This window comes from Hemibagrus wyckioides, linkage group LG26 (genome assembly GCF_019097595.1).
Source record: "Hemibagrus wyckioides isolate EC202008001 linkage group LG26, SWU_Hwy_1.0, whole genome shotgun sequence".
NCBI classification, from domain to species: Eukaryota; Metazoa; Chordata; class Actinopteri; order Siluriformes; family Bagridae; genus Hemibagrus; species Hemibagrus wyckioides.
The window spans coordinates 14,043,955-14,116,043 of record NC_080735.1 but is presented as its reverse complement, the minus strand read 5'-3'; the positions used below and the strand labels follow the sequence as shown (position 1 = coordinate 14,116,043).

Genomic DNA, 72,089 nt, shown 5'->3' with positions numbered 1-72,089 from the left:
TTTTGTGTACTGACTTTTGCATTACATGTGTAGCATTACAATTTTTTTTTGTATTAAATTTACCGTTACATGTACAGCATTCAGTTTTGCACATGTAGCATTAACAAGTTTGTGTTCTGACTTTAGCGTTACATGTCTAGTGTTACGTGTCACATGTTACAACTTTAATATTACGCGTCAAGAGTTTTGTGTCGAGCATTTTGAGTTTTGTGTCACATGCCCAGTGTTACGGGTTCTGTTACATCTTTAGTGCTACATGACTAGCATTTTGAGCTCTAAATTTAGGTTACAAGAGTAAAGTTATGGATCTAGGGTTGGGGTTTTGTTTTACGAGTCTAGTGTTACGGGTGTGGCATCACATGGATATGATACAATAAACGTTTACCGATCCTCATTAAGAATCCTAGGTGTTACTGAAGCATGGTAGTAATAATATATATATTATATTATATTATATGTATTATGAGTCCAGCTTACAGGATTGAGTTCTAGCTCTGACCTCTAGTATTATGAGTCCAGTGTTATGAGTCCAGTTTTAGGTCTAATATTTTTGAGCCATTTGTTTAGAAATATATTTTTTTGTTGTTATTATTCCAGACAATAAAAACTTAATATAGAAGCACCATAGATAGATTCCATCGGAATATTAATGTTTAATTGACGAGATTAATAATTCATTGATTTCTAATCATATCCAGACACCTTCAATCAAAATCAAATGAAATCCTGTGTGTTTACATTTCTCCAAATACACACAGGCTAATATAATATGATTTATTATTTTTTTTTATTATGCAGTTTCAACATCCGCTCTGAATCATATTATAGTGCATGCCTGTTGCCATGGTGACGGCTTGGGGTCTTTAACTCTCTCATGTATAGATCATAGAGGATCTCAATTAAATCTCTATTCGAATTCATTCTCTACTCATGTTGCTCAGGCTCACACACACACACACACACATACACACACACATAGCAAAGATGATAAGGTTTATCTTATAGTAATATATTCTGAGAGAGAGAGAGAGAGAGAGAGAGAGTGTGTGTGAAAGAGAAAGAGAGTGAGTATATGCTCACACAACTATTCTGAAAAATGATCTCTGACTTGATTAATTGTGTGTGTTGTGTAGTATATTTGTGTGTATGTGTGTGTGTGTGTGTGTGTGTGTGTGCGCTGCCCTTTGGCTGTGTGTGCAGTAATGAGAACACTCTTTTTAAGGATGGAGTTGATGCCAAATTTCAAAACTGAGGCATTACACACACATTCCCTTGCTTAGCCCTGTGTGTGTGTGTTTGTGTGTGTGTGTGTGTCTGTTCATGATTCCACTTTTCATGTATACACTTTTACATACAGCCTCAGCCATCGACGATTTCGAAGTTGCATCATAAAATCTTTCAGCAGCCTCGTTTATCACGCTGGACACAAACAGATTTATGTGTAAATTGTTAGTATAGGTGTGTACACAAGAAATTGTTCATTCAACAAACTCCTGTAGAATTTCTCTGGGTTGCTGCATTGTTATATAGGGAATACACTGCCCTGTGTGTGTTTACTTGTGTTACTGTACTCATAAAAGCCAAACATCTGTTCTTTTTCAGTCTGTATGAACGTGTGTGTGTGTGTGTGTGTGTGTGTGTGCGCACACGCGTGGAAGGTGAAAGTGCAGGGTGACAAACACACACAGCTTGTTGTACATACGGTGTATCCTGGTCTCATTGGTTAAATGCTCTCGTCATTCATTTTACAAGTTACAAGACTGTAACTCACTTATACTACAGTATTTCTTGAACATGTGCCACAATGTCTTGCTTTGTCTAGTGGCACTTGTAAGAATATTAGAAGGATGAAGATATAATAGAGCTTCAATGTTTCGGAGCACTCACTCAGAGAAAGGATTGAGCTTTCTAGGATATATTCTCTATACTTGAGATGTAATTGCTGCATGTCTAATCAGCAGTCCAGCTTTTATAACTATAAACAAACCAGGAATTTAAGCCCGGGTGACTTCTTCCAATCAGCAGTTAATTAGTTCTATCATGTTAACGGCAGGTGGTGCCATTACACGAGTACACCGATCAGGCATAACATTATGACCGCCTGTCTAATATTGTGTCGGTCCCCCTTTTGCTGTCAAAACAGCCCTGCACTGTGTATTCTGACCCCTTTCTATCAGAACCAGCATTAACTTCTTCAGCGATTTCAGCAACAGTAGCTCGTCTGTTGGATCGGATCACACGGGTCAGCCTTCGCTCCCCACATGCATCACTGAGCCTTGGCCGCCCATGTCCCTGGCCTCCAGGTTAAGAACAGCTGGGTTAGGACAAAGCTTAGCTAACTAGAATATAATTGCAGTGGAGTTTGTATGTTCTCTCTATGCATCAGGGGTTTCCGCTGGGTTCTCTGGCTTCCTCACCTAGTCCAAAAACATGCTAAATTGTCTGTAGTGTGTTAGTGGGTGACATTGGGCCCTGTGATAGACTGGCATCCTGTCTGGGATGTACCCTTCCTATCATGGGATACACTCCAGGTTCCCCATGACCCAGTAGGACAGAATAAGAGGTATAGATGATGGATGGATGGATGAGTGGATGGATGGATGGATGGCAAAACCTGGAACATGCTATTGAATGCGCTGCTTTATTGCAATTCATATGAAAACGAAATGTTAGCGTTACATGAGAAATCATTTAACTTGTTCGCCAATTTCTGATGAGGTGTGCATGCATAAGAAATATTTAGACACGTAACCAAACCATAAACCATACCAACGAAAAAACAATAGTTTCTTTAACCTTATCTGATATGAAGTGTTCGCTGCAAACACGAGCATTTTTGACGATAGTTTCTGTCTAGTCCGCTCGTTTTATTGCCTTTAACCACGGCTGTCGCCAGGCTTTCTTTGTCAGTGGCTGCAGGTCTGCGATAAAACTTCAAATTGGAGCCTGTACTCCTTCGATTCTGTCACCCAACAACACAACAAGATGACATTTGCGTTCCTTGTGTAGCCGACTTTGTAATGGTTTGTATCGGCCGCCTCCAGTTTTCCCTTTGTTAAGCTAGTGTAATCGTGACGTCGGCCCAAAAAGGGACTGATGAAACAGCGTATAGTATAGAAAAATATCAGCTGAAAAATAGATCCACAGACTCACTGAGACATCGCTGTGTTCACCTTTGAGAGGACAGAAAACTTCTGAGTTCAATATTTGCTCCACGCCAGGCGTGCTGATGGATTTCAGCGTAATGATTCAGCTTCACCGTATTCATCACACGAGACAGAGGGCAACTGAAAGGAATGAAAATTAATTGCTTTTCCCGAGCTAACAAAATTGAGAGGAATGTTTCCTCATTCCGGCCCTTTCTCCTTCAGCATAATGTCTCCTTCTCTGTCTCTCTCTCTCTCTCTCTCTCTGAAAGTTTATTTTAGGTAAAGCTTGTCTGGAGATGCGTTAGTGCTCTATAAGTCAGAGTATCTCTTTCCTTCTTCTTCCCTAAATGAGGATTTTCTTCAAACAGGAGCGAGCGAAGGCTAACAGATGCTTCCTCTGAAACACGCCAAGCCAAGAGCATCCTTTCAAGCTGCCGCTCCGGCAGTGCCACAGGGCACTCGGAGAGAAAAGTGCTATCCCTCCTCTTCTGCATACATGAGCAGTATAAACACAACCAGCCTGCGCATCTGAACAAACACCTCAGTTGATGGAAGATTTAGTGCACATTTTTTTATTATTATTAATATTAAATATTTTTTATTGACATTGCAAATATTTTCCACTTTCCCTTGATGGGTTGTTTTTTGCCCACAGCTGTGGACCTCTATGGAGTTTGGTAGATACAACTAGGATTAGATTCGATGAGGGTTACATGCAAATGAGCTGTGAGTGCACACGCTCGGTAATTTACAGGTGACTAGCATCCGTTAACATTCGCTCCCATGTACAGAGCGTTTCCGATGAGAATTGTATTAAAAAAAGACTGATAAATGTGTTTATAGAACAAATGCAGCACAATTGAACAGTAATGGACTGCTGATTTGGCTGAGCATGTCTGAGAGAATTAATAAGATATATATCAGTCTGTTGTTGTTTTTCCTTACAGCTGTGACAAAATGCTAGTTGACTAGATAAACACACAATGGCTATAGTCAGTGGTTTGACCTTCAGCGGTCGACTTCATTCATCGCCATGTCAGTCTGTGTTCACTTTGTTAACGGTTTCCTTTATTACCCACAATGCCAGCTATCTGCTGATAGAGATACCAGTGGGATTTAGCTCTCACTTCATGTCTATCTATACAGATGCAGCAGTGCTTTAGTTGTCCAGCTCTCTCACCTCCTCTTCATGCTACTAATCCTGACACAGCACATTGTACATATTTCAATATAAAACATATCTAATATGTTTCACAGTGGAATTTTCAATCTTCAAGTGGAGCTTGTGGCTTTCCAGAAGGCCCTGAGTGGCGTTTTATTATCTGGAGGTCTTTAACTTGGATAACAGCATTTAGTATGTAAATAGTCAGTTGAAATGGATTATAACATTAGGACAATGTTCACCTTTTGCAAGGACAGAGAACTCTAGAGCTGAATATCTGCCGGAGCCGTGCTGATGGATTTCCGTGCAGTGATTCAGCTTCGGCGAATTCATCACAAAACCGTGAGGGCAAATGAAAGGAAGGAAAATTAATTTTCTTTAATGGGAAAATGGGAAGTGGTAAGTTAGCGGGTTCAGCTCTTTGTGCTAGTGACCAGAGGTTGTGAGATCAAATCCCAGACCTGCCCTTGTGTTTAATTAACAGAGCAAGCACGACTTCTCAGCCTAGTTTCCAGGTCTTTAATTAAACTGTAAATGGGTTCGAATGATGAGTAAATAAGAAAAAAAGGCCAGAGAGAGGGGTGTGTGTGTGTGTGTGTGTGTGTGTGTTGGCAAGACATACATAGAGAGAGAGAGAAAGACAGAGAGAGTCATTGGCCTGTGTCCTGTGTCTCCCTGTAGAGGACAATTGCAGCTCTCCTCTGTGTGTGTGTGTGTGTGTGTGTTTTAGCACTGTGGAGGTGTTTCTGTTTAAATCTATTATTGTTAAGGGTATTAATTAGAAGGCTGGCCAAAAAACACTTGTCTTAATCACACACTAATGCCAACATAATTTTGTGTGTGTGTGTGTGTGTTCCTTTTAAGTGTTTTTAATTGTTCTGTAGTTAAGGAAGCCAGTCTAACCCCGTAATTTGTCTTATACAGAGGAGGTATGGCCTCAGGATGCTGTTGTTGACCAAAGAGGCGTTGCCTCAGTAAGCTGTTGTTGATCAAGGAGGCGTGGCCTCAGTACGCTGTTGTTGTCCGAGGACACATGGCCTATGTACGCTGTTGTTGTCCGAGGAGGCGTGACCTCAGTATGACGTTGTTGTCCAAGGAGGCGTGACCTCAGTATGACGTTGTTGACCAAGGAGGCTTGGCCTGAGTCCGCTTTTGTTGACTGAGGAGGCGTGGCCTCAGTATGCTGTTGCTGACTGAGGAGGCATGGCCTCTGTATACTTTACTGTAATGCGGAGGTGTGGCCTCTGTATACTCTTCTGTAACGCGGAGGTGTGGCCTCTGGATACTTTACTGTAGCGTGGAGGTGTGGCCTCTGGATACTTTACTGTAATGTGGAGGTGTGGCCTCTGTATGCTTTACTGTAGCGTGGAGGTGTGGCCTCTGGATACTTTACTGTAGCATGGAGGTGTGGCCTCTGTATACTTTACTGTAATGTGGAGGTGTGGCCTCTGGATACTTTACTGTAACATGGAGGTGTGGCCTCTGTATACTTTACTGTAATGTGGAGGTGTGGCCTCTGTATACTTTACTGTAATGTGGAGGTGTGGCCTCTGTATACTTTACTGTAATGTGAAGTTGTGGCCTCTGTATACTTTACTATAATGTGGAGGTGTGGCCTCTGTATGCTTTACTGTAGCGTGGAGGTGTGGAATCTGTATATTTTACTGCAATGTGGAGGTGTGGCCTCTGTATACTTTACTGTAGCATGGAGGTGTGGAATCTGTATATTTTACTGTAATGTGGAGGTGTGGCCTCTGTATGCTTTACTGTAGTGTGGAGGTGTGGCCTCTGGATACTTTACTGTAACATGGAGGTGTGGCCTCTGTATACTTTACTGTAATGTGGAGGTGTGGCCTCTGTATACGTTACTGTAATGTGGAGGTGTGGCCTCTGTATACTTTACTGTAATGTGAAGGTGTGGCCTCTGTATGCTTTACTGTAGTGTGGAGGTGTGGCCTCTGTATGCTTTACTGTAATGTGAAGGTGTGGCCTCTGTATGCTTTACTGTAGCGTGGAGGTGTGGCCTCTGTATACTTTACTGTAGCATGGAGGTGTGGAATCTGTATATTTTACTGTAATGTGGAGGTGTGGCCTCTCTATACTGTAGCGTGGAGGTGTGGCCTCTGTATACTTTACTGTAGTGTGGAGGTGTGGCTTCTGTATGCTTTACTGTAACACGGAGGTGTGGCCTCTGTATACTTTACTGTAGCGTGGAGGTGTGGCCTCTGTATACCTTACTATAATGTGGAGGTGTGGCCTCTGTATACTTTACTGTAGCGTGGAGGTGTGGCCTCTGTATACTTTACTATAATGTGGAGGTGTGGCCTCTGTATACTTTACTGTAGCATGGAGGTGTGGAATCTGTATATTTTACTGTAATGTGGAGGTGTGGCCTCTGTATACTTTACTTTAGCGTGGAGGTGTGGCCTCTGGATACTTTACTGTAATGTGGAGGTGTGGCCTCTGTATGTTTTACTGTAACACGGAGGTGTGGCCTCTGTATACTTTACTGTAACATGGAGGTGTGGCCTCTGTATACCTTACTGTAATGCGGAGGTGTGGCCTCTGTATACGTTACTGTAGCGTGGAGGTGTGGCCTCTGTATACTTTACTGTAGCGTGGAGGTGTGGCCTCTGTATACTTTACTGTAATGCGGAGGTGTGGCCTCTGTATACTTTACTGTAATGTGGAGGTGTGGCCTCTGTATACTTTACTGTAACACGGAGGTGTGGCCTCTGTATACTTTACTGTAACGTGGAGGTGTGGCCTCTGTATACTTTACTGTAATGTGGAGGTATGGCCTCTGTATACTTTACTGTAATGTGGAGGTGTGGCCTCTGTATGTTTTACTGTAACGTGGAGGTGTGGCCTCTGTATGCTTTACTGTAATGTGGAGGTGTGGCCTCTGTATACTTTACTGTAACGTGGAGGTGTGGCCTCTGTATGCTTTACTGTAATGTGGAGGTGTGGCCTCTGTATGCTTTAATGTAACGTGGAGGTGTGGCCTCTGTATGATTTACTGTAACGTGGAGGTGTGGCCTCTGTATACTTTACTGTAGCGTGGAGGTGTGGCCCCTGTATACTTTCCTGTAGCGTGGAGGTGTGGCCTCTGTATACTTTACTGTAGCGTGGAGGTGTGGCCTCTGTATACTTTACTGTAACGTGGAGTTGTGGCCTCTGTATGCTTTACTGTAACGTGGAGGTGTGGCCTCTGTATGCTTTACTGTAACGTGGAGGTGTGGCCTCTGTATGCTTTACTGTAGTGTGGAGGTGTGGCCTCTGTATATTTTACTGTAATGTGGAGGTGTGGCCTCTGTATACTTTACTGTAGCGTAGAGGTGTGGCCTCTGGATACTTTACTGTAGCATGGAGGTGTGGCCTCTGTATGCTTTACTGTAATGTGGAGGTGTGGCCTCTGTATACTTTACTGTAGCATGGAGGTGTGGCCTCTGTATACTTTACTGTAATGTGGAGGTGTGGCCTCTGTATACTTTACTGTAATGTGAAGGTGTGGCCTCTGTATGCTTTACTGTAGTGTGGAGGTGTGGCCTCTGTATGCTTTACTGTAGCGTGAAGGTGTGGCCTCTGTATGCTTTACTGTAGCGTGGAGGTGTGTCCTCTGTATACTTTACTGTAGCGTGGAGGTGTGGAATCTGTATATTTTACTGTAATGTGGAGGTGTGGCTTCTGTATGCTTTACTGTAACACGGAGGTGTGGCCTCTGTATACTTTACTGTAGCGTGGAGGTGTGGCCTCTGTATACCTTACTGTAATGTGGAGGTGTGGCCTCTGTATACTTTACTGTAGCGTGGAGGTGTGGCCTCTGTATACTTTACTGTAATGTGGAGGTGTGGAGTCTGTATACTTTACTGTAGCGTGGAGGTGTGGCCTCTGGATACTTTACTGTAATGTGGAGGTGTGGCCTCTGTATGTTTTACTGTAACACGGAGGTGTGGCCTCTGTATACTTTACTGTAACATGGAGGTGTGGCCTCTGTATACTTTACTGTAATGTGGAGGTGTGGCCTCTGTATATCTTACTGTAATGCGGAGGTGTGGCCTCTGTATACTTTACTGTAGCGTGGAGGTGTGGCCTCTGTATACTTTACTGTAATGTGGAGGTGTGGCCTCTGTATACTTTACTGTAGCGTGGAGGTGTGGCCTCTGGATACTTTACTGTAATGTGGAGGTGTGGCCTCTGTATGTTTTACTGTAACACGGAGGTGTGGCCTCTGTATACTTTACTGTAACGTGGAGGTGTGGCCTCTGTATGCTTTACTGTAATGTGGAGGTGTGGCCTCTGTATACTTTACTGTAACGTGGAGGTGTGGCCTCTGTATGCTTTACTGTAATGTGGAGGTGTGGCCTCTGTATGCTTTAATGTAACGTGGAGGTGTGGCCTCTGTATGATTTACTGTAACGTGGAGGTGTGGCCTCTGTATACTTTACTGTAACGTGGAGGTGTGGCCCCTGTATACTTTCCTGTAGCGTGGAGGTGTGGCCTCTGTATACTTTACTGTAGCGTGGAGGTGTGGCCTCTGTATACTTTACTGTAACGTGGAGTTGTGGCCTCTGTATGCTTTACTGTAACGTGGAGGTGTGGCCTCTGTATGCTTTACTGTAACGTGGAGGTGTGGCCTCTGTATGCTTTACTGTAGCGTGAAGGTGTGGCCTCTGTATGCTTTACTGTAGCGTGGAGGTGTGGCCTCTGTATGCTTTACTGTAGCGTGGAGGTGTGGAATCTGTATATTTTACTGTAATGTGGAGGTGTGGCTTCTGTATGCTTTACTGTAACACGGAGGTGTGGCCTCTGTATACTTTACTGTAGCGTGGAGGTGTGGCCTCTGTATGCTTTACTGTAGCGTGGAGGTGTGGCCTCTGTATGCTTTACTGTAGCGTGGAGGTGTGGCCTCTGTATACTTTACTGTAGCGTGGAGGTGTGGAATCTGTATATTTTACTGTAATGTGGAGGTGTGGCCTCTGTATACTTTACTGTAGCGTGGAGGTGTGGCCTCTGTATACCTTACTGTAATGTGGAGGTGTGGCCTCTGTATACTTTACTGTAGCGTGGAGGTGTGGCCTCTGTATACTTTACTGTAATGTGGAGGTGTGGAGTCTGTATACTTTACTGTAGCGTGGAGGTGTGGCCTCTGGATACTTTACTGTAATGTGGAGGTGTGGCCTCTGTATGTTTTACTGTAACACGGAGGTGTGACCTCTGTATACTTTACTGTAACATGGAGGTGTGGCCTCTGTATACTTTACTGTAACGTGGAGGTGTGGCCTCTGTATATCTTACTGTAATGCAGAGGTGTGGCCTCTGTATACTTTACTGTAGCGTGGAGGTGTGGCCTCTGTATACTTTACTGTAATGTGGAGGTGTGGCCTCTGTATACTTTACTGTAGCGTGGAGGTGTGGCCTCTGGATACTTTACTGTAATGTGGAGGTGTGGCCTCTGTATGTTTTACTGTAACACGGAGGTGTGGCCTCTGTATACTTTACTGTAACATGGAGGTGTGGCCTCTGTATACTTTACTATAACGTGGAGGTGTGGCCTCTGTATATCTTACTGTAATGCGGAGGTGTGGCCTCTGTATACTTTACTGTAGCGTGGAGGTGTGGCCTCTGTATACTTTACTGTAGCGTGGAGGTGTGGCCTCTGTATACTTTACTGTAATGTGGAGGTGTGGAGTCTGTATACTTTACTGTAGCGTGGAGGTGTGGCCTCTGGATACTTTACTGTAGCATGGAGGTGTGGAATCTGTATATTTTACTGTAATGTGGAGGTGTGGCCTCTGTATACTTTACTGTAGCGTGGAGGTGTGGCCTCTGTATGTCTCTGTCCAGTGAAACGGGCATGTCTCTCTCACACACAGATCATTTCAGGAGTATATACACAGGTGGTGTGTAGAACAGTTGAAATGCTGCTTTTGAATCATAATAAGGGCAGCGCTCTTCTAAGTGAGAGAGAGAGAGAATAAAGAGCAGACAGGAAAGAAGACGTATGAAGGCAGAATGAGAGAGGAGTGTTGAGAGGGTGGAGAGTGAGGGAATAGAGAAGACTGTAAGCGAGAAGTGAGTGGGAACAAAAAAAAAGAAAGATTAGAGGATAAGAAGGAGAGAGAGAGAGTGCTTACTAATGGAGAGTAGAAATGGATTCTCCTGGCAATCTGTCCTTCTTCATATTGAGCTACTCAGTGACCCGTCAACTAAGTGTCCAGAGAGAGGGAGGAAGAGAGAGAGGGGGAGGGAGAGAGGGGTGGATACACACATGCACACACACACACACACACACACACACACACACACACACAGTGAAACTATACACTACATATTATCCATATATTATGTGCCGTACGTACCATATAATATATACAGTACATCTCAATAGTATGTATACTTATCATTATATCTGTATGCATATGTCTCTCTCTCTCTCTCTCTCTCTCTCTCTCTCTCTCTGTAGATAGATAGATAGATAGATAGATAGATAGATAGATAGATAGATAGATAGATAGATAGATAGATAGATAGGTAGACTTGCTCTTTCATTCAAGTATCAAAGCAGCATATATAATGCAGTGCTTCAGTCACTTCAAACACCACAATGGCAGTAAAAATGTGATCCCAATGACTTTGACATGTTTTTTTGGGCTTTGAGTATTTCAGAGATCTCCTGGAACATTGTCTAGAGGTTTTACGCAGACTGAGGCACTTACAGCATTTGGCAGTCACGACATCTCACTACATCATATTCAGCATCATATTCTTATTTATACAAGCGAGCAGCTGAGGGTTACAGGGGCAGTTTGGTGATCCTGGGATCTGAACTCATCAATAGTCCATCGCCTTACTCACTGAGCCACCACTCCCCTCATGCATGATACCCAGTGTGTGGCTGAAACACTCGATAACACACACAGAAAAGTATCACAGTCAGAAAGGGCAGTAATTTAGTCAGTAATCTTCTTTCGCTCGTCTCTGATCATTCTTTGGTTATTGACTATAGCGATGTGCGATCGCTACAAAAATATTGGCAGTTATATAATGTTTCACCTCCACCCACCCAGCTCCAACCACCGACATACCCACCTGCACACAGCTACTCTAGCAGGATTGTCTCTCCTGTTCTGTCTCGGTGGTGATGTGGGAGACGTGCCATCCTCCACCAAAGGCTACAGATCTGACTCAGGTTCCAATTAAATTAAGTCTTTATTTCTCATATATACATTACTGCACAGTGAAATTCTTTCTTCACATATCACATCCTTGGAGGTTGGGGTCAGAGCCATGATACAGCACCCCTGGAGCAGGGTGGGATGGGGGCCTTGCTCAAGGGCCCAACGGTGGCAGCTTGGCGGTGCTGGGGCTTGAACCTTGATCTCCTGGTCAACAACCCAGAGACTTCACCACTTGATCTACCACTGACCCCAATGAATAAAACCAAAAATGTTCTCTTATCCGTTATTCCGACCTGTATGTGCAGTTCAATTTGGAAATACTTCGACTTAAACTATTTTTCTTCATATTTACATCTCGATCTAACGAATAATAACGTCTAATCTCCTTGCTAATTTGAGGGAAGGAAGTCTGATGTTTAATCATGCCTTGTTTTCGTTTCGAATGCGTACGAGGCAAAGACGAGTAAACAATGAGCGCGCACAGATGAGAAGAAAGGCGTCGGCGAGACGTGAAGGGTATAAACAGAGGAGAGAGATGGAGAATAGGGTTGTTGGAGTGGAAAGATAGAATGAGGAGAACAATTATTAATATCTTATTATTTCAGACAGGGTTCCAAGTGGAAGCTGTTTAAAAAGCTTAATAACCCTCTGAAGAACTTTTTGGGAACTTTATGAATTAACTGTATGGATTTTTGGGGAACTTTATGGATTAATGTATGTTCATGTCCTTGTCTCTGTTAGCTTCCAGTCTAATTAATACAGTTATGGATTGATGAAACTACTTGGCTTGTTTAATGTACATGGATTCAAAATGTGAAAGAAATGAACAATACTGACTTTATAGCTAGCTAAATAAGCAAGAAATGTTTTCCTCCTCAAGACTAAGTTAATGTTTCTGTTTGTCTGAGGCTGGTTTTACTTTCAGAATGAAGTCATTTTATACGATGAATCATTTTATACATTTCTTTATTTTCTTATTTTGTCTTCCAGTTGGCGATCCTCACAGAACTCACGCAATCCCACAGCAGCGAGAGAGCCGGCTTGCTGAACCCCGCCCACCCAGGAACAGGAAGCATCTACCACAGCGAAAACCTCAGCCTCAAGCTTTCTCCACCACCCATGGTGGAGGAGTAGTGCAGACTCCGCCCACTGTTACAGACCCGAATAAAAGCATTACTGTATGTCCACACTGACGTCTTCATTCTTTTCACATCTTATAGGAATAGGTTATAGGAAAATAATCAATGACTAGTCTATCCTTCTGAAGTGGATTAGTTCCCCCATAACATCATGACTAAAAGTGTACTGCACTTATACCACAGTGATTACAGCGTTTTAACCGATTAATTAATTTTTTTTATTACACGTACAGTATGGTTACATTGAATGATGTGGAATGTCCACAAGACAATTTCTAGAAAATGTCTATGGTTTTTTACCACAGAACAAGTACATTAATATAAACCTATTCTTTAAATTACAGTAGAACCTCGGCATACAAATTGAATTCGTTCTGGAGATGACTTCTGAAGGTGAAAATGTGTATTTTCCCATAAGAAATAATGTAAATGCAGATAATCCGTTCCACCCACCCAAAAATATGAGCGATATCACCGATACGAAGCGTATGGAAACTGTACGGCTGCTTACAAAGAACTGACCCAAGCCAAGCATTCCATATCAGGGGTCCTCACAGGAAGTCATACCACCAAGCTTGGGCTAAAAATTGAACTGACCACCCACACCACTGATCTGTGAACAAAAAAAACGTGCGGAAAAGTTTTTGAACGCATGCTGAAGGCAACGTTGGTATCGTGGGTGTGTTTCGAAACAGCTTTCACTGACTGAAAAATAATCGTAAAAATTCGTGAATTCACTTCGGGTTGTCTTCGCTCAGCCTTCCACTGACGCAGTGAGTGTTTTGAACGGCTCCCGGACGTACGCGCAACTTAGCCGCCATCATTCGGTTCAGTCATGTGCCGAAAATGCTTCCAATGTCGATGCAAATGTCTTGCAAGATTTCAATTCTTAAGGTGGAAATTCATAAAGGAGGTTCGTTCATATGCAGAGGTTCTGCTGTACTGTCTCAGCTGCTCTATAGAAACTTCATTTATCATTTCTGCTCTATAGAAACTCAATCAAAGCCAATCAGTGTTGTTATTCAACATCTGATCATTACCATGAAGACCTTTATTTAACAATCATGTCAGAAAGTTTGTGCTCTCCAGGTTCTCTGTAGCTGGTGAGGGAACGCCATCATAAGAAGAGCTTTACGTCACTCAGCGGTTCCACAACTATAAATGGATAAAAAGTAATAATCCACAGAAATCCTTTAATCCTTGCAAAATTTGGTGTGGGTTAAGAATTAAAAAAAAAAAAAAAAAAACAGGACATGCTGATTTTAGAAAATAATCAGCTTTGAGGTGATAAAAGCATCACAACACTATTACAGCATGAGAAGAGCAATCAGGTTCTCTCTCTCTCTCTCTCTCTCTTTTTCCAAACCATTCTTTGCTAATTACAGAAAAAATGAAATCAGTTTATCAGGGAAAAATACGTGCAATTTACATATTCATATGACCCAATTTGCATATTCATAGAATATAGATTTCATAATGAGGGTAAAAGATTCGGCATCCCTGTGCCTCCTTGTGTTGTTTGATGGCATTTTTTTTTCGAGTCGAGTCGAATCGAGTCACGTTTAATATTCGGTAAAGAAAGGCACGGCGGCTTTGGAGACTCACTCCACTCGAACCTTTAACTAAACAGCTAAACATCAACAGCAATGTTCCAGAGAGCAAATCTGCATGATTAAGTCTTTATAGGCGGATCCCGTGCTCTAACCCGAGATGGCTTTAAACTGATGGAGCTGTTCTGCTAATGATGCTGTCAGAGACGCGTGATTTCACTTGCTTAGGATGCACATATGAAGCTTTTAACATAATCAGGACTGTGTGTGTGTGTGAGAGAGAGAATGGTGTATATTCAGGACTGAAACAGCAGCTGCCTTGTGTGTGTGAAGGGAAAATGTGTGCTTCTGTCATCCCCCAGGCTCAGGACGTGGATTGTTCTGGCCTCAAAGACATGTTTTCAGTGAACAAAGAGCCCTCAGCTCTGCTCATACCGATGTGTGTGTGTGTGTGTGTGTGTATGCCGTAGCTGACGCTTTTGTCCTACCAAACACGCGACACCGTTCTTGTCTGCACTACGTTGCATTAATAAGCACTGAGGGAAATGCCGGTGATCTGGGTCAGTAAATGGTTAAGGTCAGTGTTAAGGCGGGGGAGGCATGAGGGGAGGGGGAGGGTGGGGGTTTCTCTCCACGGTGCCATCGTCTCCCTAACGGTGTAGTCCGTGAACTGGTTTAATTAACCTGAAATTCATGAGCACATTGTGTTTTATTATTCATCTCAGACCTGTAGAAGTGAAGCATTAACATTTTATCCGCTCCTGCACTCTCTCTCTCTCTCTTTCTCTCTCTCACTCACTCACTCCGAGTAAAAGCCTGCTTGTTTGTGTCGTGGAGGAAAAGAACGAAGAAAAAAATAATAATAATAATAATGTTTCAGTGCCCAATTTTAAATCCCCAGGATTATGAAGAGCATTATGAAGAGCTGCTTGTCATGGCTGTAGAGGCTAACAAACTGTGTAATATTCGCTTCGGTGTTCAGAGACTTCCTGTTTGTCATTTTCCTAGTCTTACAGGGAATGTCCAAATGAAATGATCGTTAATAACCTGTGTAGGAAAATACAACCGTCAGAGTCTATGAAATAAATGACAATTTAGGAAAATATCATTATCAAAATACAGCATGATATTCTTCATCCATCTATCCATTTTCTCTCCCCGCATTATTCCTAATCAGGGTCACTAGGATCTGCTGGAGCCTATCCCAGCACACATTGGGTGAAAGGCAGGGGAACACCCTGGGCAGGTCACCAGTCCATCACAGGGACACATATACAGACAACCACACACACTCACACCTATGGGCAATTTAGAATTACCAATCAACCTAATATACACGTTTTTGGACTGTGGGAGGAAACCGGAGTAAACCCACGAAGACAACATGCAAACTCCACACAGAAAGGCCCCTGCCTGTTCGAACCCGGGACCTTCTTGCTGTGAGGCAACAGTGCTAATCATTAAGCCACCGTGCCACCCCAATGATGTTCTTATACAATGCAATTCATCAATTTTTATTCTAATGATTAATGATACATCAGGATTTTTATCCATTTATAGTTATGTTTAACGTCAAGGTACTTAAGACAAAGCAAACGAGCAAAACCCCCTCAGCTCTGAAAACTTCTCCATGATAGAGACCCTGCTGTTATGAAGCACTGGCACTGGAGTCTCCTCTGTTTTAGCTGTAGGTTGTGTGGAGTGTCATACAAGTCCCTGTGAAGGAGCTGTTACATTCATATAATATAATATAATATAATCCTGGGATGTGAATAACAGCTGGCACAACTGTCACAGCTGCTGTTGGGGAAAATTAACACCTTCTAAACAGACTTGAGAATTTGACAGTCCTCTGGTGTATACATATATATATATATATATATATTTTCGAGTCAAGCATTGCATTTTCATTCTCAGCAGTTTATGTATCAGTAGTAAAAAGAATTTAATGCGGAATATTTCCCAAATTTAGAGAGATATTGCATTTAGACTGCTGTTTCTGTGGCTAAAGTCACCATGAGTCACGGATATTTCCAATGTTAGACATGAGAGTTTTACACATGAAAGCTGTCCCTTTTTTGGGTGGGTAATATCACAGACTGACCTCAGGGTGCAATCCAAGAAGAGTTTAAAATGAACCAATTAAGCATTTCAAAATCCAGTTAAACTAAACCAACCAGCAAAAAAAACTTCATGTCATGATAGAAAAAGGAAAAAATAAGCTTTGAATACTTTATGCCATAAAATGAATGACGTCAACAAATATTAATAACATCAACAAAGTTTTTAAAGTCTTTCACTTTCTGGCTTAATTCACTAGCTAGCTAGTGGCTTAGCAAGACACACTGTTGTGTCGCAAATATACTTCAAACAAAAAAGCTAGCAAGCACTGTTTACCTGCATCATCATCATCATAATAATAATAATAATAATAATAATAATAATAATAATAATTTATTATTATAAATATATAATAATAATAATAATAATAATAATAATAATAATTTATTATTATAAATATATAATAATAATAAATTATTATTATTATTATTATTATTATTTTTATTATTAATAATAATTATGAAGGCAAACAATAGTCTTTGCTCCTTTTTAATGTTTAAAAAGACCCTACACAAACATGAGTTTTTTCTCAGAGAAGGAGCTATTTTATTATTATTATTATTATTATTATTATTATTATTATTATTATTATTATTATTATTATTATTATTATTATTATAAAATACCTCCTTCTCCGAGGAGAAACTCAGGTTTGTGTAGCAGCCGAGAATCAACAGGAAAAAGGACCAAAGATGTGGACTGACAGCATCCAGTCAATCATCAGTCATTGCCAGATAATTCAAAAATACTCCTCAACACATTAATAGTGGTATATAAGGCGAGGCAGTGTGCTGTGTCTGGGGGTAGGTAGGGGTTCTATTAGTCAGACTATCAAAGCAGCTAACCCGCTGGACGTTCTGTATTCTGATGCTTTGATCAACAGGCCGTTTTTTTCCATAATTGATTGCAATTAGGTGCAGAAATAAATCCCTCCTGCTGAGCTACAAGCGGTGTGATGGAGGAGCAGCCTGTCATTCTAGTGGCTGTGTTAATCATTTTGCAAAGTGCCATCAGTCGGATATTAGCGGAGGTTCTTTTTAAAAAAAAAATCTGAATGTGAGAATAAATTTTTAGCACGAACAAACTCGCACCTTTTCAGTTAATAAGCCCTCAGTGTTTGGCAGTCGTTCAAAAATAGCAAACAGACCGAGAATATTAGCTTTCTCCTGCACTGTGGTATTTCAGCTCCTGCAAGTGCATTTCTGAGGCAATATCGAGCCAAAACGGAGACTGTGGATGCACTGTTTCATTGGGGAGTAGCTGGACTGAAAGATCTGGGACACTCGTGGAACCTTCTAGAGCCTCAGAACTTGAGAGGTCTCTGAAGCACCGAGGCGAGCCGGCGGTGAGACAGCTATCAGGACATTCGCTGTGCTACAAACGTCTGCAGAAGTAACGCTTCTATAGTGGGACGAACATCAGCTTCCAATCCATGTGCTGCTGCGCTGACAGAATCAGATACCTGTTTGAAACACTTCTCAAACACTTCTACTACAGACATGAGGCATGTAGTGATGTCACAGGCATGGCTAAACTAGTACAGGAGGTGTGGCTCTACAGAATCACTTTGGCATCCGTCAATTGGGGAAAAGTACACAAATTATTTACTTCAGTAAAAGTGCAATCACCCATGTAAAAATGACACACAGCTTCAAACTCATTGCTCGTGTAAAAGTAGTACAGTTTTTATTCCAGGGAAATTACTTAAAGTAAATCATTTCTGTTTTCTTCAAGTGAGCAAAAGCTGAGAATCTCGCTCTCTCGTGTCAATCACAGCGTCACTAGCCTGTCATGGGCAGCACTTTCCTCCAGATGCCTTTTATTATGATGCAGCAGTTTAAAAAAAGTATGCAGTTTGTTGGCTTCACATGTCTTTGAGGAAGCAGATGTTAGCTTTCAACCTCACTGGCTGCTAGCCGTTGTATGATAGTGGAGAGCTGGTTGGAGGTGGGGCAGCATGGTGGCTTAGTGGTTAGCACTGTTGCCTCACAGCAAGAAGGTCCTGGGTTCGAACAGGCAGGGGCCTTTGCATGTTCTCCCCATGCCTGCGTGGGTTTACTCCGGTTTCCTCCCACAGTCCAAAAACATGTACATTAGGTTGATTGGTAATTCTAAATTGCCCGTGTGTGTGGTTGTTTGTCTATATGTGTGGCCCTGCAATGGACTGGTGACAGGGTGTACCCCTGCCTTTTGCCCTATGTGCGCTGGGATAGGCTCCAGCAGACCCCCGTGACCCTAATTAGGAATAAGCAGGTATAGACAATGGATGGATGGTTGGAGGTGAGGTGCAGGACGATCCTGAGACAGCCATCTGATTAGACATACCCCTTAGTTGACTTCAAAAGTCAAATGATTGATTCCTGGGAATTTATTCATACCTTCATTCAGATCAGATCAGACTTCCTGGTCCAGATAAGTCCAGGCTAAGACATTAGCTGTATTTTAAATGCTATACAGTAGGACCTTCAGCACTGAGTTCCGGAGAGAAATACGACTTTTCTCCTATGAGGCCAGTGTCTCGGGCAGCTCCGAGGGATTGCGCTGCTTTTCCTGTGTAGGCGGTTTAAGAGTTTCAGAGGGCAATTTTACTCCATACTCTGAGGCTTAAGGGATCTTTTGGAAAGAGCAGTACGAATAGGGAAGTTCATCTCTCAACAGATCACGCTTGTTCCGAAAATTATTTTATTCATCTTTGTCCATTTTCAGAAGTCTGGATGTAATGTATTATGTGAAGTTTTGACACCGTTGATGTGCTTATAATGAAACACTTAAGATAATACTTGTTCTCCACCGACTAATCTGAACACGTTGAAGTTAAATCTGCTGTATTGGTGGGTTTCTTGCTAGACTCTTTCTACTCCTGCTTTCGAGGCTTGATCGAGGTAGAGACCTGCAATTTTTATGACTTGTCAGTGGTTTTAGCAGGGATTTTAGGGTCAGTCACATGGAGGGGTCTCATAAATGGATCTGAAATGGTGTTTTGAAAATACCACCACCATAGTTTGTTAATAGATGCATGGGAAATTGGTAAAATGTCAAGTGTCTGGAATAACAAAGTGTTCAATACTCTTTAATACTACATTTAAATACAGCTTTATTCAATACTAATAGTTTTATTAGTATTAATTGTGTAGGTATCTACTCAGGCAATCATACCACAGGACTGCAGATACAGGTCGAAAATCTACATAGGAATTGGACAGAAATGGGATATCAGTGACTTTGACCATGGCTTAGATGTTGGTGCTAGATGGGGTGTTTCCGAATCTTCTGGGAATATCTCGCACACAAGTCTTTAGAGTTTACACAAAAAACTAAACACATCCAGTGAGCAGTAGTTCTATAGGTAGAAACAGTTTGTTGAGAGGAGAATGGACAGACAGGATGGATGTGGTACCTCAAATAACCGTGGTAAGCATCTCAAAACCTTGAGGTAGTGGAATCTGAGTCTTTCTGTGGACACAGACTCAAAAATGATGAGCATGCAATCTCTGTATTTGTGCTTTTCTAAAATCGAGCAAGAAGTTTTTCGCTTGTAGAACTTCTGCTCACCTGAGAGCGCCTTTTCTCCACGTTCTGATATTTGATGTGAACATTAACTGAAGCTCTTGACCTGAATCTGTGTGACTGCGCTGGCTGGATAATTGCACAAATGAGCAGGTGTACAGTACATGCGCTTATTAAAGTGGCCCATGAGTGTACATCTAAATGCTGAAATGGAATTTCACCTACACACATCCGACAGTTACTAGAACATTACAGAAGCATAAGTCTTGGTCTGTACAGGATTTCTGGACCAAAGCTATGGAGCAGAAGAATTCTAGTAAAGGTTAACAGCACTGAAACAGAATGCTGAACAATAATCCTTCTTAGCAAAAGCTCTTTTCAGAGCAAATCTGTTAGCTAGGCTATTCCTTGCAGCTTTTCTTTTCTTTACCTGACTCATTTCTGCCTTTTATCACTTCATAAGCACAGTGGCCATGGCACACACAGGGGTCGACTGCAGAGTAGAAATAGAAAATCATGAGCTCCCGAAGGAAGCCAAAACTGCATTTCTGTCTCTTTTTATCTGATCAAAAGTAGTAGGTTGGCCAATATGGCAGTTCATAATCTTGTGATCCACAGCCAATGGGCTATTACGCTTATAAAACACGCTTCACACAGTGAGGCCTGTGTTCATTACTGGCATTCACCAACATTCGATTTTCTTTGCCTATGCCTGGCGTTCTCCCCGGCTCAGACATGTCCAGGATTGATGTTTTAATTGCTTTGCTGTTGATATTTTGATCTGCTCTATAAAGCCACAGCCGGTTAATAACCAGCTGATGGAGGAAAAACTCATTTGGGTTTGGTTTAGTTGTCATCAGATTTTCTATGTAGAGAATAGAATAGACTTTGATCAGAATGGCAAAATAATTATAACATGTCTTAGAGAAATAAGTATTTGGACAGCACAAATTACTATTTACATCTTTATAAAACGTGTATTATTTCTATCAAGAATAAGAATGTTTGGAACAATGTGATCAGTTGGTCGCTGGGAAGATCAGTGATTAGTCTGTGGGAAGAATCATCAGTCTTTATACCGTCAACCCCTGTAATCAGCAGCTAATCACTCAACCATGTGGAGTATGGTCAGTCTGGCAACATTTCTCTGCCAAACCTAGCAGCTATACTGCCACTAAACTGGACGTACACCAACCAGGCATAACATCATGGCCTAATATTGTGTTGGTCCCCATTTTGCTGCCAAAACAGCCCTGACCCTGAATACACTGTGTATTCTGACACCTTTCTATCAGAACCAGCATTAAATTCTTCTGCAATTTGAGCAACAGTAGCTCGTCTGTTGGATCGGATCACACGGGCCAGCCTTTGCTCCATCAATGAGCCTTGACCGCCCATGACCCTGTCGCCGGTTCACAACTGTTCCTTCCTTAGACCACTTTTGATAGATACTGACCACTGCAGACCGGGAACACCCCACAAGAGCTGCAGTTTTGGAGATCCAGTCGTCTAGCCATCACAATTTGGCCCTTCGTCAAACTCGCTCAAATGATTCTTATGATTTATCGTACTAATTGTCTATATTCAGACTTTATTACAAATTAACTTTGCACTTTTCTAAAAATAGTGGAATTTTCCCCCAGTGTTAATGATTCCTCCTACTATTCTCTACAGTTATTTATCCTGGCCTGCTTGGAAATCTGTTTCACACCCTGAATCAGCGTCCAGTTTTTGCAAAAGGAAACACCTGCAGCTTAAGTAAAGGACGTTTGACTCATTAAAAGCCACACTGCATGCCTCACCATGTCCTGGCCATGAATCACCCCATAGAGAGCGAGCTGTATCACCGGCCCTTGTGCAGTCCTGCATAATTTGTCCATTGATTGGCGTGAGACCAGTTTTCTTCAGTCATATGCAGCTGCACAGCTGGCCAGCTTCAACAGTACAGCAGGACATCAGCGAGGTTAGCGATTCTGTGGGCAATGCATTCCACACACCAATCTTCAGGGAAAGCCCTGTGAGACAGATGGGTCACAGACCAAGACATGGGCATGGAACTTGCTAGTCTTTAGTCTCAAGGATTTGTCCTCAGATCATCTCAGGGATTTTTTCTTCCTCACCACCGTTGCCTCGGGCTTGCTCATTAGAGATAAATGTACATTTAAATTTCATAAAAACTTTAGCATTTTTATTCTGAATTTTTTTTTTTATCTTCACTGTTAAAACCTTTATAGAAATAAAATTGAACTGAATTAAATTAATAGACCTGTTCTAATATATTATGGATTCTATTGCTCTATAGCAGTAGTTAAGTACAGTGTATATGGTATTTAACATACATAATTTAAACCTAATAATATACGTGTTATATATATAGCTGCTGATATGGTAAAGTTTTCTGCGAGAAGGCCTTTATGTAACATTTATGGACGGATGTTTCTTTTATGTCTTATGAAAGATAGATAGAATTAGTAGCAGCATTGCCACCCCGCTGTTGATTATTTTTCTAACAGCGCGTCCTGTTGTGTTTCATTCCTCACTTTTTGATCTATAATTGGTCACTTAATTCCTATTAAATAATGTAAAATGCATTTGCTGATCACATTATGGTGTAGGGCATCAAAAAAGTGATCATTAAGCCATATTGAAAGTCTCTGAAAGAAGTTCTTTCTAGATAAGATCCTCGGACCCCTGCTTGAGTCAGGATGTTTTCCCAGTTTCAGAGCTCTGTAGGTTGCCAAGTATGAGCATTCTGGTGATAAAGATGATTTATCAGTAAGTCATTAACGCCTACAGAAATGAAATGCACAGGCTGTGTGCAAAGGTCGCCAAAGAGCACCGTGTTGCCAGATTGAGCAGTTTCCTGTTTTAATCACAACGGCCTCAGGCTGGCAGATAGAATTAATGCTGCATATAATACAGCTCCAGTTTTAGTTTGGTTTATCATCATCACCATCACCATCTTCTTCTTCTTCTTCATCTTGTGTTAAAGACAGAGATTGTGCTGGAGGCAGTCAGTCCAATTTGGCAAGGGAGGAGAAAAAAGCAGTTAAGTGAAAGCAATTAAGGAGTGCTCAGATGTTATGAAGATGGCAGCAACAATCTGCATAATTTCACAGCCGAGGCTTTTGTAGGAAGCTGATCGGAATGTCACGCTAAATCCGAAATCTGTGCAGTTCACTTGGAATTTGACAGTTAAATCCCTCCGGAGTTTATGCGTAGCGAGCCCACGGAACAGCGAGAACAGGAACGGGTTGATTGCACAAATTGTGATTCCTGTGAGAGACTAGTCCAGCTAGTGCAGTTCTCACTGTCTTTCTGTGAACCGGTAGAGGGTTTGACGTCACGATAAGAGCCGAGAAAGCCTGCAGTTTGCCTGCATTCATCAGTCCTAAAATCTCTTCATTCCTCAGACTGCTGGCGTTGATGGCCATCACGTGTCTGTGATGTGAGTGGACGCTTCCAAGGACCTCACAGTTTGTTTTTGTATTTCTAGCACTTCACATTCTGCTTGTCAGATTAAAAGTAAAGGGGAGTTGTGAGATTTACACATATAATGTAGGTGTGTGTGTTGTGCATGGGTGTGTCTTCTTTTTATGAAAGAAATATCATTAAAAAAATCTTATTTGCTCTTAACAAATTACTCAAAGGGATGAATGACAGAAGGATATGTTTTATGAGGATAACAGCATGCTCAGAGTTTCTGTCCTTCACCGTTGTTGTTATTGTTGATGTTGTTGTTGTGTTCCTGTAAGAATAAAATGTTTCACGTCTATAAACCATCATAATTTCTTGAAAATAGCAACCACACGGAGCTACTGATCTACCGAACTGGTAGAATAAAAACAAAATTTTATTAAAAAACTATTGCAGAAATCAAAGATTCTCGAGATGATGTACGATGTAGTTGCACATCTCAGTACATGCATGTGCTTTTAACATACAAGTTTTTAAAATGGAATGAAGTGGAGAAATAAATCTGATATGAAGCAGAAGATATTGCCATATCCAAAGATTTTGTTATACAGTCATACAATATCCTAGCTCAATAAGAAAACAAGCCGAGGCTAACCAACTAACGCAGCTATGTAGGAGGGACCAGAGAAATATCGATTCCTTAAAGACAGTCCATAATTTATCTAAAAAATTAAATCAGCCAGCAAGAATATCACTGCTCTTATTACTGGTTAATAACTGGTTATTAATAGTACCTAATATTTTATAAAGTGACTGCATCATTTCCCTGGTGTTCCAGCAGCAGGATCCCGTGCTCTCACTGGGTTCCAATCCTGAGCAGGGAGACAACCCAAGGGTTAACTCTCAGTGCCAGTCCCAAAATCCTCAAATCCCAGTACCGGATAAAAAAGGAAGGTAATCCATTGTAAAACCTGTGCCAAAACCAAATGTCCTGATCGGATGATCCACCGTAGCGACCCCAAACAGAGAGAAGCTGAAGAAGAAGAAGTAGAAGAACAGGTACAAGTAGGTGGTTCTTGGTACTAGTTGATACCAACACTGATTCTGAATTGTGTAATCTACTTAGAACTACAGAACATGCTGCTGCGCTAATTCTTTATATTAGCTAGAATCTTTTAATCGAAGCGCATAAGCTAGTTGCATCGTACAGTTTGGAGTGTGTTTTGTTCCGCTCTGGAAAAATGACTCTTGCTGTGAAAGGGCATTGGAATCACTACGTGTAAAGGATGAGTAGAACAACAAACTGAGTATGGTATGATTGATATCGCTAGTTGAAATGGTTAACATTGTGTCAGTGCTCATAAACATTAGCATTTCTGAATTACTGCATAGTGAATGTTCACATATCCAATCCTTGGGGGTTGGGGGTCAGAGCACAGGGTCAGCCATGATGCAGCACCCCTGAGGCAGGATGGGCTGGGAGCCCAACGGTGGTAGCTTGGTGGTGCTGGGGCTTGAACCCCGATCTTCTGGTCAACCTTAACCACTCAAGCAACCACTGCTAGTACAGTATCTGTAATCTTATAGCTTTATTATATCAATATATCCCAGTCGCACTGTAACTAAGTTTTAAAAATAAGGAAATTTCTCTAATCACCGAGGGCAAAAACAAACGATCCAGGCCTTTTTTGCAGCTCACAATGCCAAACATATGTTCTAGTGTCTGTTTTCACTCATCTGTTGGGAGCGAAAGAGGAGGAGAGAGAAAGAGGGAGGGAGAAAGCATTTTCTAATTAATCCACTGGGGCTTGAGATGTGCTTCTCTGGGCCAGTGGAAAAATCTGCCACACTTAGCTGAGAATAGACTATGACAAAGAGAGGAGGAAATTCACACTGACATGCAGAAACACACACACACACACACACACACACACAAAACACCTATAAACAAATGCATATGCCGTTTAATCTCCATAGGACTGGTTTAGTATTGAACATAAAAATAAACTCTTTTCTTAGAAGTGTGTGTGTGTGTGTGTCATAGTCAGTAATTATCAATGGCCTATTTGTTTTATCACAATTTTGTAATTTTAAAAATAAAAACAAGATTATAAACATTTTCTCCTCCTTCTGATATAAATGTACATGTGATTATCTGCGTATTTCATCACCCTGAAACTGCATGTGTGAACAAATTCAAATTCCAATTTTATTTGTAGGATTTATTTGTACAATCCTACACAGTATGACATGCAGTGAAATGCTTTTAAAGACTGTCCGATGATGGAAATAAAAATGTCAAACTAGAATATAAAATATGAGAAATAATTTAAATAAAAACGAAGAAGTAGAACATAAAAATATAAGAAATACATTTTAAATTAAAAAAAAAAAGTAAAACTAGAATATAAAATATAAGAAATTCACTTAAAATAAAAATGTAAAACTAGAATATAAAATTTAAGAAATTCACGTAAAATAAAAATGTAAAACTAGAATATAAAATTTAAGAAATTCAGTTTAAATAAAAATGTAAAACTAGAATATAAAATATAAGAAATACATTTTAAATAAAAATTGTAAAACTAGAATATAAAATATAAGAAATTCAGTTTAAATAAAAATGTAAAACTAGAATATAAAAATATCAAGAATATAAAGTATAAAAAGAGAATATAATACAAAATTGAATTTAAAATAGACTATCAATTATACAATATATAAAAATTAAAAAATAGAATAAAAATAAACAACAATAGAGTAGATGTGAATGGAATAAGCAGAATATAAAAATAGAATAAACTGAACTCATGTAAATAGAAAGATAGCCACATGTGGGAAATAAACACCAGATGTATAAAAATGTGTGAAGCATAACATGTCCGAAAATTTTATTATTGAAATACTGATAAAACTAATCGGAGATGAAAATTAATGTTATCTAAATAATAGCTTTGCCCTGATTCTATTCCAATTTGCAGAATAAACTCAGACAAGGACAGAATCTCCCCCTGATCTTAGCACACTTACTTTTATAGGAAAATCTTCAGGCTAATGAATTGAGATGTGTTGAACTCTTCACTCGGCTCCTCGAGGCACGTAGACGGCACTGAGGTCACGCTCGCTGCCTCTGATCTGTTCAGAACACTAAAACAAACATGTTTTACTTTTCTTTCTTTTGTAAAAAATAGTGTTATTACAGCCGAAAATTAGGCTTCAATCTAAATTTACATTTTATACTTTGTCAATTTTATTCAGAATGTTTATATTCCTTTATAGATGTTTAAAAACAATGCCCATTGAACTGAATTGGAAAAACTCAACTGTTTTTTTGTGACACGTGACCCTCTGTGTATCTATACGCTAACCTGCTAAGAAACATGCAGTCATAGTAATAACTATTATCTACTAATATTATCAGCCATTTTGACAGCAGGGACATTATTTTGTAATATAAGTGTTTTAATTTCTAGGCGAAAAGCAAATTTTTAGAAGAACATGTTGAATAAGCTGAAGAGGATAATTCTAAAACCTAATCTAATCGAATTAGTTTTTAATATCTGAAGTCTAGATGAAGCTATCACAGTAATAAAATGACTAAAATTATTATGTATTTTTTTGTTTAAAGACTAAAACCAAATCCAAAATTTAGACTTCTGGAAATTTCTGAGGGGCAGCTTCATAACCGATTATTTTACACACACACACACACCATGTTAACCATGTTAGTTTGTGAAGATTGTTTTTACTTCTGTACCGAAGCTAATGTAGCTAGCAAGTAAAGGAAGCTAATTCTTGCCTCAGACTCTGTGTTGTGTGTTTTTTTAATATCCTCTAATAAACTTGTTTATGTGTTTTCTAACACTGTATGACAATATTATTTACTAAAATGTATAAAAGGATGTCATAGAGCTAAAAAAAATAAATAAATAAATAGATAAATAAATAAATAAACAGCAGCAGCAGCCATCTTGAAGCCTGATCACTTTTTACCTCAGCAGCACAGCAGGGCATGGGGGGAGGAGGTGGGGGGGTTACGTGGCCTAAAGTTTTAACATGGAATTGTAATTCATTTTTAAAATTTTAATTTTATTATTATTTTATTATTCATCTACTTATATTACTATTTTTTGCCAAACAGTGTTAACGTGTATTAATAAAATTTGTGCAATATTAAATTATTAGCCATTAAGCTATTAAGCTTCCTTTATCGACTTGGAACTCTCACCAATAATATTGTGTAATTGTGCTATGGTTTATTTTATTAAGCGGGATCTAATGTAGTTCGTTCATTAAACTGGATCCAATGTGTATGTATAAGAAGCTACTATACTACTACTACAGTAAGATACTTACTAAAAATATTTTGCCTGCAGTTTTATTCACATGGACTAGAACTAATCCCTGATTCAATCACAGCTTTTACAGAACCTAATAAATGTCGCACGTGTCATGACAGGTCCTCAGCTGTAGCGTTTGCTCCAAACGTGTTGTTCTCGGTTTGTGACGAGCCAAGCTGTTGACACTTCGATGATGAAAAATGTTTGGCTAAAAAAACCACTCTGGCTGCGAATCACCTGGTGACATTTTGGTCTTGATAAAATGCCAGATAGTTTATGTAATACAGTAGCTGGCATGTTTGCTTATTTATTTATTTTTAACACAAGGTCTAGGAGAAAAATAAGGTCCTGTTCTGCTCAGCATTTTTATTGTGAGTTGGCTGACTACTCCTCCACTGCTAATTCAGTTTGGAAATGCTTTTTGGCTCATGCACTCATATGCTGCTGAAATGAAACATTTTACAATTCACCCGCCTGTGTGTATTTAGCGTTTAACCCGTCACGGTTGTTGAAGGTCGGATTGCTAATGTTTAGCTCTTTGATCTATTTTATTGACGATTTTTAATACAAGTGAGACGGAGACAATCCAATCATACAGCTGAGTTCATCGGGATTCCGGGTCAATGTCCCAAATGTAGCTCTCTGTTAGTCCTTGGATTCGAGCTCGCTCATCCATAGAACCCTGACAGGCTGAGGATCGTCTTCCGAACAGAAAACAATCTTTAAAATCATTTTAGCTTGCGTAGATCAGTTGTAGATTGTGATGGTGACGGCTATCCAACAGCAAAAGTCTCTGATTTGTTAAAAAGCTAATAAGGTCGAGAAAGTAAATATTTTCTGCGTTGTTCTATATCCATGGAGATGGCCTATGTAAAGAAGTTGAGGAATCACGAGTACAGAAGCACGAGCGTGATTCCTCTGTCGATAGCTACAGGCGGTGTCCGTGTTTATAACATTCCCTTCTCCGCCTCGCGAGGCATCTGTCTCCTTGACAACCTGGAATGCTCCCTGTCCTCATGAGTAAATAGAGACAGAAGAAAACACAGGAGTGTGAGACCTAACATCTGTCTTAGGATGGATCCTTATTGCTGTATGGCTCAGAGCTGTGTGCACAGCAGGCAGAATGAAAATCCTCGAACACATGGAGATTATCGGTTATATAATATACCACAATACTCAACACACACAGTATTATCAGTGTGAACCTGTCTGAATATTGACACTCTTCCTGCTTTCCATCTGAGACGAGCTTGTTTGAGAAGCATGCTGTGGAGATATATATAACGTCTGTCCCCGCGAATGCACAATAAGGACAAACTGTCTTCTAATGTTAATTACTTAGAATAATATTTGATATCATCCAGTGCATCCTGGTTTATCACTTTTATCATTTCATTTTCATTCATTCAGATACCATGCGTATGAAACGTGTCTTTTGCTTGGAGGTGACATGAATACTTTCAAGTTATATCTGCCTTTGCTTCTTTTGACAAATCACAGAAAGTATAAGAAAGTAATAATAGTAATAGTAGTAGTAGATAATTGCAAAATTTATTTCAGCTTATAACATTGCCCATCGCATAATATCCTGCTCTGATTTAGTGACTCCGGGATTTTGCTCAAAAGGGTGATTTGACACACAATATGACACACAGGCTAAATGTTGAGATGTTCCAATGGAGTAAAAATGTACTCCATGGCCACAGCAGGAGCTGTTCTCCATTTTTTCCCCCCAAAGTTCGACTTTCTCTCTAAGGTTCCATCTGGTTGTGTGCTGACGATGCTGAATGACAATTTCACACAAGCCATTTTAGCTTTTATCATTCGGGGAAATCTGTAAGAATCTTCCCTGATGATACAACCAGCATGGCTCTCGTCTTTAAAGATAAAAAAGGCATCGACATAAGGTTTCATTTCTGGCCTCCTCATGAGATGAGATGAGGTTTATTTTTTATTAAAGTAGGTTCTGGTGGAAGAACTGGCACTGGGGCTCATTTCTTTCTACCCCAAGCTGTAGATTGATGCTGTCTATCAAGTTGTGGGTTACAAAGAGTGAAAGGCCCCCTAGAGATGATTGGGCTAATATTTCAAAGCCTGCTTCACTGCTACATCCATAACACATCATGATAAATACGGCGGCAGGTGTAAAGAATGTAAACAAGGCAAATCATTTATTTTAGCAGGCTTTTTTCGCTCTCAAAATGCAACTGGAGGGAAGAGTAAAAGTGGATAGACTGGGCACACATTTTTTATTTGAATGCACATCTGGGATCCGAGACACTTCAAACTCATGAATGGGACTGTTGTAGCTCAGGGGATAATGCATTCAGCTACTGATTACATGAGATCAAATACCAGCTGATGGACCCTTAAGGGATTCTGTAATCACTCAGGTAACGGTGTCTGTAAAATGGCGTTAATGTAAATGGATGGCGCTATCTATCTACTTTTGTGTGCGTAATAACCCTACATCATTCTTGTTATCTTGTTATCCGCAATCTGGTGTATAACTGAAGGTCAATTTTATCAGAATTTAAGATCTCCGTGGAACCTCCATTACCAGCGATGAAACCTTGTGATATAATGCCTTAATAGTTTCACTGGGAAGCTATTGAGAGATATTAGATCACTGTAACTGGAATAATCTCAATACAAAACAAGCAACAGCATTTTTTTTTGTGTAGAAGAAAAAAAATACGACCCACAACAACAGTAACTGATATAAGAAAGGGGTTTATTTAAAGGCGAGATAAACATTTGTGTATCTACAGTACATGTTTATAGCTACAGTATTATTCCCTGATATAAAACTGCAGAGATACAGGGACACCCATTTATTTATCCACCAGCGGGAGAGGTACTCATACAAATAATTGAGTGTGTTTGTGTTTGTGTGTGTGTGTGTGGGGGGTTCCTCAGGGCTGCATGACAGGTCCATTAGGTTTTCTACTTAAGCAGCTTCAAAATGGACTCTTCTGCTCAGGCAGTGACAAAGTTCTGTGCTTATAAACAGAGACGCTATTATCACAGACTGGAGCCATCATCAGAGACGGACAGGAGCGGATCCTCGACAAAAGTTTAGCGTCCACTCCGGGGGAGGACAGCGATCGGGTCAGTGATCCTTAACAGTCTCTTCCTTAACTGCAATTTTAAATATTACTATAATCCCACGTCAGGGATTTATGAACCCAGAACGAAAGTACTGTACAGTTGTATAATGCAGTGAAAAGGGATGGCTAGATCACTTTGTCCTGGGCATCATTTTAATCTCATTTACGTCTGAGACTAGCTAAATCATCACGATTATATCAGACTGTAGCGATTTCATGCACTTGCATTAATAATCAGTGGTTGTCGGCCAGGCTGAAGTGGTTTTTAATGCTTGGTATTAAATTCTGTTGGCTCGTAGCTTTCAGGTCCATGCAGGCTGTGCTTTTAACGTGTGGGCTGCCAGCTTCAAAGCACTATAAAATGTGTCTCTAAGGATGTTAGATGACCTCTGGCCACAGATGCCTATAGTAGTATAAAATAGATAATCACTTCCACACATCCAAAGACAGTAAGAGAGTTCATCGTGTGCTTAGGTCGTACATCATTGGATATTAAATAGGCTGTGAGTATTTTGTTAGGGGGAAAAAAAAAGGAGTGTTGGCAATAAACATCCTCAGAGAACTAACTGCTGCTGTCTGAACTCAAGCTTTGATTTGGTTTCAGTGATGACGGCGGTGTGGTACATTTCAAACCGCTACAGGAAGGGTTCAAAGTATCCACGCTGTGCTTTAAGGAGGACATAACACCACCATCTCACCCCTTGAAGTTTTGCTGATAATCAGTTCTTTGAAACTACCCCTAGATCTATATCATTAAATGATTGTCAAGACATTGGAATTCATTCGGCTAAATCTCCTGAAAGCTGCGGGGCTCGTCTCGGTTGAGGAAGGAAAAATTGAAAGGAAGATGTAAGCTGATGCTCTGTGGAGACTTGCGAATATGTGGTCTTTCTTCACATCGCATCCTTACAGTCTTCTGAACTCATGCATGATTTAGTCACACTTCAAATGGTGCCTGCTTAAAAGAGACTGAAGAGCCTCTCACCCTTTCTGCCCTTCTCTCTCAATTTCTTCCACTTTTCTTCCCCTCTCTTCTACAGAAGATGACATTTCATATTTTCACTCTATTGCCTCCTTTTTATTGCCTATCATATTCTCCTCCATTCGTTTGTGATGTATTTAATATTCAGGTCCTTGAAGAGAGACAATATCCATACAAGGTTATTCCTGTAGTGTATGTGCTAGCTCCTTCTTGTTTGCTGAGGAAATGTGGGATCGTGTATGTGTCACAGTTCATTTTCATTTTCTCGCTCTTTTAGCTTGTGCAGAGAATCTGCGCAACAGCTTCATTTGGCCAAACCGTGGTACTACATACATGCAGGAATGTATTTGTGAAATCTACTGTGTATAATCCATAGCAGGGTCACCATGCAAAGAGGAGACTCGTGTATAGAGGGCATGAAGGGTGAAGGGTCTGACTGGGAGGTTGACCAGTGAGAAGGTTTCCATGTCATTATCACCATGCGACCAGTTGCCTTTTAGGCTGTGCTCTCATTTTGCCGACCAGTTGAAGACTAGTTATGAATATGGTAAAAACAAAACAAAAAAATGAAAACAAAACTTGTCTTGATGCGTTAGACAGTCGTCTCAATATTCTCAATGATCTCCACGGTCGACCTGGATGGCGAGAGCAGAGTGCATTCGTCCTGCTCCCAGAGGCTCCCGGGACTGGAGTTTCCATCTGTGCTCAATTCATCGTCCTCTTCCTCATCGTCCTCGTCATCATCCTCACAGGAGTCATCCTCGCACGACTCCACGTAATGCAGACCCAAGGCGTTGATCCCAGAGTCCTCTGAGCTGGATGGTGAGGAGCAGTGGTCCATTTTGGGACCCTTCTGGCCTTGCGTGGTTGGAGTTTGAGCTACTTGGGATGGCTGATTTTGTGCGTGCTGATTGGGCGGCTGAGCCGGTGAGGCTGGCGCTCGCTCTCGAGGACCAGGCACCGCTGACGGAGGCCTCTGAACGTAGCACATCTTGCCGTTGATCCGTTTTACAATGTAGTCGTCGACAAAAAGGTCAGAGATGATGCAGAATCTGGGGGACTCTGGGCATGGTGGAGCTCTGAACTTGGGGGCGGTCCTGAGGAGACGCTCGGTCAGGGAGATTGACAGGTTTATGGTGTCGGTGTGATCTGAGGGTGAGGCAGGGACTGGTGTGGTGGGAAGCTGGCACACACTGGTCATAGGCTGGTAGACATATTTACCTAAAGAGAGAAAGATAGAGAAACAGGAGAATGAGTGGGATGAATTGTGAAATATTAACATACTTTAACTGGCTTCAGAATATATCATATGTGAGCAAGGTGCTGGACCAAAAAAATGTTTTTTGGGTTAGAAAATAATTAGCAGAAAGATAAGTTCTACTCATATAAATAGAAACATGAAATAAAAATAGAATGAAAAATAAAACTGAAAATTTGAGATATAATGATAACCAAAGCGTCAAAATGACATCTTTAGTAAATGAAATTCCAATCAACATACAGTGTCAAAATATATTTTCTACTTGAGGGAGAGTAAGGTGAAAACAAAAAACCAATATGTCTGCTTGTTAAACGTTTTTTTCTCTTGTTTATGAAACATTTTTGAAGATTTTGAAGCAAATAACAATGATTCTAGGCTATAATCCCGGCTTTGTGCGTTCACCGTGAATTCATCTTTCCTTGTTCATCCATAGTGCATGAGTACAAAATAAACTTGTTGTTCCCAAGTCCTAATACCTGTGCCAAACGTCGAGAACAAGTTCAGACATGTTCTGAATTTAAGAAACAGACGTTCTTAGTGTAGCTGCAGAACCAGACCTCTAGAGATGTTCATAATAAGTCATAATATCACATACGCTCATAATTCACACGCCTGCTATGAACGTAACTCATGTCAGTTTCTTTCATCATCCTCTATTGAAGCAGAGAATTAAAACTGAAATCATAGCAGTTTTATTGCTGTACATCTGCTGTGTAGGACACGGAAAGTCTTCTGGACAATCCTTTATTTTCACTTTTTGTATCGATAAAAAGACACTACATGAAGAAACGATACTGTGGGACTGTGTGAGGTTTGCTGTACGCATTACAGATCCAGCACAACAAACAGACCAAAAGCATTTCTCAGCCATTTTCAGATCTCTGTGATGCCAGAATGTGAATGTGGCCACACCGTGTTTCCTACAGGGAACAAACGAGTTGCTCGCTTTAGAGCAATTATGAGGGCGAGTTAGTCAGAGCCAGGCATAAAAATAATTTCTATACTTTGCTACTGCTTCAGTTTACACACTCTGTGTGATACAAAACCAAAAAAGCTAAACACTGGTAGTAATACTGATAATATTTATTATAACATAACATTATTATAATATAAACTCCTTTTCAAGCTTCCTCTCATAATAATTCTGTACTTGCTGCAAGCTAGCTTTGCTAATGTGCTCTACTAGCACTTGCTAATTATCTAATTTAATAACATTTCCTGTCTGGAGAAAAAAACACCTTACACAGCCCATTTTATGCCTTTCACATTTAATAAAAATAAAATGGATTCATATGAATCAGTCTTTGTATTACAATCTTCATTTGGACCCCGAAAAACAAGAAGAAAAGCTACTCCTCTTGTAGCTATCATGTTAGCCTTGTATGCTAAGCTGATTCTATGTCAGTACTGCTGAAATTCTCCTTAAAATAAACTGCAATTAAAAGATAATCCTTATTAGTCACATTAAAAATCTTTCTAGCGTTATGCAGACTAGAATAGTCTTCACTAGCTTTCATTGTTAGCTACATTTCTGAGGTAAAATCAGTTAAACCTAAAAATGCACTTACGTTTCTGAGGTAAAATCAGTTAAACTTTGACATGTACTTATATTTCTGAGGTAAAATCAGTTAAATTTAGACATGTACTTATATTTCTGAGGTAATGTCTGCTCTTAAACATGAGTAAAGCTTGACCTGGCTTGACTTTTTTGTGCCATACTACCCATTTCTATTAACATAAAACCTTGATTTTGTTACACAGCAGGGAAACTATGGAGCATTTATGACCATTCACCTCTCTGCAGTCATGGAACACACACACACACACACGCCACTTTATTAAAAATGCATGTTTTTGTTTCCGTTACCAAAATAAATGAATAAGTACATGTTTACGGCTCGGAGATAAGACGATGATTTCTAATTAAGGGAAAGAAACTATGAGCTAGGAAGGAATAATCTCCTCAAGCTTCTCTCTCTGTCTCTCTTGTCTTCTCAGGTGAGGTTTTCCTCTTCGATAGTCAATGGCGCTGTTGATTCTAAAATCGTTTCTACCTCATGTGTAATTTCCGCAGCCTATTTTTGTCCCTGATCCCCAGAGAATAAAGACATGAACAGCCAGATCTTCCTATTTGATTAACACCAGCTGTGGAAAGTCCAGTGAGAATCTCCTTTTTTTTCTATAGAGAAAAGATAAATGAAAGAATATTCACAGAGGAAGACCCATGCTAGTGATATTCCTGGGCACGACGTGGAACTGTTCTGTATCATGCATTATATTGGCTTAAAGCAGCATTTTTCAAGCCTTGTGTGAATTCAGTCTCTCTAGACTCCTTTCCCATTTTTTTAAAAATGGAAATTTTTTAGTCCAGGCCTCCTGAGGATCCCCCCTGCTGTGATACCCTTACACACTGAAACATGCTAATAGATATTAGCATATGAATACGTTAGAAAGACGCTTCGGGTTGGGAAATTCAATTTGGTGATATATACAGTGTGTATAATAAATAATGGGACCAGTAAAATCTGAAGACATTTTTATGCTGCGTAATACACCTGACCTTATTTAACAGAGTGCCAGAAAAACACTAGCACAGCGTTTAACAAGAAAGCAACAGGGTTTTAATGGCATTTTTTTTATAGAACCTACAAAAATCAATTACTCAGCAAGCAGGTCCTAACAGCTGGTACAAAAACAGATTTTAAAGCCTAATCAGTGCTTTTCTGGCACTATAGTATTGTTGCATCTGCATGTAAATTTTTTAAATACTCCACATTTTTTAAATAAATTCATGACGTTTATATCAATCTTCTGTAATAGACAGTATACAGTATACAGTAAATGTATAGACTGTTAGACACGGAGCTGCTTTGTAATTCAGATGTATTGAAATGGTTTTCTGTGAGTAGAAATAAGCAACAGTAACTACAGCAAATGTATGAATGACAACGACAAAAAAAAACGGCTAAATGTGGCTAATTTTACTCATGCTTGCAGGTTTTTCTTATAAGTTGGTAGAGATGCATGACGGCACGGCTACAGTTAATAACAAATGTAATGAAAATGAAGCACAAGCTCATCTGCTTCAGTCACATCTAGCTAATGTTAATGCTAGCTAGCTAAAAAGTAGGTATACAGAAGCAGAACTAAAAGCTATAGACATTATCTAGATTAGCTCAAAGCTAAGATACCTTTTGATGTCCTTTCAAGTCAAAAGCAAAGGATAACAGAAATGAACTTCCTGAGTCAGTTTTTAATCGGCTATCTAATTCAGTTAGCTAGTTACTCACAGCTAGCACACTCCACCCGTTACTTCTTTTTCTTTTCTGATCAGATATCGACAACGTTTAAACCAGCTTTTACTGTAAAACCGGGGTCTGACTGAAGAATGTGAGTGACGATTTAAATGTGACTAGAATTAGTGTGTAGTTCAAGATACACCTTCAAGATACACCATCATTAACTAATCTCATCAAGATACACCTTCATTAACTAATCTCATCAAGATACACCTTCATTAACTAATCATGCTAGATATTAATTAGTAAGGAAATTTCAACTATTTAAAAAGCAATGTTAGCACATTAATATAGTTATTCTATATAATATATTCAATACAACATACAACAAAATGTATTTTTTAAGACAATGGTGAAAGAGTTTAAGAAAACTTAAAGCTCCTTCATAAAACATGTTGCTTTTTATAATGACATTAACGACGCTGGAATTTACCGGTATTTTGATAAGAGGTTGTTTCAGCCTCATATTTTACGCCCATCAACCGTTGGCTGAACGTCTCATGCATTTGGAAACAAGGCCGTCGTGACGCTCTACTTAACTCATGGAGGAAGGAAGCGGTCGTGTTTACAACTGTGACACTGAGTGCTTGCGAGGATCAGATAAATGCTGGCTTTCCAGCATCCAGATGATGTATAGTTCATGGTGCAGACTCATTAATTTGCACAACTTTCTTAAATAAATGATCTATGCTTGAATGCTGGTCTGTAAAGATGCCCCAACACATGACACTGCACAAAACGAACTGAGTGGTTGCTTTGCATGTAAGTTAGACACCCTCTTGAGCCATCTTTGGCCAGTAAAAGTTGCTATGAGAGACTAGATATAAGGTTTACATATACCTATACACCTTTTGGTATTTTTCCTCGTCTAAAGCACCAACTAAACCTGTGAATTAACTGTTAAGCTGGATCACAAGCAGGTACATCACTGTATTGTATGACTAAAGTTGGGTCTCTGCATTAGCGCTAACCATGGCTAAGTTGTCAGTGCATCAGATAAAAGCCCCTTTCAGTGCATTGATAAGAGTGCAATTGGTTTTACAGACTGCTGAGTGCTGACTGCTGCCTCTGATTGAACCCCCTGCTGAAATGTTAACAAGAACATTCATAATGCACTCAGCCGCTCAGTCACTCTATGTCCTGTGTGGCTGATTTGTCTTTCCGTTTTTAAAAAATTCTGGGCTTTTTTTAATGCACTAGATGATGATGAAAGACTATGACCTCCTTCAGGTATATTAGTAGTAATTAGACCAAATTTCAGTGGAAATGTCTAGAGGGCCGTCAGCATGAGACTGATCAGCTGCCCTAAGAACTCCTGGTTCTCTTGAGTCTATACCACTCTTGGATGTACTGGAACAGTATTTTTAAGCACAGTGCAGCATGAAAGCAGAGGTAAATGTTCTGAATTTAAATGATTTTTTTTATTAATCTGTTTTTAAGTCCACTTTAAGACTTATTGGGGTTGTGTTTACATGCATGCGGATTTACAAAGCATCCTCTCTGTGCAAATGGCCATGCTCTCTGGGTGTGCCTAGGAAGAAGGAAATAAGGCCAACCCATTTCCTGTGGCCTTTTTCCCAAATACACAGCCAGACTGAATGAGGCTTAACCTCATTCATGACTCCAGGATACAAAATGATTGAGTTTCTATTTGAGTTCATGGCATAACAGCCAACTAATCAACACCGCAGTCAGAAACTGTGCGGATGTAACAGGGACAATCTCATTCAGTGTTGGTCTACTCCATGAAATCTGGCTTTTAATTAAGGAGAAAGAATCAAAAACACATTAAGCACTCTTTCAGTTTGAGCAAACAAGATAACGACTGGATTTAGCCAGTAAGCTTTTCATGAGTGGCCAAAACAGCCAATTTTACATCATGATATTTTCATAACCTCATTATCATGAACTAATAACAGTATAAATGGTACAACAGGGGGAGTTTTCTCAACGCTGTGTGTTTGAATTGGTATCGGTCGTGATATTTGCCCAGAGTATTCTCAAAGACAATAGACCTCAAGCTAGCAACAAACAAGAGTGTTTATTTGTTCGGCTGGTGTGTAGTATGTTGATTAGGAAAGAGATTAAAAAAAGGTTAGAAGGGTGTTGTAAAATCCCTCCTGACAATCAGTGGGATTACTGCAGTTTTCCTGACCAGACCATTAACAATACTTTAAATCCGGAAGAAACCGGATTTAAAAGGGAAACATTTCCCCGATTACAGTATACAGTTGTAGAAGTGGGAAGACAGACACTAGTAAATGTGTTGAAAGGATGGTCAGTATGAGTAGCATAGTCTTTATGATGACAGGAATTTAGGTACAAGTCTATTATATCTAGGTGAGATTATCCTCTGAAGGAACACTGAGACTTGCAGGTATCCATTTTGGATTATCAAGAGCAGAAAAAGAACACTAAACACAATACATTGGTGCGCTAGTGTGTGTATGAACACAGCTCTGCTGTTATAGCATCCCTGACATCGTTTATTCTGGAGTAGTGTTGTCTTCGAAACATACCTGCGTTCTTTAGGTGTGTTTTTAGACATCGCAAACTAATCTTTATGCCATGATACGCTATCAGTATATCCAAAAATCATGGCATATGACCATCTTTTCTTAAAGTAGCATTGAATGAATTCCATTTTCTTACAAATATAAATATATGTTTGTTATTTTATTAGATTTAAAGTTGCACTATTGGAAAACAAATGGTTTAAAGTGAAGGCAGAACTCCAGACATTTACAAGAAATAAAGTTAGATACACAATTTCCTACATCTTGTATATCTGGAGTGACAGATGTCTCGTCCAATCCGCGGTAAGAATTCCATTCACAAACCACACCTACCTTTTCCAGTTTGTCTGAATTGTCCTTGTGTTTGGTTTTTGTTTTTTCTGATTTATTTTGTTTTCTGATTTGTTATTTTGTTCCGCACCGTATATTTAGCTACCATGGATGAGTTTCAGCAAGATGCTTGGTAACCGTATTGTCAGTTAAAAAATTTGGGTAGTTAGGTAAAAGCTTAAAAATGTTCAATATTCAAGGATTTTTCTCTTGTTAGGTGATGCTTTTCTGCCACATCCAACAATTTGGAAATGGGAAATTTGGGTACTTCAAACCAGTAAGAATGTTGTATACAAATCATTACAAATTCTTTCTAATATTTCTGATTTCAGTGAAAGAGAAAGGAAGTGATATTTTAAACAGCAGAGCAGTTTCCAAACAGTCAATGCATGGGCCCTGGACTGGATCTCTGACCAAGAGATTAAGCTGGATTTAACATCTCTGTTCCTTATTGACCCCAACCAGGGTTTAGCGAAGCAAGACAAATGATTTCAGACGGATTATAACTGCAGGTTGTGGATTATGATCGAAAGGAAGACGACGCATGAATTAACAATGCACGAAGTTCAGTTTATATTTTTATTTTCAGGTCCAGGTATGAATCCACTTGCCGCAGTTTGTAGCGAAGATGTCGGTGAAGATGGAAATCATTAGGAGTGGAAGTGCAGCTGTTATTGTGCTGAGTTTGCTCATCTTCAGCATATTCTTGTGATTTGAATCAAATAATAAGTAAGGAAAGGACTGCAGGGGGAAAAAACAAGTGAAATTTTCTCTCTCTCTCTCTATGTGTGTGTGTGGCTGTGATAACAGGAGGAGAGGAGTGACTGATTAGATGAGTGGAGTTTGAGATGAGCAGGAGGCCATAGGGGTGCTGTGCTCTCCTCCATTTCCTAACTCCATCTCTCTCTGTTGCTCTCACTTTCCATCTTCCTTCTTCTTTAGCTGTCTCATGTCTTCCCTTTCTGCCCTTCATACCTTGCCCTGTAATTTTCTCAGAATCTCTGTTCTCTATCTCTCTGTCTCTCTCTCTCGCTCTCTCTCTCTCTCTCCCCACCTCTCTTCTACTCGTTTATAATTACATGCCGCACTGCTGATGTCTCAGGGCAGGTGTGCATGAGGAATTATGAGAGGCTGTAGAAAGGCCCGGTGTGGATCATTTGTCAAGATTAGAAAGACAAGGCCAAGCTCACTCCACATCCCCTGCTCTCCTCACCTCAGATACATGCTTCTTAAAGCAATAGTTCATCTACGATTTCAACGTCATCTCATATTTGAACCTTTTGAAAAAGGCTCTGGTTAGATGTTGCTTTTACCTTTTCTTAGAAAGTCATTTGAAAGGAATTTGTGCAAATTTATCATGAGACCAGTCTTTCTACTTAGCATTAAAATATTGATCAGACAGGATAATGTCTGAAGTTTACTTTATTATACGAAGCTGCAAGCGCGACACTTCGGCAGTAATTAATCAGGATGGGGATAAACATGAAGGCGAGTCATAATCCTAGAAACAATTCGAAGCAGCAATCAGCTGGAATGAGACTAAGTACAATTCCCGTCAAATTATCATCAACGCTTAGACTCCATCTGGAAAGTGGACAATATCTTGATGACTCTTTTTTTCCTCTGAAACCTTGGCAACTTTAGATGCTGATTGAATAACGGACAAAAGCGTGTCACATCATTAAAAGAGGAGAACGTGCCTGGAAATGAAGGAGCTAATGGACAGTCATGATGAGGAGAAATTTAATCATCAAATAAATGAGACAGCTTATGAGATGTGTGACTTTTTTAACCAATCAGCAGGGAAAAATAGAGAAAAGGCATGTAATAATTAAAGTATGGTTTGAAAAATACTGTTTGGAGACATTTTAGAAGACGTAGTGTGAATAAAAAGTTCTTTGGACGGTTAATAGTGTTTTATTTTCAGATTTAAATCTGGTGTTTTCTCTGAAACAATATCAGAAAAAAAGTGCTGTAGTGGCACAATGAATATTATTCCTTTCTTAATGCTGCTCTATTGTTCCTTCAGGTCCGATTTTGTTTCTTAAATCAGTTTTAAAGGTACACGACATCCTCTAGGTTCTCTAATCAAAGGTATAATCATTTACAATGTGTTTTTTTCCAGAGGGCAAGAATGAACTCCCATAGGTAGAGTGAAAAAGTGACTGTTACCACTGCAAAGGTGATTATTTTCCTATTGCAGGACATCCTAAAGTCATTTATTGCTAACACAAAGGATTTAATTTATTAGTGAGAGTAAGGGTGAGAGTGAAGATGAGAGTGAGGTTGAGAGTGAGAGTGAGGTTGAGAGTGAGGGTGAGAGTAAGGGTGAAGATGAGAGTGAGGGTGAGAGTGAGGGTGAGAGTGAGAGTAAGGGTGAGAGTGAGGGTGAGCGAGAAAGTAAGGGTGAGAGTGAGGGTGAAGATGAGAGTGAGGGTGAGAGTGAGGGTGAGCGAGAAAGTAAGGGTGAGAGTGAGGGTGAGAGTGAGCGAGAAAGTAAGAGTGAGAGTGAGGGTGAGAGTGAGCGAGAAAGTAAGGGTGAGAGTGAGGGTGAAAATGAGAGTGAGGTTAAGAGTGAGGGTGAGCGAGAAAGTAAGGGTGAGAGTGAGGGTGAGAGTGAGCGAGAAAGTAAGGGTGAGAGTGAGGGTGAGAGTGAGCGAGAAAGTAAGGGTGAGAGTGAGGGTGAGAGTGAGCGAGAAAGTAAGGGTGAGAGTGAGGGTGAAAATGAGAGTGAGGTTAAGAGTGAGGGTGAGAGTGAGAGTAAGGGTGAAGGTGAGGGTGAGCGAGAAAGTAAGGGTGAGAGTGAGGTTGAGAGTGAGAGTGAGAGTAAGGGTGAAGATGAGAGTGAGGGTGAGCGTGAGGGTGAGCGAGAAAGTAAGGGTGAGAGTGAGGGTGAAGATGAGAGTGAGGTTGAGAGTGAGAGTGAGGGTGAAGATGAGAGTGAGGGTGAAGATGAGAGTGAGAGTGAGGTTGAGAGTGAGGGTGAAGATGAGAGTGAGAGTGAGGGTGAAGATGAGAGTGAGGGTGAAGATGAGAGTGAGGTTGAGAGTGAGGGTGAAGATGAGAGTGAGAGTGAGGGTGAAGATGAGAGTGAGGTTGAGAGTGAGGGTGAAGATGAGAGTGAGGGTGAAGATGAGAGTGAGGTTGAGAGTGAGGGTGAAGATGAGAGTGAGAGTGAGGGTGAAGATGAGAGTGAGGTTGAGAGTGAGAGTGAGGGTGAAGATGAGAGTGAGGTTGAGAGTGAGAGTGAGGGTGAAGATGAGAGTGAGGGTGAGGGTGAGCGAGAAAGTGAGGGTGAGAGTGAGGGTGAAGATGAGAGTGAGAGTGAGAGTAAGGGTGAAGATGAGAGTGAGCGAGAAAGTAAGGGTGAGAGTGAGGGTGAGGGTGAGAGTGAAAGTAAGGGTGAGAGTGAAGGTGAAGATGAGTGTGAGGGTGGGGATGAGGGTGAAAGTGAGGGTGAGAGTTTAGAGTGAGCATGTGGTTCCTCTGAAACATGTGAAGCCACCAAATCGTTCTGATTTCACAGGCACCCACAAGAAGCTAGTGTGGCTCTGATGAACAAGGAAGTGAGAGTACTGTCAGCTCTCCCGCCCACAGAGCATGGCCAGTTTTGTTGTGGCTTTTCCACTGTGTTGTCTGGGAAATTCCACCATTCAGAGTAGAGCAGCTACGATCTCTCTCTGTAGTTCATGACACAAAATGCATCATGTGATGTCGTAAAAAAGAGAAAGCAGAACATTCTGTATCCTGATGACTTTCCCGTGACTGTTATACAGTGCTGACACTGCAGACTTCTTCCAAAAATGCAAAACAAACATCTTCTAACACAAAACACCATAACAATGATTGCACCCATTTTTAATTCTTTTATGTGGCACGTTCACCAGAGCTTCTGTTGTAGAAAATAAATCAAGACCTATTTATAAATCAGACGGACAATTCAGTTTACTAGGATTTTAACTGCACCAAATTTACTCACAATCAATCATATCTCCAGCTGGCCAGAAATCCAAGTGCTGTATCTTGAATAATATGCAAATCACCTCTTAATGAAATAACTATACCATGACCAGGCATAACATTATGACCACCTGCCTAATATTGTGTTGGTCCCCCTTTTGCTGCCAAAACAGCCCGGACTCCGTCATGCACTGTGTATTCTGACACCTTTCTATCAGAACCATCATTAACTTCTTCAGCAATCTGAGCAACAGTCGCTCGTCTGTTGGATCGGATCACACGGGCCAGCCTTCTCTCCCCACGTGCATCAATGAGCCTTGGCCGCCCATGACCCTGTCGCCGGTTCACCACTGTTCCTTCCTTGGACCACTTTTGATAGATACTGACCACTGCAGACCGGGAACACCCTTCAAGAGCTAGAAAGGAAGCAAATCCAAAATCCACAGTGGTTTTCTATCAAAAAACTGTGCTCCCAGAAGAGCAAGGACACAGTTAAAAGGCTGCACAAACATTCAAAACATTCCCTTGTTTCCAAAGGGAAAAATATTGGTTTATTTTTCTTTTACCATTTTTCTCTCAGACAAACATTGAGGGCTGAAGTATCAAGAATCAGCTTTTAAATGATTTGAGTACATCATGCAGAGCTGAGATTACTTTTCTGCTTTTAGCATTGGGATGACTTCCTGAAGTCATCCTTTAATTACAAATATAGGATTAGTGGCACATTTGCCTCGCATCATCATGGTTGGGGGTTCGATTCCCGCCTCCGTCCTGTGTGTGCATGTTCTCCCTTTCCTTTTGGTTCATCACTAAATTGTCTCTACTGTGTGATTGTTCCCTGCAATGGGTTTGCACCCAATCTAGGGTTTCCCCCATCTTGTCCCCAGAGTCCCCTGGGATAGACTCCAGGTTCCCCACAACTCGGTGTAGGATAATCTGTATAGAAAATGGCTGGATATTAACACATCTATATATACTCGGCTGTTGCAGCATGCCCTGAGCTAAGGAGGGAACCTACAGTGAAAGAGGAAAAGCTCGTTCAAGGTTAATTTATTCAAATCAGACCCCCGCTGGCCCTGAAATATAAGCAGCTTTAAAAAACCGAAACTACATTCAAGCCTTTTACCTTGAAGATTATTCCAGAAAAGTGACACTCGGTATAGTTAACGTGTGATGATAAAAAAAAGGAACCTATGAGAAACGCTATAGAGACCAGAGGAAGATAGAAAAAAAAATAGAGAAAAATCACATATTGTACCTTTCACCTTGTGCAATTTTCTATCATAAAGGTCTTGATTTTCTCCCATAGTGAAGTAAACAAGGCTTCAAAGCATAGAATCAAAAAACAGAGAGAGAGAGAGAGAGAGAGAGAGAGAGAGTGACAGAAGACAAATGACACTGTCTTCCCATGGGTTTGCATAAAACTCATCTTACAAAGGAGCCTCCTGAATTAAAAGCCCAATCAGTATTAATTTATTCAACCACTGTAACTGTGTGTCCACATGTGTGCTCAAGTGCTCAGGAAGCCTTTATTGGGCTTATTACAATTTCAATGCTGTATTTTGAACATGGAGAACTGCGTACTAGTCATCCTACGCAGATGTCTTATAATTTATTTACTCTCTCTCTCTTTCTCTCTCTCTCTTTTTATCGTAACACAATGCCACTTTCTGTATTTGTATCTATTTAGTGCTCCAAATATTCACATCTGAATGTGAATTTAAACACAAAACAGTTGTGGGCTAAACTGTTTGCTTGTTTGTCAGAATAAAACCTATCAGTACGCCTCCAGTAATACTGGAAATCAACAGAAATAAAACAAGAAATGTCTACCGTCAGCACGATGACTCCGAGTGCCTCAACTTCAGCTGCATCCCTCTGGTTCATAACTGGCTTCAACGACAAATGTTAGAGACTGGTGTTAAATTATTAATAATTTATTTTTTGCAACTGCGTGAGACATTTTGCGACTAATTAAACTGTCACTTAAAATGTGAACAAATAGCTTATATTAAACCACCGTGACCCTGAAGTCCAGGCAGTTACTAAGGATGAAAAATGAAGACTGTAAATGCAGGTTAATTTACTTTTACAGCATTTGGCACACACCGTTATCCAGAGTGATTTACATACACTATATTGGCAAAAGTTTTGGGACACCCCTCCAAATCATTGAATTCAGGTGTTGTTTTTCAGAGGTTGGGGTTCCAGTGAAAGGAACTCTTAATGCTTCAGCTTCATTCCAAGACATTTTGGACAATTTCATGCTCCCAACTTTGTGGGAACAGTTTGGGGATGACCCCTTCCTGTTCCAACATGACTGTACACCAGTGACCAAAGCAAGGTCCATAAAGACATGGATGAGGGAGTTTGGTGTGGAGGAACGTCACAGAGTCCTGACCTCAACCTGATAGAACACCTTTGGGATGAATTAGAGCGGAGACTGTGAGCCAGACCTTCTCGTCCAACATCAGTGCCTGACCTCACAAATACACTTCTAGTGGAATGGTCAAAAATTCCCATGAACACACTCCTAAACCTTGTCGAAAGCCTTCCCAGAAGAGTTGAAGCTGTTATAGCTGCTAAGGGCGGGACAACTCCATATTAAGTTCGTGTGCATGTAAAGGCAGACGTCCCAAAACTTTTGGCAATATAGTGTATTTTTATACCATGAAGCATTTGAGATATTGATATCAACACACATTTCTTGTCTCTACCAGATTCCCTGCAAAGCTTTCTGGAAAGCTTACTAAAAATATTCCGAACCTGTTCATTATGATTACATGTATTTATGATCTCTGTATCAACCTCACTATATCCACCCCCACCACAGACTCCCAGCACGACTTCCTGGTAGCTCTTCCATTTAACTTCCATTTGAAATCATGAGTAATGTACAGAAAGAACGTTTCTAAATTTAGTCACGGAATGTATGTTAGGTCTGTGCACCTGTGATAAATGTAAGAGTAGGTAGTACAGAGCACATATTGTGTAGAGATGCACCTTCGGTATATACTAGAAATGGAAATTGAAAGAAAAATGCATCTATATTTGACGTCTTTCTAAAAAAAAATAGTATCTACTCAGTAGTATACAACATCCTCAACAACAGGATGAATATCCAAGGCCATGGATTCCATATTTTTTTAGCAATACAATAACACTTGGTCTCTGTCGTCTGTTATTCTTTTACATCTTTTCAAAAACTGAGGTTATGGATGGCGTCAGCTTGCAGCTTTCCTTTTCTCTTGTGCTTCACTGTATTGAGGAGGACGCCATGCTTTCAAACGCCGTCTCAAATCCTTTCCGACAGACTCTACGCTGTACCTTCGAGCGATATTCTCACAGTTGGTCTTTTGATGATGGTGCTGGACGGGGTTTTCGGCTCGGTTTCGGTTTGGCTGTCGCGGACGAAACAACCCACGCTGTAAAAGCATTGTGAATTGAGATTGGAAGTGTTAGAAACTGTAACGTGACGTGCTCACTAGCGGCAACTGAGGACCGTTCTTGCTCATCTAAATGCCAAGAACAGGAGTACGGCACAGGATGATGTGAGACTCTTGTGACGGCTACAAATACGCTAGTAATAGAGTGAGAATGAAATGCACTAATGAACGGGTTTAAACTCAAGATGTTTCACACTGATAGATGATGTAAGTCAGGGGTCTCCAACACGTCTCCAACACAAGTTTTTGTACAAGACTGATTAAATCAAATGAACTCGATAAACCTGCTTAAATTTCATTCCAATCTAACTCACAGATGTCCCGCCCCTTTCCGGTGTTCTACCGAACTCTGACGAATCATACTCCTCCACACATGCACGCGTATCACACAGTTAAATACCATTCATCAGTCGATGTCACACACAGCTAGCACCAAGACCGTACACGAAAGCTTAAATCTATAAGCACAAATTTAAGTAGATTGGATAAAGGATAAAGAGCAAGGTTGCGATGCTGCCAAAGCAAAACCGCTGAATGAATCTATCCCGCTGCATGAAGATACAAGACGAGTGAGCTGTAGACATTTCTTATTAGTGCAGCTGGTGTTCCATAGTAAAGTACTGTTTAATATTTCTCTTATGAAAAATACTATGATTTAATCACATAATGTCCAATCAGATCTCTGTTTTCAAAATGAATATTACCTTCAATATCAAAGGTGTTTCATTTTTTTTTTAACGAAAAAAGGCCTTTTCAGTCTTGCTGAGGACATCAGGGTATGTGCCATGGGAATCGTACGTAACAATTTGCTGATAGATAACACAATTTATATGAATTAACGATAAATCTAGTCAGCAAACCCGTTGTGTTAAATCAATTAACTTGACTCAACAATTAACATGCTGCTTATGCGAATTTAAAAAGATTTATTGCATAATATGACTATTCCAAATTCACATTTTTTCACACAAAAATAGCTTATTTAGCTGGTTTGGTTTAGGCCAATAAGCTATGTAAATAAATGTTCCTAATAATATAAGACGAGTGGCCTCCTTCATTTTGTCAAAGTAGCTCTCCTAGGAAAAAACGTTGGAGACCCCTGATATAAGCAAAATGTAATAATTTGCTAATCTCAGGTCTATCGTCAGCGGATCTTGCTGTAATATGGTGAGCATGCTTTATCGTACAGTCTGGTATAAAATTTGGCGCAGTTACAATTTCATTTCATTGTCTGTCCGATCTATCCTCAGGTCACGGGGAGCCTGTGCCTATCTCAGACGTCATGACAGGATACACACTGGACAGAGTGCCAACCCATCGCAGGACACACACACACACACACACACACACTACGGGCAATTTAGAGACTCCAATCAGCCAAGAAGCATGTCTTTGGACTGTGGGAGGAAACATAACATGCAAACTCCACACACACAGTGAGTGGGAGCAAGACTCGAACCCAGGACGCTGAAGATGTGAGGCTAACCACTAAACCACCGTTACTTTCCAACTGGCGCACATCCTCATCGCCCTACTCAGGAAACCGGTAGTTAAATAAAGACACGGACTGGCTTGGAGTAACACTAACAAGACAAACAGGACCTGACAGAGGAGTGTGTTTAAGCAGCGCAGGTAATGAAACACAAATGAAAGACGAAGCGGATTTGGAAAAGCCATTGTGTCGGCTGCAGGATGTGACAGCTACACCGTGAACCGAACCAGTTTTCCCTGTCGGCTTCACACCTGCACTACTGTAGTGTGATATTAGTGCCTGTATGTCGTTTTTTAACAAAGTGATGACAGCAGCGGTCGAATAAACATCCTGTCAGCTCCACTTAATAGCTGTAGCAGCTCAGCTCATGACGTTAGACCTGTTATAGGAAACGTGTTTTTCCCCCTCTACACTGACCTTGGGTCTCGGACATTGTCAGGGGTAATAAAAACTGATGTTTCTATAGGAAGAGGTGGGTAAAGTGGCTGAAAAAGCTTTCTTAGGCAAAAGTACTGAAACAAAATAATCAGGGAATGTAGAAATAGTCATCCTAATAATGCCTTGAGTGAGAATAAAGCTATGTCTATAGATACAGTGAACTTACTGGTACAAATCTCTCCAGTCACGAGTACATTAGGTGTTGTTACTACTGGTTGCCATGGCAATACCGTTTATCATTCAGGTGATGTAACCATTCCACATGACAACAAATAATTCTTTTGGAGGAGAAGCAGCATGCGCTCTTTACTACTGATCACGTGAACTCTACTGTCTTTAATCCCATTGCAAAATCTCTACACCGAGAAGCTCCACATTTGCATAGAGTACACCTTTTCTCTCTGGACACGCCGACGTCTAGTCCCCTAACGTCGTTGCCGCTCGTGTCAAAGAAGTCGTAGCTCTCGGTGAAAAAATAAACGCTCTCCAGTCGATGTATGAGTGAATAAAAAATCAAAGTGAAAGACTACCAAATTATTAGGGTTGAATCGATCTGATATGATGTTGCCTCAATATGATTCTTTTTTACAGCAAAAACAAGCAGTTGCCTGAATATGTGCCTTAGGCTGCCATTTTTATCATAACATTTAATATTATAAAAATTACCATTTAACCAGGAAACGCTGCCTGAAGTGATGAAGTGTGTGTGTGTGTGTGTGTTCTTCTACATCTACTGACTATGACAAAAGGATGAAGTGTATTTGGCCCGGACCTTAAGGATCCGTGGAATTTTCCAGTACGGTATTTTACCAGTTGCTGTTAAACCCACTGCTGTTTCTCCGTAGGTAATAAAGTAGACTAGCCACTCACCTAACAGCAAGCATTAAAAGCAGTGTGTTTCTTAAACCCCTGCAGCCTCTGCTGAATCAAGATAAACAGAAAGCTACTTGTCCAGAGGAGGGACTGTGGCCTTGATTAAGTTTTAAATGTTTAATACGTCTCTTGCAGCATAAGCAGTATTTTGTCGGTTGAATATATTGTGCGATACACAGAGGTATCTTTAAGTTATACTAACATTAGCCGCTTGCTTAATAATCAACACAACCAACTGACCGCAACATTTCATGTGTTCTTGTAAGCTTGTGTTCAAATCGAAGTATCTAGAGATATAAGTATTAAAAAACACAAATCATCACAAATTCATCTGCCTCAGCCTTTTGTTTTTATATGAACTCTTTTTCCCAGAGGCCAAAAAGTAGTGGAATTTGTGTTTTGTTGTTGTGTTGAATTTCTTTGTAATGTCACACTCCACAGTGGTGGTTAATGACTCAAATACTGTGGAACCTCGGCGTACGAATTTAATTCGTTCTGGAGGCGAGTTCTTAAAGTGAAAATTTGTATTGCGAAACGAATTTTCCCCATCAGAAATGATGTAAATGCTGATAATCCGTTCCAGCCACTCAAAAATATGAGCAATACGAAGCGTATGTAAACTGTAGGGCTGCTTACAAAGAACTGACCCAAGCCAAGCATTCCATGTCAAGGGTCCTCACAGGAAGTCGTGCCACCAAGCTTGGGCTAAAAATAGAACAGAGCACCCACGCCACCAATCTGTCAACAAAAAACGCCTGAAAATTCGGGCCTAGCTTTCCAATAGGCAACATTGGTGTTGTTGGTTGACTCTTTCAAAACAGCTTTCGCTGACTGATTAAAAAAATCTAAATCTGAAAATTCATAAACTCGCTTCCCTTGGCTTTCCACTCACGCAAACAAGTTTTGAATGACTCCAGTATGTGTGCACAACCTAGCCGGCGTACTGTTCGGTTCAGTTTGTTCGTATGCCGAAAATTTGTCCGTATAACAATGCAAATTTCTTGCAAAATTTTAATTCTTCAGAAGAGAGGGCATTCATATGCCCGAGGTTCCACCATATCAGAGTTTAACTTTAAATCGATAGTTGTTCGTAAGTATTTCTTTTTTCACATAGCCTACTTTGGGCGAAATATATCCAGAGAGAAGTTTCAAAAACGTTATTTATTTTAGCACACAAATGTTCTCAAAGTAAATGTTGATCTCAAACCCATTTCTGCTCTCTGAGATGCCCCAAGTGTTTATTCATAAACATCTGAAATTTGCAGGTGTTTATCTTTAACCACTAAAATTCTGTGTAAGCTTATCCAACAGAAGAAGAAACACACGTCTCACACTGAAAGTCCTGAGTCATTTTATATCAGACTAATTGAGTCATTTCTAGTAAAATAGGGTTAATATGTCAATGTTGGATTAGAGAAACATTTCAGGTAAAGCATTATGACTTCACCTAGCTGATAGTGTGTGCCATGCAATGAGCCAAATTATCTAAAGGTAAAAAAAACAATCTAGCTGGAGGACATGGTCAAATGGAGCAATTAAAAGTACAATGTTTATTCTTATAAAAGAACAGACTAGGAGAGAAAAGTTCATACAATTCCAGTTTGTTTAAAAAAAGTTAAATGCAGTGTTGATCAGTGTGAAAAGCCAAGCAAGTGTGAAATTGAAAAAGGATAAAAGATTGGTCTTTGCTGGGGATTTTTTTTATTCTGAGCAGAAAGGTCAGGCTGGAAACGGCTACACCTGATCGTCCCGGGTTAAACGGTTTTTGTGACAGCATGCGCTGGCCTTTGTGTAGCAAAGTGTTGAAGAAGACCACAACAAGTGTGGCTTCACATTTACGGCATTTGGCAGACACCCCTTATCCAGGGCGACTTACAATTTAGCTCATTTTATACAACTGAGCCGTTGAGGGTTAAGGGCCTTGCTCAGAGGTCCAGCAGTGGCAGCATGGTTGAGCTGGGATTCAAACTCACAACCTTCTGACCAGTAGGTTCATTGTAAATGCACAGTGACACGGTTTCAACCAACTGACCATGCAATGATAATCACAACTTTCAGATGAATGTAGAGCTTTTCTACTTAAGCCCAAGTCATTGTGAGATTAAACCAGGATTTACTGACTGACTGAATAACTGCTCTGTAAATATAGCAGCTCAAATCTGAGAAAGAACAAAAACTTGAAATAAAATGGTGAAGTGAAACTCATCTCCAGCAGTTTCTCTGGGAGAAAGTACCGACTGTTCAGAGGATTACTTCTCTGTTTGTAGATTCGACCCTGACTGACAAGAGCGAGAAGTTGCAAAAGTGCTGTGGTGCGCAGTTTATACCCACGAGAACAGAATTAGAGGATAAGATAACACGCGAAGAAGACGATGTTGACGAAGGTTACTTTATGTTAAAAGATTATAATCAGTGGACTTTTTCGTACGTTTGCCTTAATTCGCGTGACTGATGCCACAACATTTGCTAATGAATTCACCGGCGGTAAAATATCCAGTGAACACCAAATGTTTGCCATCTGGTAGATTTTGTTTGGCTGCCTAGCCAATGACGTTAGCTTCTGGAATCAATGCTAGTCAAACCTGGCATTAGCAAAGCTCACAAGCTAACTTATACACGTAATGCAGCTTAGCAAGAAATGCGTTTCATTTTAGATCATGCCAAATGAGGATGGGTTCCCTTTTGAGTCTGGTTCCTCTCAAGGTTTCTTCCTCATACCATCTAAGGGAGTTTTTCCTTGCCACAGTCGCCTCAGTCACCTCAGGCTTGCTCACTTGGGATAACTTCTAGGACTGTCTGTCTGTTTGTCTGTTTATATGTTTGTTGTTTTCTTATGTCGTTTCTCGTGTAAAGCTGCTTTGAGACAATGCTCGTTGTTAAAAGCGCTATACAAATAAAACTGAATTGAATTGAATTGAATTGTTATATTAAGGTGGTAGAACAGTGCAGCGGTAATGTGTCTGTTGTAAAACACCAGCATTGTGAGTTTAATTCTGTCTGATTTTGCTCAGTGCTTTGAAAATACAGGCTCAAATCATGTTGGATGAACAAAAAACCGACTGTGTTCCTCAATTCAATCTCACGGAATTGATGTGCGCATTCGAATGAAGTGAATTCAACCAGCTTTTTTTCCCCAGCATCCAGAAGGACGGTGATTTCTTTTTTTTATGTCTTTTAGTAAAAGAATAATGAAATGAATAATTCATGAATCTAAACAGATACAGTAACACATCCGCGAGGTTACGTTCCAGGACCCATCGCGAATGACGGGGTTTCGCGGATGTTCGGTGGAGTCACTAAAAATGCGAATACTGTACTGTAAATGCTTATTTTAAACCCTAAATATGACCCCGATCGTGCTCCCAAAACACTTTAATTTCATTTAAAAGTTAGCTTAATACATTACCCTTAAAAAAGAAATAAATGTTTGACGTAAAAATAGAGCACAGTATCGCCTGTATAAAAACCAAGGGAAAAAAATCACTGAGATCACTGATTCACGGCATATACGCGAGTGTTGAACCGAGCACTAGGGGCGGGGAGATGAACCGCGACATCACACATACAAAGCATCATAGCTACCGGCCAATCAGCAGCTAGGTAAAACTGTTAATGCTCTGTGATTGGCTATTTCCAACCATTCCAGCCAATAGCGTGTCGTAATGGTTGTACTGTACGTACGTGATATCGGCGACGTTCGATATCATTAAAATAACATTTCTATTTTATTTATATTGATATTTTGTTGATTTTTATATTACAAAATTAATCAACTAAATTTTTCTTAATAATTTGAATGAAAATGTATAAATTGCCACGAAATTAGCTGTAAAAACTTTTGCAGGATTTTGCGAGCATCTCGCGGGTCTGCGAAAAATTCGCAGATGCAAATTAGTTAGGTTCCAAAGAAAATTTCGTGGATCAGTGAAGCCGCGAATCGTGAGACGCGGATCTGCGAGGTATTACTGTATACTCTAATCGTCAGGTGAGGTTGGTTAGGTAAAGGTGTTTTATTGGTGTTTCTGAGCAATTTTTGGTAGAATAAAATGTTGATATATTTTAATGTTAATGAGCATATTAACATACTGTATATAATAACATACAAATAGCATATATTGGTACTGGATTTGTTATTTTCCAGGTACATTTCCAGCACAAGATATAAATGTTGAGATAAAGATAAGCACAGAGTTGAGTTTCAGTAACTGTTTCGGAGCTGTGTTTTGGCAGTTTTTTCATTTCTTCAGGCTTGAGGCATTACTCACCCTCACACTCACACTCACATGTCTGGAGCTCTCCTGCTTCACCACATTAACATCTTCTTCAATCTATTGTAGTCTGTAGTATGTTAAAGTGCAACACTGCCTGAACAGTTCAATATAGCAATAACAGAAAAGAAATAAAAAAAAAAACCCAAAACATTGTTTCGTGTTATAACCATGTTACAGTGTGACAGGAAATAAAAACGAGATGAAATTTCTCCTCGCACCAGCTGCAGTTTCACGTTCCATCGTAAGTCAGGGTGGAAAGTTGATCCTTAACCATATGAAAGGAGTCTGTTTAAAACTGGAGCAAGTAGTGTGTAAAACAATATTTGTGCAAAAATTTAGTTACAGAGAATGGCAGTATTATACACCAACCAGGCATAACATTATGACCACCTGCCTAATATTGTGTTGGGCCCCTCTTCTGCTACCAGATCAGCCCTGTTCCATAATGCTCTGTGTATTCTGACACCTTTCTATCAGAACCAGCATTAACTTCTTCAGCAATTTGAGCAATGGTAGCTCGTCCATTGGATTGGATCACACGGGTCAGTCAAGTGGTCTAGCCATCACAATTTGGTCCTTGTTAAACTCGCTCAAATCTTTACGCTTGTCCATTTTTCCTGCTTCTAACACGTCAACTTTGAGGACAAAATGTTCACTTGCACCATAATATATCCCACCCACTAACAGGTGCCATGATGAGGAGATAATTCTGTCAGTGGTCATAATATTATGCCTGATTAGTGTATCATCACCAGCAAATCAGATACACAACCCGACACAAACAATTTACAATAATGTCCAATAAATGTAAATAAATAACAATAACTATAGGAGTATTTTCTGGACTATTTCAGTGAACTGATATTTGTGAAAGCATAAATTGTGACATTCAAAGGAAATTTCTTATATTAAATTTCTTATATAAATATTATCTGAAAATTATAAATAGGTTTGAAAAACGTTGTAATAATTGCTATGCTGATTACGCGGTTTTTGACTATGTGTATTCCCTGTTCTTGACTCTGTGTGGATATTGTTATTCCTGTTTGACCCAGATGCCCTTCCTGACACAACCCTCCCATTTTATCCAGGACCAGCTCTGAGAGTTAACCCCTAAGTGGCTGGTTTGGTTCCCAGATCCCGAGCTGCAGCAGTGAACGCGTGGAATCCTGCAGTTAAGCATAATAATACTAGGGAACATAATAATAATAACCTGCATTAATAAGCATTAATTACTATATATAATTAACAATATGTAGTTACAACAAGGTTGAAACACGTTGAGTCGCAAATAACGTCTGTATTTTTTAGTGTCATTTATTTACGTTAAGTTTAATTTTAAAATGATTGTGCTTTACAATTCATCTTACTGTTAATGAACTCTTAATGAATAAATTTTAAACATTAATGAATATTGTTCACAAAGTGCTGTGGTATAAGAGAATAAAGATATTAGCTTCAAAATTTCAAACTAACTGGGATTCTACTCTAAACCATGATTTTAACTGGTCATATGACCGAGCCAAACTTAGATGAGAAAAACATGAGAGAGAGAGAGAGAAAGAGACAGAGAGAGACAGTGTGTGTGTGTGAGGGGGAGAGAGAGAGAGAGAGAGAGAGAAAGACAAAGAGAGAGACAGAGAGAGAGGCACACACGCAGAGAGAAAGACAAACAGAGAGAGAGAGACAGATAGAGAGATAGACAGAGAGAGACACACACACGCACGTAGAGAGAGACGCTCAGAGAGAGACAGAGGGAGACGCACAGAGACAGAGAGACAGATTCTGGGAGTGAGTGAGAGTGGGGAGGGGCAGAGAAAGTGCAAGAGAGACAGAGAAACAGAGACAGAGAGAGACAGAGAGAGAGAGAGAGAGAGTGAGAGAGAGAGATAGAGAGAGACAGAGAGAGAGAGAGAGAGAGAGAGACAGAGAGAGAGAGAGAGTGAGAGAGAGAGAGAGAGAGAGAGAGAGAGAGACAGAGAGAGAGAGAGAGAAAGAGAGATCTATATATTTTATGGCATTTTAGTAATTAACTACAGGAAAATATCTAACACGTGCTAACTCAATATTATAACAGTGATGTATAATATTTATAAACAGGAACTGTGTCATGTTCATCTTCATCCAGTAGTTCATGAAACTACTAAACAAACGTTGCGGTAATTTATGCTGAAACCAGACAACAGAACCTGCTTATTCTTGTACACAATAAAGTCATGTTGATGCTAAGACAATAATTCAGCAATTCCTAATTCCAGTCCTGGCACATTAGTGGTTCACTGGCTGATTACCAAAGGTTTAATGAGCTGAATCAGGTGAGTTAGAGCCAGGAAAGCTAAAAACGTACAGCTAATGGGTTTTTCAGAGCTGCATTCCTGTAGTGTTTTAAACACAGCCTAGTCTGCTTCCCATCACTGGTTCCCCTCGGGGCAAATCACTCTCGCCATCTTAAGGGTTAGTCCGATACTTTATTAGCTCCGGTGGAGTTTCTTTCAGGAATTTTCTTTCAGGAGTCAACGTCAGTGTAGATGTTACCCACAGGGCATTGCAATCTGGTGCAATATTTAACAACAATAAAAAAAAAAAAAGAAAGAAAAAAGCTTGAAGACAAAAACTTATATTAAAAAACCAGCACTCTCTTTTCTTTTTGGATTAACAAAGATCAGGGTGAGTTCGGGTCATTTAAACTTCCTGCAGTTCATTGTGTAACTTCCTTTCACTGACTGCAGTCGGAATTCGCGGAGGAAAAAAAAAAGCGACTGCCGGTGAATGCGATGGCTTTGAGACAGTGAGTCACAGACAGTGGCAGCTTTCTTGCATTATAGCTTGATGAAATATTAAAACAGAATGAATGCATCTTAACAGCAGCGTAGGTGTGGGGAGTTAAAGCGTGATGAGAAAGTCTGGAGAGAAAGTACGAACTAGCAAATGCCTCTTGTCGAAGCAACCGCACTGGCTTCTGCTAGATTCAGCCACATAAAACAATAATGTGAGAGAAACTGTGAACGAACAAGAACGAAATGAGAAATTTGACCGAATAAAATAACTGAAGAGAAAGAAAAAAGCCTTAGCTAGTTAGCTCGATGCTCTATGAGTTAAGAAATGAAAGCGTGCCTCAAAAACTACCACAGGAGTTTTAGCTAGTAAAATTTTCCTAAACTATTTTGATTTCTTCAGTCAGTCAATCAAAAAAACAAAACAAAACAAATTTCTCCTGTCCTCTCAAGCTAACAGTACAGTAGCTAGCATGATAACATATGGCAATGGTGGTTTTATAATGTTAGCTGGATGAAGGAATAAAATGGCTAGCTAAACTCTAAAATCCCACATGTACTTTACATTAGCTTGAATACGGATAAACGGAAACGGATCATGTGTAAAACCTCTGACTGGCTGCATTCACTTCATGCTAATTTCATCCGAACAGAGAAAAGCAGAACATGAAGCTGGAATGGAAACCAGCTGTCTATAATGTATGTGTTAATAGGTAAGTATGCGGACCTGCAGATGTTCTACAGCATTAAATGAAAAACTTTTAATGAATACATTTTAAGTAGTAATGATAATTGGTGACGAAGTGCCGTGATAGAATAAAGATATTCGCTTCAAAATTCCTCAACTTACTGTGACTCTACTCTGAACCATGATTTTGCCAAATGTAGATGATAAAAACATGAGAGAGAGAGAGAGAGAGAGAGAGAGAGTGAGAGAGACAGAGAGAGAGAGAGAGAGAGAGAGAGTGAGAGAGACAGAGAGAGAGAGAGAGAGAGAGAGACAGAGTGTGTGTATATGTGTGTGTGTGTGTGTGTGAGAGAGAGAGAGAGAGAGAGAGAGACAGAGACAGAGACAGAGAGGGAGAGTGTGTGTGTGTGTGTGTGTGTGAGAGAGAGAGAGAGAGAGAGAGAGTGAGAGTGTGTGTGTGTGTGTGTGTGTGTGTGAGAGAGAGAGAGAGAGAGACATAGAGAAAGAGACACGCAGACACAGACAGATAGACGCACAGAGAGAGAGAGTGTGTGTGTGTGTGTGTGTGTGAGAGAGAGAGAGAGAGAGAGAGAGAGAGAGAGAGTGAGAGTGTGTGTGTGTGAGAGAGAGAGAGAGAGAGAGAGAGAGAGACATAGAGAAAGAGACACGCAGACACAGAGAGATAGACGCACAGAGAGAGAGAGAGAGAGAGACACACACACACACAGACAGACATACAGAGAGAGACACACACAGACAGACAGAAAGCGCGACACACAGAGACAGACAGAGAGAGACGCACACAGAGAGAGACAGACAGAAAAATACAGAGAGAGAGAGAGGGACAGACAGACAGAGAGAGACAGAGACACAGACAGACAGATAGACGCACAGAGAGAGACAGAGAGCGAAAGAGAGAGAGAGAGAGAGAGAGAGAGACACACACACAGACAGACAGAAAGCGAGACACAGAGAGAGACAGACAGAAAGAGACACGCAGAGAGAGACAGACAGACAGAAAAATACAGGGAGAGATAGAGAGATAGAGAGAGAGAGAGAGAGAGAGAGAGAGAGAGAGAGGGGTTAGCATTTAGTTCCCTACACACTTTAAGTGCCACTCCTCTGAGTAGTAAGTGTAGGAGTGTAATGGCAGCACATGGGGGAGAGCAGAAACAGTCTGATGGGAGTAAATGAAGTGCTTTACTGCAGGAATACTGTCCTAACTCCTCAACAACGCATCAGTGCCAGTGAGGACTGTTACAGCACAGGAAAGAAAAAAAAACTGCTGAGCGACCTGATTTTTCATTGCCACTCCCCCTGAGGATTGAGCATCTCCATATTACGATTTCTTGTTTACTCACCCGGCCCAGTGGTTCTCTCTGTTCACACACACACACACACAGAGATGTTCACTACCGGCAAGAATCTGAGAATCTGCTTCCTCTCTCCGAGTCACATGACCCACGTTCCCCTCGGTGACGGCCGCCATTTAAACAGAAGCCTGTTGTTTAGAAAGCAGATGGGTTGTGATCCTGACACCGCCTGCCTGAATATAATCGACTCTCAATCGTGTCACACTTCTGTAATAATTAGTTCTCAGTCCAAAACAGCTCAATAGGTCACGGCTTCCACTGGTGGATTTCAGTCCCAGAGCGGGGATCGCCTGCACTTTTACGAGCACGCTCGGCTCATAAAAGATTTAACAACTGCATGATGTGTCGTGTATTATCACAAAAAATACAAACATGAACAAGACATGAGACTAACATGGAGTGATAACAGGTTTTCGCTTAGGCTCAAGGGACGCATTGGGCAGGATTTGTCCCAGACTTCATTTGTACCTTCCTTCCTGTACTCCAGGTCTAGCGTTTAATTCCCAGCTGAATGGAAATGTTTCTTTTCTCGAACCCAGACGCTAACCTTCCTCTACAAGCTTGAATATTGTCCTTCTGCTTTTTTCTTTTTTAGCAACGTTTCCAACCAAACAATTTTGCATCTCTGCTTCCTATCTGAAAACTCAGTTAACCTTGGAGTTTGTCAACTGCTGCTTTTAAAAAGAAGACCATGAACATGCGAACAAAGAGTGCTTTCCGGGTTCTGTGGCCATGTATGGCTTTATTTTTCTTCATACCGTCTTGATACATTCGTTCAAGCAGAGGTTATATCTGATAGGATTATATGAAGCTATGGCTATAATGGCAGTGAGTGAGGGATCTGAAGAAAGACTGAACCACATAACGTGAGAAAAATGACATATATAGGGATAACTGAAGAGAAATTTTACTGAGTAACGGAAGAGGAATTAAATAGCTGAAGAGAAAGATAAGCTAGCTAGCTTGCTAACTTGGAGACTTTGCACTTATCGACAGTTAGCTAGTTAGCTTGATGCTTTAGGCATCAAGAAATTAAAGCGTGCCTCAAAAAACTACCACAGGAGTTTTAGCTAGTAAAATTTCCCTCAGAACAAAAACTATTTTGATTCCTTTGGTCAGTCAGTCAAAAAACTAAACAAACTTCTCTTGTCCTCAAGCTAACATTAGCTAGCAACTCTTCAAGACAGCATATGGTAATGGTGGTGGTGTAATATTAGCTGGATAAAGGTGTAATATGGCTAGCTAACTCTAAAATCCCACGTATACTCTACATTAGCTTGAACACGGATATATGGAGATATGCTTCCTCAATTAATCTTGGAGTTTGTCAACTGCTTTTTTAAAAAAGAAGACCATGAACGTGTGAACAAAGAGTGCTTTCAGGGTTCTATAGCCATGTAGCTTTATTTTTCTTCATAATGTCTATATACATGTTTAAGCAGAGGTTATATCTGACAGGATAAGATGAAGCTCTGGCTATAATGGCAGTGAGTGAGGGATCTGAAGAAAGCCTGAACCACTTGCTACAGGACTGGACTGAGGAATGGCATCAGATATAATCTGCATAGAATTGAGAAAACCTCGATAAGTTACAGTCACTTTGTCTCTCATCGCTGCCGCTGACTCAGAAACCGAAGTAGTTTTCTCTCACTTTGTTGCCGGCTTTTGAGAATGTGGGGTAACACTTGTGCTGAACGTGGTAGATGCTTGATCAGATTATTGTAGAGATTCACAAAATGATGCAGTGAAAATAAAAAAGATAAAACTCTGACGTAAGCCAGACTACACTAAGGGATACCACATAACATGACACGCTAGTCACATTTGCTGCTTTATGCTTCTTTAAAGGTACAATAGTTATTCTGTACTTGTATAAATAAACAGAAAATGTATATAACATGATAAAAGAAACAATGGATTACGCCACTGCTTAAAAAAAAAAAAAAACCTATTTGGAAACCTGATCTCTGGTCCAGAATGCTTGTTTGTGATTGGATGCGCCTCCTGTCAATCATTTTTCAACAAGCTGTCTAAGAACCAGGGGGTGGAGCCTACACAACAAGGGTGGGATCATTCAAATGTCAAATCCACCTAACTGTTAGAAACTCTTTCTGATCTTATCTCACGTAAGTTTAAGGAATCTTTAAGCTCACTTCGCTCACTTTTCTCTAACATTGAGATAAAGGAGTCTGACAAAACTGTAAAAAAAAATATAAAAAAACCTTATCTCGAACAGTGAGGAGCAGAGTATCACGTGCTCTACTGAGAACTTCTCACGCTATAGACACCTTATCTCACTGTTTTATTACCTATTCATTACCAGTAGGAAACACCTCTGTAACTACATCGCACGCTGATTCCATCGTGCTTATTAAGCATCTGATTGGCTTCAGATGAGCCTGCTTGTATTGATTAGATGAGAAATGTCCTCCTAGCAAAACAGCAATCAGTAAGCAATTACCAGCATCATGACTCATTAATTATTTCATCATGAACTAATTTGTTGTTTGGATGGAAAACAGATCACAGCTTTATCTGAAACGAATCCTGGATGGTCTGGAAGGAGAACGGGCGAAATGGAAACGCATTTTAACAAGACTTCCGATCGGTAGAATGAAATCTTTTTGCCAAGAATCCACTATAATCCTCTGACAGTGACAGCAGCCATCTGTAGCCTGTAATAAGAATATTTTCAGCAATTTGGCAGCGAATAAACGACTTTGCTTTTATCACTTGGCTTAAAACTAAATCGGAAGACTTCCTGGCCTAAATGCTTCTCGGCCGTAACGTTAGCGAGTGAAATGATGAAAGAGATGAAGCTGATTTTAAATATCTTTGCCAGGCATTAAAGGAAGATTTGAGTTGACTCTGGTGTTGATTAGTGCTGTATTCTTGTTATACAGCTAGTTTCTTCCGGTCTGACTTCATAGGAGGATGATGCTCGCACAGTTACAATGCTGTTTAATAGAAGGATGAACAGGAAGTTGATGAGGCAGGAGATATGTCAAGAATTTCAGCTTAGTTATTCATGAGGAAAAAATAAAAAAGTCTAACAGCTTGCCTTACAAAACAGCGTCAAAGAACGAATACCGCAGTGGGAGAGAAACATCCAGAAAAAAGGGAGGCCAAGGGAGATTTGTAATCCAATTAAAGTTTTATAATCCACCCAACAAAAAAAACAAACAAACCCATAAACATGCAGGTCCAAGCAAACACTTTCATACCTCACTAATCCTACAAAATCTATCAAGGTTGATCTGGAACTAAACGTTTAGTTTGTTTGACGGTGTTAGCATGTTAGGTGGGAGGATACCGGAAAACCTGGAGGAAACCCACACTGACATGAGAGAACTTGCAAAATTCTACAGACAGTAACCCAAGTTCAGGGTTGAACCAGGCAGACTGGATCTGTGACATGCCATCACTACCCACTATGCTATCATGCCACTTTCTTTTTGTACGGAAAAATACGCTATATGGCCAAAAGTACGTTGAGACCTAATCATCACATCCAAATGTGTGGTTCTTCCAACAAAAAAGTAGGAAGTACACATCAATTTCCCTTCGATGGAACTAAAAAGGCCCCAAATATGACTATGCCCCTGTGCAAAAAGTGAGCTCATGGTCTTCCTAGACTGTTGTGGAAGAACTCGAGCATCCTGCACAGAACCCTAACTCTGACTCAACCCCAATGAACACCTTTGCGATGAACTGGAACACCGTATGAACCCCAGACCCCCTCATTCAACATCAGCTCTCACTAAAGCTCTTGTAGCTGAATGATCACAAATCCCCACAGCTATGCTCCAACATCTAGTGGAAAACCTTCCCAGAAGATCGGGGCTTATTATAACAGCAAAGGAGGAATAAATCTGAAACGAAATATTCAAAAGCACATGACCGGGATGCCATATAGTGTATTTTGATAAACAAAGTCATTACATTTCTGGCATTTGGCAGACGCCCTTATCCAGACCAACTTACATTTTTATCTCTTTTTTTTTTTTATTCAATTGAGAGTTAAGGGCCTTGCTCAGGGGCCCTTCAGTGGCAGCTTGGTGGACCTTCTAATCAGTAGTCCAGCACCCTAACCATCAAGCATACATCCCCCTACACAACAGTAATACTGATGGTTCCTGAAAGAGCCTGTAGATGCTCTTTGTATTAAAAGTGCCTCCTTGCTGCAAAGGTTCCAGAGACCTGATGCCAACAATGAACTCTTATATTTTCCTAGTGGAACCTTCATTATCCTATCGGACAAGTTTTCGGTTCGAATGCGCTACAGGGATGTGAGGTGTATGTGGGAGTACCGGTGTGGTTTCGGTGTGATAACTTACAGTGACACCAGCCCAGGTGGCAGCACCAGTGCAGCTTGAAGCACTTCCCGTGGCTGTGCGTGGCGCAGATGGAGAGCCCGTCGCACGGCAGGAAGTCGGGTCTCCCCGCGCAGCTCCGCGCCAGCGCCTGCGCCTCGTCCAGCTTCTCGCTCTTCGCTCCTCCCGACGCGGCCATATCGCCCGCGCGCGCGGCGCCCCCGCCGATCACAGCCCTGATTCCCGAGAACGCATGCGCTCCGGTAGAACGGGAGTGCACTACGAGTGCCTACACGATACTCGCGTCGACGAAAAAGTCAAAATACAGGCGAGTAATGTTTTTAGAAATAATAATAATAATAATAATAATAAAAATCCAAAGTTACTCCTAATGGAGCTTAGTGGAGCAAAGCATCCCGTGCGCGCGCGCTCTCCGCCACCTCTGAAATGGAACTGTTTTTCTACCAAACATTTACATCATTTCCTGCTGTGGATCTTTTCCAGCGTCTCTCCCTCGCGCTTCCCCGAGCAGCTGCTACAAATCCACGCAGTAGCGATGGCGGCTGCTGATGTGGAAGTGTGGAAATGTCGAAAAGCAGACTCCGTTCTTCTTCCTCCTTCTCCGTCCGTCGGCGTTTCTGCTCCCGCTTTCCGTCTCCGTGCGTCTCTTTCTTCAACTTTCTACCGAACCCGAGCGCTGAGAGTGTGAGAGAGAGTCAGGTTACCGTCGACGTAGACCGCTATAATCTCTCTCTCTCTCTCTCGCTCTCTCTGTATATGTGTGTGTGTGTGTGTGTGTGCTCAGGCACTCTTGCACGCGCTACGAGAGCTACCGACCGTATCACACCCTGCACGCGCTCTTCTCTCCCTCTCTCTCTCTCTCTCTCTCTCTCTCTCGTAATACTAAGCTTGGGAAACTGATTTGTGGATGTCATCTGTTGTAAAATAATAATAATGCTCTAGCAAATTGATGGAGGAATGAAATAATAAAGTAAAAGACGAGAAAGAAAGAAGGAGGGATGAAGAATGAAGAGAAAGACGTATGTAAATCATATATACGTGATCATTTGATCATATTTACATCATCACATGAGGCAAAATAATGACCACCATGTTTGAATGGGTTTTCGTAAGAGATTGGACAAAATGATGAGAAATGAAGAGAGAGAGAGAGAGAGAGAGGAAGAAAAAAATGCATTTAGGCAGACAGAAAACCCTTGAGCTGTATATAAGTTTCATTTACAGGGCATTTGATTTGATGGTGATAATAAACATTGCTGTATTGGTTTCCCAGGTTCTCTGTAGTTCCTTATCATACAGAGAGAATTATTCAACATATAAACAGCTCTACAGTGATGATGTAAAGCTGGATGTGACTCATGTCTATAAATTTGCACGAGAGCAACAAATCTCTCAGAGATGTGATTTGAGGTTAGCACTGGGGTGTCAATTAGAGTAGCACAGCTTATTCCAAGTGTCACAGCTGCTATCCAAGTGACCGTGCCACCGAATTCAACATTATATGTGCACTTGAGTTGAATAAACAATGCAGGAGTTGAATTGATGTGTGTGTGTGTGTGTGATGAATGGCAAAAAATTGCTTTGCTGATACACCTACACATAAATCTCTAGTTTGATCCAAATCACTAGCTATCTCTCCAGTATTAGACATTAGACGGAGACCATCGAAGACAACCACAGAATGCCACAGGAGGTCTTTCCTGCCAGTGGCCATCAAACTCTATAACTCCTCCCCTTTTAGTAGGGGGCAGCGCTGGCCAAATGAACACTGACAGTATAAAAATTTCACAATAATTAAAAATGTACGTTAATATAATACCATGTGCCATATAGTACCATCATATCATGTGTATTTGCAATATGTTCATGGTTACCTAGCACCTTTTTAGTACTTGAATACATATTGTATATATAAAATATTTCATTCATTTATTTATTTATTTATTTATTTATTTATATTTAATTAATAGTTTCTAATTTTTTGAACACATTTATATATATATATATATATATATATATATATATATATATATATATATATATATATATATGTGTGTGTGTGTGTGTTCAAAAAATTAGAAAATATTAATTAATATATATATATATATATATATATATATATATATATATATATATATATATATATATATATATATATAATTTCATTTCTTTTTTTATTTATATTTATTTTTCTTCAGATTACTGAAGAAAATTAATAAATAAAAAAATTAATTAAAAAAAATTAATAAAGTTCTATCTTATCTCATATCACACAGAAGCTAATAACCAGGGAGGGTGAACTCCAGCACATGAGCTCATGATCAGTAAGTGTTGCTGTGATTGACAGGGCAGAGAGAGTAACATCATTCTTCTATCCAAAAAATTCAGTGTCTAGCTTGTTTTCCTCCAACAGCTAAGACTCCGGTGAGGGGGAAGGCTAACACATGTTTCATATATACAGCTCTGCCAATGTAATTTTTCAAATTGCTTCTCATGGTATTTCACAGGCCAGCTGAACACACTCAGAGGAAAGTGCTAATTGCCCTCTTCTGTATAAATTAGCTCACATATGTCCACAGGCTTTTGGCCAGTTTTGCCCAATGGGGCTCCGTAAGCACTGGGTTAGCTGCAGTTCCCCATTTTGCAAAAAATAATAATGCATTTGAGGCGAAGTTTTGGGCATCTTGTAATTTCCTGCCTATAAGTGAAAAATAAATAATAAAACACAGGAAATGCCTTTCAACGTGAAAGTTCTACTCATCAACTTGGGGCAATATTTTTCAACTACCAGTTAATTCCCATGGCTGCTCCTTCTGTGAACAGTGTAACATGCCCTTTCTTTACTTTTTATATTAGTTTATAGCCATATTGGCTTTAGATCAGTCCACAATACCTGATTAATTCTGTAACATCGATCAAACTAATCACCGTCTTGAGGAAACAATCATCAGCATTTTGGATTTTATCAGCAAAGCAGCCGGTTAGCTCGTTGCACCACTGCTTGCTATTGCCTGCTGTGCTGCAATTTCAGTTCTAAACGTTACATAAATGTTTAAAGTTCACTCTGAACTTCAGCAGAACAGAACCGGCAGACTCTAAGGTCTGTTACTGTAAAAGTGCAGTTGAAGTATTACAGAGCTGTACATGCTCTGACAGAGCTAACAAAAATGCAAACTGGGAAATTACGTCGTGAAAATTCGCAAAGAACCACGAGCGAAGACAGCAATATCTCTATGGAGTTTAATATGGCATTTAGTGGTCTGTACAAAGATCTAGAAATGTGAGCAAATCAATAGCTTATATCTCTTTTGTCGCTCTAAATTGATAATAAATATTTCACTGGAATTCAACAGTTGTGAAAAAGCATGAGAAAATTAGCATACACAGCCGATATACCATTTCTGGTGAGGCTCCTCCTACTTTCCTCCTGATGTACAATCCTCAAGAGTTGAGAGCAATGAGAGCTACATTTCCTGAGAGTACAGTTCCTGTACAGTTCTTGTGTTCCTACTGCAGTTCAGGAACTCTGACTGTTTACAAGAGAAAACACACCATCTGGAGGTTCTCCAACTTAACCTTTGGTGGCAATTTAATTGTGTTGACCATGAGTTGTTGTACAAATATTATGCTACACAATCTACGCAGCAGTCTTGTATAACACACAACACACTTCTCTGACGTTTTTGTCTTCCTTTTACTGTAGGAGTTAACCAGAAGCGTTTCTAGTAAATTTAGCTATTCTAGTCATGTGATGTTATTTATTTCAACCAAAATTACACACCTAAAATAACACAGCTGATACCTCAGGGTTCCTGTAAAGGTTCCTGTAGTAGAAATCTGTGCATGACTAATGGGAACTCACTGTTCTAAACTATACCTAATTACCCAGACCTTCAGGAGAAGCACAGTTGTTTCTCAAGACTGTCAATGAGGGGAAAAAAAACTCTAATAGACAATAAGAGAAAGATTTCCACATCCAGCAATTTGCGGCTGATTCTACGTGAGGAGTTCAGCATCAGATCACCTTCTCATATTCATAGCAGATTCATAGCCACTTTGAGCCCGGAGCATACACCGCTACGCTTCTGAGAGCATCTAGAGGAGCAGAATGTTGGTCCATTAAGGGGTATGAGGCAGGGCGAGAGCAGGCTATGAGATGGAGTAAAGTCCAGAGCAACCAGAAAGGAGATTTTTCACGAAGGTGGAAAAAAAAGAGAGCAAAAAGAAGAGCAGAGAACATGTGAAGCTGGAGGAGATCATTACAGGAAAGATTTGAAAGAAAGAGACCTGTGATTTCAGTGCTATTGCTTGATTGGTCCTAGTCCACTGATTGGTTTGTGACCCTATTGTATTCACCTGCTCTGTGTTAAGTCTTTTATTTTTAGTTAACTTTTCACTGTTCATAGGGTTTACCATCACTATTACTCAGTTCACGTTAGCTACGCACAGCGCTTCTCAGTTTCTGTCCTATAATCACTCAGGACTGTCCATTTGGACATTTTTGTGCTTTCCCGACTCGAACGCACCTGACACAGCTTATGAAGTGCTTAATAATTACCTTATAAGCAGAACGAGTTGTGTCGGCGTAGAGAAAACAGTCACGTGAAGCAGATGGGGTTTCTGTGACAGGAAGTGAGAATGCTGAGCTAAAGAATACGTCAAATCCACTCCAGGTTCTTGCTGGTGGATTACGATCGATATCACTTTCCATCTTCTTCATAACTCGAAGGGCAGGGTTATGGATCAGTGTAGTATCTAGCAGAAATGTGCTGAGATGTAACCCTTACACTGATTTTACATTACAGGAGAATTCATTAAGTGGAGGCCAAAAAAATGGAATTTGTGCCTGATTGGTTGTTTCCGTATTGAGCATTGTCATATCACAGTCCTCAGTGGGGGTTGATATGAAGCTCATATGAAGGTAGACACTCAAGGCTTTAAGAATTTCTCGTTTTTAAAGAATTTTAGCTTACTACGGGCAGTATATTCATAGAAAAGTTCCAAAAAAAAAAAAAACCCAAGATTGATTAGTTTTGTATTCGTAAAAATGTTCAAAGTAAATGTTGATATCAAACCCATTTCTGCTCTCTGTGATGCTCCAAGGTGTTTATCTTCAACCACTTAAATTCTGTGTAAGGTTATCCAACCGAGCGAAAAACACACGTCTCACACTGAAGTCCTGACTCATTTTATATCAGACTCACAGCCAGAAAATCATTCATTTCTTTATACTGATTGAAAAGGTCCGATAAGTCGACTTCCATTCCTCCGGCAGACTGTGTGCTTAGTAATAAAGCTTAAAAACATTTACTTTTTGTGTATGATTGTGACTCATTATCATTGCTATCACATACAGTAAATTCATCCCTGTTTATAATTTCTGCCCATAATTTCGTTGTGTCTATCCGAGCCTTTTATCCCTTTTGTGTTATTCAGCTGTTAATTATACCGTATGACTCGACTTGAGAAGACATTGAGCATGAAAAACACTAAATTAGATGCTTTTTCCATTTTATTTAGCCGAAAGCAGATGACAAATATAACGGCGCATCCATCAAACAATGAGGAGGACACAATGGAAAACGTTCTCCAAAGGAATCATTTCGGATGATTAATAGATCGTTCTTGAGATATCTCTCGTCTATTGTAGTTTGCTTCTAAAAACGTCTTCAGATGATAAACAGAAGAAGCGTTCAGTCGGAGCGCAGGTCGATCGAGGCAAAAAACAACCAAAGAAACGTAGCAGAGATGGATCGCGTGATGACGGCGAGCTCACAGCGAAGATCGATGCTTCTTCTCTCTTGTTCATATGATATTACATGTGACCTTTCTGTACATTAATTACCTTTTATTCAATTTCACCTTCCACTGAAATGCCAGGAGCATCTCCCAGTGAGTTAGGGTGTGATGTGCCATGTAGAGGTTGTGTATCAGGAACGCTCGTTTGGTTTTATGCTCTTGTCAGGGAAAGGATCTTTATCACGGTTATATAAATGGGTATGGTCACGCACGTATCTACACGTCTCATTTAGCCTTCATTGAATTGTCCAGTCCTTGTCCTAAGCCACAAGCTATATGTATGATGGAGGAGAAATGCTTCAAAGATGCCAGAGAGCACGGAGCCGATGAGTACAGCAGCTGACCCTTGCAGGAGACTAAAAGCTGAAAGGAGCTGGTTTTATTCGCAGTGTCCTCTTCTTTCTCCTGGGATTAGCAGGAGGTGGAAAATTTCTTGCAATGGAACGGTTATAGCTTTCTCACTGAACTCAGGAGGAAGTTTTGTTTTTGCTGAATTAAACTTGTCTGCATATGGAGCACATGTGTGAGGACAAGAATTTCAACTGTTTATTATTGACGTTAGCTACACAACCTATACAACAGTGGCTACACACTTGATTGTTGTACGACACATTTCTCTGACATTCTTGTACATTTAGCTATTCTAGTCATTGTGATGTTATTTACTTTAGCTCAAATAACACAGCTGATACTTCAGGGGTCCTGTAAAGGTTCCTGTAGTAGAAACCTGTGCATAACTAATGGGAACTCACTGTCCTGATCTACACCTAATCAATCTCTACACTTCTGTAATTAACACGGCTTTCAGGAGAAGCACAGTTGTTTCTCAGGACTGTCGATGAGGGGAAAAAACTCTAATAGACAATAAGAGACAGGTTTCACATCCAGCAATTTGCGGCTGATTCCACGCGAGAAGTTCAGCATCAGGTCACCTTCTGCGTGATTCATAGCCATTTTGAGCTGGGAGCATACACCGCTACGCTTCTGAGAGCATCTAGAGGAGCAGAAAGCTGGTCCATTAAGGGGTATGAGGGAGAGTGAGAGTAGATGAAGTCCAGAGCAACCAGAAATGAGATTTTTCACAAAGGTGAAGAAAAAGAGAGCGAAAAGAAGAAGAGCAGAGAACATGTGAAGCTGGAGGAGATCATTACAGGAAAGATTTGAAACCTGTGATTTCAGTGCTGTTGCTTGATTGGTCCCAGACAACTGATTGGTTTGTTTCCCCATTGTGTCTTTAAGTCTTTTATTTTTTGGCTAGCTGCTGTGTCTGAATATCTTTCTGAAGTCTTTGTGTCTAATCTGTATGTTCCACATGCCGTATAACTATATACTTCATGGTTTTAAACCCTTGCCTGTTTTCTGATTATGGATTATTGTGTGTTAAGCTTATAACTTATAACAATTCTTTAACTAATGCATATGCTAAGTACACACTCTGGTCTTGCCTCATTGACATACTCATAAAAAAATAGAGTAAATAATCATTTAATGTATTGGGATGAGAGAAAAGTAAATATTTTGATATCTATACTGTACCTGATCAGGCCAAAAGCTCGATCTTCATAAGTTTACAGAAGGAATTCAACAGCTGGCCCTTTGATATTTAATATAAATGAGTTTTAAATCGCTGTTTAAAAACAGCCTTTCTGTTCCATGTTAAAAATTCTTGCCGTTGCCACTTGTATTCCTTTTAACCACATCGACAATGATGATAACGTACAAATAGGTGCTATAGTATAATTTATGTCGAGACAGAGAGTGCTGTGAGATATGGTTTTCAACCCCATGCATATGATGAATTATGTGTCCCCTCTCTCTCTCTCTCTCTCTCTCTCACATCTCAGCATATTTCCACGCTGATGCTTGTGTTTCTCAGCCTGTGCTCTTTGCCAAAGAAAGCCTGTGCCGGAGGACTGAGTGGAAGATATTGTCTCTGATTCGTATGGACAGCGTCTGCGCCCTCAGGATCTCCATGAAACATTCTTGCGTAAGATACAAAGCAAAAGCGCCATGTAAGGACACAGGAAACCGATGCTTGAGTGTTTCGAACCAGATCTCCGAAGCCATCCCGGGACATCATTTCACTTACAGTAGGATTTCTCACTGGTTTAAGTTTCTGTGTTCCTGCTTCACAGTTTCCTCAACAATGCTTACATTTCTGACGCTTTTATCCAGAGCAACTTACATTTTTATCTCATTTTATACAACTGAGCCTTGCTCAAGGGCCCAGCTTGGTGGACCTGGGATTCGAACTCACAACCTTCTTAACCACTAAGCTACCACTTCTACCTGGTTTTATTTCTAATATCTGGCTTTAATGCTAAAATCAGTCCTCATGCAGTCTCACACCATGAGCCGACTCTCATATAGCCGGACCCCAAATCCAAGGATCTCAGTATCACCTCCTTCATAGACAGATGATGCTGGACATACAGCTGTGTGTTTTTTGAACTTCCTCCTTCGTTGTCCGGCTCGCTTCCTGCACCGAAGCACATCTCCCTGACTTACAGCTCCTGCTTAGTTGCTGAACATTTGTTGCTGTTAGATTTTAGTATTTTTGTTGATTTTTCTTTGCCTTTATCTTGTTCTCTGGTGTTGTTTTTCTTGCCTATGACTTCAAAACCTTTCCTCCAGACACCAAATATTCTGTGAACATTTGTATTATTAACCATGAGCCAGCTCTCACACTATGTTTTGGTGTCTAGGATCTCTCTTCTCTTGTCCAGCAGAATCAGAAAGATTTATATAAATATACAAATCCCCACTGGCCAACTGGTATCTGATAGTATCACTGGCCAACTGTCACTTCCTGCAGGAGTAGCCAAAGGATTGTTTTGGATGAAATGATTGTGTGATCTGATTGTCCCCAGAAATATAAGGGTATATAAGTGCAACATCTCATGCTACGGAAAAAAAAAAAAGTCCACCAAAATTGGTACAATTAGCAATCCAGCTATGACTGGAGTGTTTTTAGCTGCTGCTGCTGTGAGGAGAATGAAGTGCTTTAAGTGTACTTGTCAGGTAAGGACTGCTGAAACGGATGCAAAGGCATTATGACGAGTGTGAGTGCAGACAAATCCAAATCAGTTCCCACAATCATGATCCAAGAACAGGCAGAGATCAGGCCATCAAGCAAACATCAACACCAGGGGCAAAAATCCAGAATCACAAACAGAGTCAACACCTGAATAACAAAACCAGAGAGAAAACACAGCCTGGCTTGGGAAGTTCAGGCAGGGGCATGATGAGGAACTGTTTCTGAGCCATATATATATATATATAGTGTGTGTGTGATTGTGGACAGGTATGTGATTGTGTACAAGTGTGTATTATTGTGTATATGTGTGTGATAGAGTACAGGTGTGTGTATGTGTGTGTGATAAAGTACAGCTGTGTGATTGTGTAGAGGTATTCGGTTGTGTACAGGTGAGTATGTACAGGTGTGTGTGTGATTTTGTGCAAGTGTATGTGTGTGATTGTGTACAGATGTGTGTGATTGTGTACAGGTGTGTATGTGCTAAAGTACAGGTGTGTGTAATAGACTACTGGTGTGTTTGTGATTGTGTATAGGTGTGTG

The 72,089-nt window shown here is 40.3% G+C and overlaps 2 protein-coding genes across 3 annotated transcripts in view; one reads left to right on the top strand and one right to left on the bottom strand.

Moving 5' to 3' along the window:
* The window catches only part of vps8 (VPS8 subunit of CORVET complex), a 129,730-nt gene extending 117,055 nt beyond the window's left edge, over positions 1 to 12,675 (top strand). For both annotated transcript variants that reach the window (XM_058380403.1, XM_058380402.1), the window contains exon 45: positions 12,483 to 12,675. In XM_058380403.1, coding sequence (XP_058236386.1) covers positions 12,483 to 12,626 — 144 coding nt within the window. In that variant the 3' untranslated portion in view covers positions 12,627 to 12,675. The remainder of the gene's footprint in view (positions 1 to 12,482) is intronic.
* A 17,608-nt stretch (positions 12,676 to 30,283) lies between these two features.
* On the bottom strand, positions 30,284 to 62,891 carry lg26h3orf70 (linkage group 26 C3orf70 homolog). Its single transcript, XM_058380845.1, has 2 exons — positions 62,717 to 62,891; positions 30,284 to 32,879 (listed from the first exon to the last, which is right to left on the bottom strand). Exons 1-2 carry the CDS (start codon positions 62,889 to 62,891, stop codon positions 32,251 to 32,253), a joined length of 804 nt encoding a protein of 267 aa, XP_058236828.1. The 3' UTR covers positions 30,284 to 32,250.
* Between the last annotated feature and the right edge of the window lie 9,198 nt (positions 62,892 to 72,089).

Excerpts from the sequence above, each read along its gene's own strand:
- lg26h3orf70 (XM_058380845.1), bottom strand. The coding sequence starts at position 62,891 with ATGGCCGCGTCGGGAGGAGCGAAGAGCGAGAAGCTGGACGAGGCGCAG. Across the intron at positions 32,880-62,716 it reads CCACCTGGGCTGGTGTCACT|GTAAATATGTCTACCAGCCT; the intron begins GTAAGTTATCAC and ends TTCTCTCTTTAG.